Raw genomic sequence first — 60,948 nt, 5'->3', positions numbered from 1 at the left:
CTAGGATATGCACATTTCTTTCTCACTCTTTCACTCAGCTCCTTCTATCACACTACCAGTCCAATTCATCTCCAAATTTTTTGGAGATATTTTGGTTTTTTCTCCTGAACAGCTTTATTGAACATAGGCACGATAAGTATGCATCCCTTCCTGATATTTATTCCCTTTCATCCATTTCAACAAGGTCCAACAAAATAACCCTTTATATTTGCTCTAAATCTGGAAAAATGGTTGAACAGACTCTTGTTGTTTTTGGCTGAAGACATCATTAGCTGCTAGATGCCTTTTTCCTGCTAAAGGAAAGAGTTTCCCAAATGGATCAAGGTAGAAGGTTTATCCAAGATTAAAAGCCTAAATTTGAAAACATAGCTTTGTGTTGTCCACAGACAAAGTTCCGAAAGACCCAAAAAAGGCAGAGCTGCTTAGGACTGTTACAAAAAACACTTTAAGTATCCTATGAAATCACTGTAGAGAGACCAGAATTATTTAAAAAGGATTATTTATTAAACATATTTCTTTACAAAGTACAATCAATGGTTTGCATTAAATTTTGGGTTTTGGTATTTGCCTGTATGTACACAAAAGCTTATAACAGAAAATGTGTCTTGATTTTACACACGGGACACAATACTGAGTTACCTTCATATTTTGATTTCTACCAGCATAAGCAGTTGATAATAACTTTCAGCTTATCCGCTGGTTTTTTTTAAACTGAAGATGAAGCGACAACATTTCTGCAGAGTGTCAGTATTTATCAATGTACTCAATTATGACAAAGTAGAAATGAATAATCCTTTGGCAAGTTTCCACCAAGCATGAGTGGAACATGACATTTTTTGGCAGGTTACTGGACTATCCTTATGATCCTAAAAATCATTTTTTGCAGTTCTAAGATAAGAAGAATTGAGGAGCTAGGTAAGTTTAATAATACCCTATTAGCAGCAGTTGATAGTAAATGCAACATAAGGTTTGTTTTGTCTGTCATACAAGGACGTGTCCTAGCAGACACTATTGTATTGTTCTCTACTTGAACAAAAGTATCTGCATGTATTGTATGCCTTTGGAAAAACAAAACAAAAATAAAGAGACAAAAAGCCATTTATTGTCATGAGTGACTATTGCCATCAGCTAATATGAATGCATTGCTAAAATTAGTGAAGACAGGAAAATGCTGTAAGGTAAATATATACAGAGTTAAAATACATTTCTTATCCACTAGATAGTGATTTTGTGGCACTGTGGTTTTCAGAATATAACGTCTGTTGAGAGCAATGTAATTTTCAGTGCAAGCTAAAGCAAAAATACCTGCCCGCTGTCATAAACATGACAAACAAATCTGGAATGTTCAAAGTAAGTTCGTCTTCCACTTCTCCACTCTTGAGGCACCTTTAAGACATGGCACTTACTGTAAACCATCTAAAAATCAAGAAAAGCAGACACAATAAGCCTGAATTTTCCTTAACAACTTTAAAAATCACTGCCAGAGTCACTTGCATACGTAAACGATGCCTGTGTAAGGCTTGCCAGCAAAGCATCTTTCCTGAGAACGGAGCTGGGACACTCTCTGTGTATCATAAGTGTGCGTGCTCGGAGCTGTGATCACTGTCGTGGCTGTCGTCGTTCGCTAGTGAGTCCCCCGTGTGCTGGAGACCAGCTGCGCCAATGCCAGAGAGCTCGGAGGGGAGCAACGTGCCCTTTTTCACATTCACCAGTTCCTTCTCCCGGGCTGCTGCCCCTTGCTGGCCCCCTTTTACCCGCTTCCACTTCATTCGTCTGTTCTGGAACCAAACTTTTACCTTTGCGGAAGAAAAGACAAAACGAGAAAATAAAGATGGGGTCGTTGAAGATAATAATGATCTTTCTAGCTGTAGCACAGAGCTTGAGTTTTTCCTTTTTTTTAATGTGCAACACGCTGCCTTTCTGTCTATATGGTAAAAAGCTTAGCAAGCCTTCCCTGAGGAGCAGGTGATCCAGTTTTGGGTAGGACATGAACCCTGGGATGTGAGGATAAATGACTGCAAAGGCGGGAAAGGGGTTACCGCAAGAAGGCAGACGGGCTATCTGCAGCAGATAGCTCCACAGGAAGATTTCAGAGTCCTTTAGAAAACATTAAAAACATTTGAAAAACATTAAAAAGTTAACATACGCTTGAAAAACATATTAATGCCATTTCACGGGCAGAGAAACGGGCAAAATGAAATGCACTGAAAAGTTTGCATTTCTTTCTGCCAGTTTGTTTCTGTAAACTGGTGGTAAGTTTCAGGTGGAGCATTTTAAAAGCTCTTTTTTTTTTTTTTTTTACTTGCTGAAGTATCTGAAAGAGCATTTCTTACTGTCAAAACTTACTACTTCCCTGTCTATTTCACAAATGTATTTAAATGATACTAGTTGACTGATCCTCTATTCTACTACATTTAGCCATAGACCCTGGTCAAATTTTTCAGACAAATAAATACCCCCAAAGCCAGAGGGCAAGACATTTATGAATTTGAGTCAAAATCAGCAAATAATTTCAGATGAGAGTGGAAAAGAAATTCATAGAATGAAAGATTAAAAATGTATCTGTATTTAAGTCACATTAAACCCCAAGATTTCACTCCAGCTGAAACTCATTTCCCCTCCTCCCCTTCTCTGTATAGAAAATATGGGGGGGGGGGAAGTAAACCTAAATTATTTGCACAGTTCTAAAGTACCAGCACTGCAAACCACAAGGACTTTTTTTCAATAGCCAAAAAAAAAGATGTTCATAGCATCTGTCAAATATATTAGACCAGATTAAAGGCTGATTTCAAATCAACTTAAAATATTGTCACTGAAAACAGTATGAATAGAAGACTGTTGGGTTTGATCCATTTAGAGTTAACGTTGCTAAAAAAATCTCGTGCGTGTGTGTCTGTGCAGCTCTTCACATGAAGGTTCCACAGAAAAATAAACAATGTCTGCAACTTTTCACTTGGAAAGAAAGCAAGAAAGCTTGCAATGTCGGTGTATCCTCTGCTGTGTTTAGCAGAATGTGTTTCAGAGTTTTAAAAGAAACAGCAAGGAACAGGCACAGCAGGACGTATTGTACAACATGAGTAATAGAGCCACAAAAATGCTGTTTTGCTGAATCTGTCTTATACATCCAGGAAACATTGCAGTGTTTAACCTTTACTATCACTTTGAATTTTATATTAAAATTTTACTACAATTGAACTGATAGTTAACGTCACTATCTCTATGTATGTATGCGGGAAGGAAGAGAGGTATATTTATTTTTTTATACTCTATATTCCTGTTAAAGCCAGTGTGAGCTGTTAAAGCCAATCACTTGGGAACAGAGCAAAATGATTCCAGGTTAGTTAAGAGCCTCAAAGCACAGCATTTCCTTTCCTTTAGTCAACTCATCAGAGCCAAAGAATCTGGCTTGTAAAGTGAAATAAGTGTAAAGGGAAAGGTATTTATTACTGGCTGCTGTGATGTTGGGAATTATCATACTCGGGTCACGTATCAGAGGTGTCCATGGAAACAGTTGTCTTCAAAAGGGTACAGCATTAGTACAGCATTGGCAGCTTTCTGGGGGAAGTTAAGATGTCATTTCATTTGTTTTTGGTTTTTAAGATAATGAAGTTTCTCTTGTAAAAGACAGTACTAAACTGGTGCCAGACAGTGCAGTAGATGCAACTGCAGTCATAATCTAAACATCAAAAATGATAGACTTTGGATTCAACCCAGTACCACAGAATATTACCACTTTTCTTCTGAAATAAGGGACCAGAGAATTTCATTCGATAAGTAGAAATGACAGGCTTGGAGTGATGTTTAAAAGATCTAAGCAATTCTCTGAATGTCTTTACGTCCTTGAAAATAATGTATACAAAAAGTGGTTTCAAGAAAAATAACAGCGATGCATTTGAAGCAAAAATTTCGATGCACGACCTGGATTCAACCCACTTTAACTTACTGGAACAGGAGAGATCCAGGCAAACCACCTTCCAGAGGCATCCATTTCATTTTTGGATACTTGAGAAACTGAAGCTAATACCCTACAGTCATTGTCAGAAACTGTTCTGGCTGGGACAGATGTGAGCAGGATGATTGCTGCCTGGCTCCTGATGCAGGTGCTCATTTCTGTTCTCCTCTCACAGACAGAGCTAAACTCTCACATCTGCTCGCTTGACTTTTTTGACTCCAATTTAATAAATTATTCTTTTTTGTTTTCCATTTTTTCTTACAATATTTTGTTGCTGCTGCTTTTTATAATTCAGGTCACTTCACAAATCCACAGTCGAGAGCAGTCTCTCTCTTTGAGCATTAAACCCAGGAGAACTAAGTGGCACCAGCTTCCAGGTAATGAGTAGCCGAGGACAGGCTGGGGACTACCTCTTCATTCAGATCATCTCCCCTCAGACTAGCTCATCCGACCATGCCCTGAAATGCCTCCACCAGGGATGAGTCTAGGTCAGCGTCTGTATATTAATTGATACAAAACAATTAAAGGACGATGATTTCCCTTTTCAAGAATAAATGCAAGATACATTTATAAATTCCTCAGAGGATCCAGCGTGCAACGCTATGTCTGCACATGAACCACTGTCTGGGAAACATGACATTTAAGGAAAGTAGGGCTAAAAGGACTCCAGCTACCTTTGCATGCACTCTCATAAGTGTAGGGGAAAGAGAGTAACCCTGGCACTCCCATAGGAGAATATATACTACTGACTGGCACATAGCCTGTCAGGCTTCCCATAAAGAGAAAATAGTAACAATTTAAAAGAGAAAAAAGAAAAAATCTTTAGGCTGTTTTATTAATGACTTAAAATAATCTGCATGTGATTTACTTAGAGAATATCAAGTAAGGAATTTCTTTATCTGGTATATGAAAGATTATTTTCAAAGGCTAGAAATCAATTATAGGGAAGTTTATTATTGAAAATATTATGCATTTATTTTGATATCATTTGGTGCATTAATGTACAGAGGGACTCTTATATGAGGGAAGACGTTAGGTATTTTTTATATCTATTTCTTTATGTCCTCCCTCATAAAGTACTGAAATCCACTTTTGACCCGATCCAAACTACACTAATGTCAGTGTGAGTTTTTCCATCGAGTTCAATGGACTCTAGATGAAGTCTTTAATGCTAATGTGCTAATAATATGAGACAGGTCCTTCACTTGTTATTTCCTCTAGAGATCAAATTCAGATACTGGAATTCTGAACTTCCTTTGGAGCTGAAGAGTCAATTATGGAGGGTATAGTTGTTACTGATATGTGATCCATCTATATTTTAGTAATGGGAAGGAAGTGAAGCAAACTTTGTGTGAAGTACTTCAGAGTGTCAGTGTATCTGGATTCATGGAAAACTGTGCTTTTCAAATGTACAACTCATTTGAAACTTACAGGTGTTGCACAAAACATGCATCAGAACAAAACACCCTGAGAAACAAAAAGGAGAGAGGAGAAAGAAAGAGGAGAGAGAACAAAAGAAAGAGAGAGAGGAAGAGAGAGAAAGAGCAAGAGTGAGGGAAAGGAGAGAATGACTGAAAGGAAAATAGAGAAAAAATTAAAATAAAAATAAAGGAGAGAGAAAAAGCCCGTACTGAAGTGAACTTGAAAAACTCTTGAACTTTTTTCCAGTGAAAGAACTAGCTTGTGCCATTTACAACTTTTGCAAAAACTGTATCCTTTTAAAGTAGTTTAAAGATCTACTGTGACAAGCTTGATACTGTACGTTTTATGAACCTTTTTATGCTGTTTTTCAAGTCTGTTAGCTCCAGCAGGAGCTGAGAGTGCTCACCACCTCCCAAAATCAGGTCCTGATTGCCTATTATTTATTAAAATGCACTCCCTCTTCTCCACCCTCTGACTAGCACAATTTAACTGTATAGAGCAAGCATATGTACAGAAAACAAAGGAAGTGGAGGGAAATGAACTATATTAAAGATGATGGTACCATTAACAGCTGTTTCTAAATCAGCACTTATGAGCCAGTCTATTGAGCACATCTGCTTACTGGCACGAAAGCACAGTTTCTTTTCCCTTAGTCAACAAGTTGTTTAGCATCTGCATCTCCACATCTGATGATTAGACTGTTACTTAAGATACAAGTAAATGATTTCACATTGCGCATCTCCTGATGTACGAGAGAAATGTTTTTGCTGTGACCAATTTGTTTTAAGGTCTACTCTATAGGAACCACGGGAGGAGATTCAAAACAAGGGGGTTGACATTGTTAGTGTCTACATTACTAAAGTAATCATTATATACTTATGATATATAGGTCCTTAGTAGGCTTAAGGGCCACATTATGTGCTGTCTTGCATGTATATCTTTAATACAGCTTCATGATGTGGACAACGCATCATTTTGGTTCCAAATGAGCATATCACCTGAACTTCTGATTTAATACTCCTTCTTCAATAGAGACCTTCAGTCACATTAACTTTAAGAACAGTTGACTTCCACCATGCTCTGCAGAATGCAGTTTCTTCTTTTTGATATGGGATTTTAGCATTCTGTTCTTACAGAGAAAAACTAAACAAATACTTCTATAATTAATGAGTATTTCTTAATAAAGACATTCTTGTCTGAAAAATGAAAGCATGACTGAATTCGAAGTACCTTAGTTGCACCGTCTGCTGTCTTTCTTCTTTTAAGGAAAAAGACATTTCTCTTTAAAAAAGCTCTTTTCTGAAATGAAAGATTCTTTCCTAAAATTAGGTTTTCTATTCCAGGTTTTAGTGGCATGAGTCCCAAACGAGATTAAAATTTGAGGCCTGATATCTCGCAAACTTTAAAAATTAGAAACAAGAGCACTGTGCCAGTTGAAACTATTATTTTGCTATAAGGGATGCATATTTCTAAGTATGAGTCTTTGAAGTCAGTATCCCAAATTCCATGTTTTATTACACCTAAATGATGTGTCAGGAAGACCACATCACCAAGCCTTTTAAGCATTCTGCCCCTGGTCAGCCATTGTCCATTTTCTTTCATTATTATTTTTTTAATCTGTCAATTTACTTTCCTCTAATGCAGACAAACATATGGATAACAAAAAATAACCCTGACTTTTCAAAATTAAAAAAAATTGACAAGTTTACTTCTCAACTTTCTTTGGCTCTGAAAACGTTCCTGTTATTTTTAGATAGTACATTTACGCTGCCAAGTTTTAAAGAAAGTCAAACTCCTGAACTTTACAGAAATCACTGGTGTTATGCAGCTGAAACATACCTTTTTCACATATATAGAGACAGTATTTTTGTGATAATTTATTCAAAAAGCTTATAAAAGCAAATAGGGTTGGAAGAATCAAATCTATTAATTTAAAATATTTACAGAAATGGTAGTCAGAGTTATCAGTTCACTTCGGTAACTAGAGATAACATGAGATTTTTAAATAGTTCAGCTGGATTTCAGTCATGCTGGATATATGATTTAAAGGAATTCCAATTTCTATTCCAAAAAAACCCTCTTAAAAATCTTAAATATATTTTGAGCTTAAAACCAGTTTAAACAAATCTGAGTATTAAATGTCTTCTTAGTTATTATAAAGTAGTACCAAAATACCTGAATTGGAGGAAATTAACTTTTCTTTGGAAATTAATAAGTGGTACCAGAACCTTCTGATTAAAATTGCTTAAGTCACCTGCTCACTGATTTAAAACAATCTGCTCCGTGTTACATTACAGGACTTTGCGCTGAATGTGCACAAGTACTTTGCAGCAGCTGTTGAGAAAAAGGGGAGGTTTTGGCAGGTGCACAAAGGACAGCTGGAGCTTTTGGCACCCAGGAAGGTGTAGGAGTGAGTTCTGGTTTTTCATTACATAGAAGTCAGTTGAGGTTTGGGTACTGCTTAGGTGATACATTCTCCTTTCTACCTCCCACGTTTAGACAGGGATGGAATAGACATTATATTTCAGAGGAGAGCAGTGATAGGAGTATTTCATTACAGTTTCAGAAGTCTCTGAGAGCACTCAGTTTACCTCCCTCTACTCCGTCCAAAGAACTGCCACCTTCTCCACCATCTTCAAAATTAATTTCATGATCAAACAGCTAACCCTCCCTATTCAAAACCTCTCTTAATTAGGCTTCAGGGTTAACATACTTTAAGCAGAATGGGACACACTATTTCAGGTTCTTTCCTCCTACTGGCTTGTTGTACATAATCTAAGGGAGTTTATAAAATTAGTCTCTCTTTTTTGTCCAGAGGCAAAGAAAGGCAATCTGTGGAGCTGCTGCTAGAACTGCCTCTACATTATTCTCCTATAATATATCTTTTTAGAGTCTACCTTCATCCAATTTCTTTGCATATATATAGAAATCTACAAAAGAAACACATAGTGGAAAACTAATTTGTGGGGAAGATCACCTTTAGCTAAACTTTGCATCTTTGTAGAGGCATTTACCTGCATGAATTACATGCTGAGCATTTTATTTCATGAGAAAAAATGTCTAACGTGCATCATTCTGCACCCATTTTGCACAGGTCAACTGAGTGTGAAAGTTAAAAGACGGTGGGTAGTCAAGACTGGCTTTTGGCTGAGTATGTTGATGCTTTTTTCTGCTACTACTTAAGTACGAAGAAAGGCAAATGTCAAGAAGCGGGACTCGGCAGAAAGCAACTGACTACCAGCCCATGACAATCCTCTAGGGCTCTATGGCTATGGAAGCCATCTCCCTGCCCAAGTATGAAGCACCCTCATTTGTATTCACTTAAACTAGTTCCACAGTTCATGCTTCAAATCTGGAGGGACCTTTTTGCCTTCCAAAACAAGCCAGTCATGAGTCTTTTGATGGTAACCTAGCCTCAAAATCAACATCCAGTTTTAAAGCTAGTAAGCCTCAAGAAGCTGCAGCTGTTTTCAGCAGGGCCTGCCTTGAAGAGAAGGAACTAGTGAAACCAGAAGGAGATTCTACATTTTTCAGTGCCCTGCATAAAAAAAGATCTCCTTTATTCTACATGTTCATTTGTACCTCTCCAATACCATTTGTTCCTCACTGATTTCTTCTCTCTGTTTTTTGAAGTGACCATGAATGACAAACCTTAAAAGCTCTTATCTCCTTAAACAGGTGACAGAAGAAGCTGCATCTTTCCTGACTTGTGTCTAAGAAAGGGTAGGGGTAGGGGACAGCAGAGCCTTACTCACTTTGTAAAAACAGCCGTATGAGCTGCTAATATTTCTGTCTATATCGCGTATGCAGCTTGGCACAGACAGAGGTTTCTCCCCACCCTGAACCCCACGGGGTTTCTCTGCAGGTGTAGGGTCCATTCAGAACTAACAGCTTGAGGCACTTGGATCTTTGCACATGGAATTGCTTGTTTGAATTCAATCAATACTGCAAAAGTAAATATGCCGTTTGAAGTTTTGCCCTGTACTTTTTTTTTAAAGAATTATCGTACAGATCAAAATTATGCATGAGTTATAATTAAGTTTGCCAGGAGAATTCTTTCCTAAGAAAGAACAAACTGAGTTAGCACAGTAACTCTTACTGCTGGTATTTATATTGCTTAAGACAAATATAAAAGTATTAGTGAGTTTTATTTTATTACAAGTGTTGCTTTAAATAAAACAAACAATCCAAATGATTTCAAGCCACACAGGCTCATTATTATAGTGTGTATAGAGAGTGCTTAACACATGGAAGCTTGGAATGAGCAGCTGCCTTTCAGAGAAGATATGACAGCACAATAAATCAGACAGATACAGTCAAGCTTGTCCTACCAATCCATTGTTTGATTTTGTCTGAAAGTATACAGGGGAATAGTTTCACCACCTAACCTTAGAAATCTAGCTTCCTAAAGTAGGAAACTAGTCACGCTGTGTGATGCATGGAGAAACATTGACTCTTCCAGAGGTGGTTCAGAACAAACACCTAGTTGAGGAACACTGAACTCCCTGGTTTCTCACCCAGATGACTAAGGGGAGCTACTCTTACCTTACCAGTCAAGTCTAAAAAATGCAGTGATTAGCACTCCCCTGAGCTCTGCGATGCTGAAAAGGATTTTAATGAAGTCACTTGAAGGATTGAGGTAACCTGGTCTGGAGGAAACTTTTCTAATGGAAAACTTCATTTATTTTTTGTATAGTCATAACAATGCAGTGCTACAGTGTGGGTTATGGCCCCATTGCCCTACGTACTATACCAACATTGCCCAAATACATTTAAATAATAATGCTGCCTGCTTCTCTTTCTGGTAGAAAAAGGGATTACAAAGCTTCTTCCTTTGTCACTCATCCCATGTTTTTACCACGTACATGGAAGCCAAACACAGATGCAAAAGCACTCTTCATTTTGACAAAATTTTGTCCTTTGTCTATGCAAAATCAACAGCTTCAGGCCTTTTATAAATGATTGGTGGCTTCTGGGCGGGTATTGGAAATTAAAGTTAAGAAGAAATAAACCTTGTCATTGCCATCAGCAGAATTTAATCTGACTAGGTGGGATTTTCCGTTTATGTTGGCAAACAGAAGCATTACATATTTGGACTGTTTATTCCGGTAACCTTAGCTAGCCTGCAGAACTGCAACATTACTCTTTTGATTAGCTCCATGCAAAAAGATCTGCGAGGTGGAAAGATCTCCTACTCTTTCTATATTTGGCAGGACCAACTCAATAAAAATGTCCATTTTGCCACGCCTCTGATACCCCACTGCAGCTGCTTCCTCTCCTCATCCCACAGTGAGATACTAAAAAGTTTGCGTGGAACCTTCTCCAAGTTTATCTGGATGTACAAAAAAGCCAAGAACGCGCTTGTCAAGGTTACAAATATCTAGGGAGCTAAGATAGTTTTTAGTCTAACTGGCTCTTCAAAATATAATAGAGGCCTGCCAGCTGAAAATTATTAACTGCTGCCTGAGCAGGGATTGCGAGTGCACTCTATAAGAGGTGGAGCAGGAATTATATGTACCTATACTGCTGGAATTCTTACAATACCGTAATAGAGCCCTCCTACCACCAGATGTGCTTATAATGCTCTCAAAGTGCACTCTTAATATCTAGGCAATTGAGGCACTTATTTCATTTCATCCTCCTGTCTTGTAACTCAGGTTTCCTTTTTAGGGAGTGATAGGATTACTTCCTTCTCCTGATCCATATGTTGTCAGGGTTTTTCTTCATTATTATTTTTGTGAAATGGCCTTCCATGAGTCATTTTTGTTTGAACTCATCTTGTAAGTTGTTTCAAAAGTCAAATGGAGCCTTACTTTGATGACTGTAGAAAACTTTAATACCCTTATATAGCTTTTTAAATATGATCAGACATACGTTTTTTTCTACAGCTTGTTTAAATGCCAGAAAGGTAATTATGAAGTGTTGGTTGGTCAGTGCCTCTTTTAAGCTGCGGCGTATGGTTGAAATTATCACTATAGTCAAGAGGAAGATGGAGCTTTCTTAAGATAATAGGCTCTGTGATTTATCTCACATCTTGGGAAATAACTGAAAGTTGTAACTTTAGGATGACCCAACAATACTTGCCCCAGATTATTTTTTGTTCTTCTGCCCTCTGAATAATATGATGCTTGTCATTTTTTAAAAACCTAGGAAAAACAGTTATGCTAAACAATTAATTCCATCAGGGGTTAGGTCTGCTCTCAAATCTATTTTCTGAGCAGATGTGTTAGTTCACCCAATACCCACTGCTGGTTTTTGTCATTGTATTATCTGAAGCAAGTTTCAATTCTCTGTGTGCAAATTCAATGTTTCATGAGAGATCAAGAGAGCTTCCATAGGTCTACAGCCTGTGATGAGATTGAGTTTATCACTTGTGTGTTCACTTACTGCAAACAAAGGAACTACTGCCTATCAAGTACCATTTTCAGCAACGCAGCCTTTGGGGGAAAAATAGTAAAGGAAAACTGTTCCAGAAATAGTAATTTTCTAAAAATGTTACCTCACTGGAGAGTCTTTTTTTGGAATTCCATCAATATATTTTAATTCAGTGATAATAATTTTAGAGAAAGGACTGTTTTTGTTGCATCTGTTTAAGATAGGTATCAAATATGATCTCCTCTGTTGGGACAGCTAGTAAAAGAAAGTAATAACAGCAGTAAGTAAACAAATAAATGCTGTTATCCCACTCAAGAATAATCATTCATTCTGCTAATGATGGAAAGACAGGTCCTGAATATAAGTTCAGTCATATTGGAAAAAAATAAGAAATATTAGTGTCACACCAGATTAACCCTGGAGTATTTTTTTTAAGTCACTGAAGGAATGCTGATGTAAAACAAGTATGCAAGAAGAGTCAAGCCTTTTGATTTACTGCATTCAACTTCTGAAGACTGCCATATACCATGGAAACCCACAGCCAGTTCCATGCCTATTCACACCATTTTTCCATCAAAGCAATACTTTTGATTTTAAAAAGAGACATTTCTAATTGACAACATTGGAAATGACATCATTACTTGGCTTAGTAAGATTCAGAAACTGAAAAATATGTCCAGAATTTCCTCTCAATTTTCTTTTTGTTTTCAATTAACAATACAGTTTTTATGCTACCATTTTTTTTTTCTCAGACCATTTTATTGTGGCATGATACAGAATTGGACTCTATCAAGCTAAAAATCTTAATGCTTTCCTTTTTTAAGCAAGGGTGGCTTTAAGCAGGAAGGCAGGAAGGCAGGCAGGAAGGAAGGAAGGAAGGAAGGGAGGGAGTTATCTCTAGCAGCTCAGTTGTCGCTCTGTGATAATCTGGGGAAGCAGAGAAGAATTAGATTACATAATTAGATAGACTAATTATAATTCTGTAGAAATTATCACAATTATCAGCAGAATGCTTAGAACCCATATTATGTGACAGCTAGAAAACAGCAAGTGCTCCTATGACTTAAATGAATTCTCTGCACTTGTGTAGCACAGGCTGCCTTTTCTCCTCCAGAGACAATATTCAATATTTGTCTGTCCCTTTTCAGTATGTTAAATACTTTTAGTTTAACTATTTCCTTTAGGATAGTGAACTGTCTCTTCATTTAGTTGTACTACCCAACCTGATCTTTGAAGAAAAAAGAATTTATCAGGGAGAATAGTTAAATTCCAGGCCAAATTCACCATTATTAAATATGGGGATATGTTTTCTGAATTCAGCTGACTGATTCCCATCAAATTGGCGAGCAGATATTTTTTAAAATTTATTTATCATTGCTCAGTTCCACACCGACTCTACCTTTGTCACTGAGACAAGAATTCATTCCTCCTCCCCTTAGCTGTCAAAATCAGGTGTGGAAGTTAATCTAATTGTCTCAGCTTACCTTAGTCAGTGGAAATGAAAAAGGCAAAATTTTATCAATTCATTGATACAAAATGGTGTGCTTTACAAATATAACAAACGTATTTAAGTAACTGAAAATGACCCCAGTGGAACCTGGCAACGTGTTCAAGTCAAACAAGAGAAATTACTGGCTGCTTCTTGACAAGCTGGAAGGGACAGCCATTCTCTAGAAGACTTCAAACTAAAAAATTGTTTCATTTGCTTGTGTGAGTAACTGTGTGTTCATATGTATAGAAAAGGCTGGATTTTCACTGAGATGCCTACTTATAGCAGGTGTTAATGAAACTCAAGAAAATTGCAAAAATTCTCATATCTAGAGTTCACAAATCATGACGCTATTTTGATACCTTCCCTTGAATATATCATCATCTTACTGATTGTATCTAAAGCAATCCCTCAATCTAATATTGATTCCTGAAGAAAGGATGACTGGCTATCAGTGGGAAAAGCTTTCAATTTTAATGATAAAACTGTAGGTAATATTTCATCAGATCTGGTGTACTTGCGTCCAGTATTCTAAATGTCTTTACTAAAACACTTTTTTTAAATGTGTATGTTGATGTAATTATTATTGGAAATGTGACTTGACTACCTTAGTGTGTTGGGATGAGATCCTGAAACACTTCAGTACATGCTTAACATGAATATTTCCATTAGAAATCAATGTGGCAACATGCATGATGAAACTTGAGCACGTGCAGAAGTGTTTCCCGGACCAAGGTTTGGTGAGCAGGAAACCTATAACAGTGATAAGAAATTCCATCGTCCCCTCTGCTTTCACAGTGCAGGGTAAGATAAAGTGGTTAAAAATGCCTGTATTCCAGTTTTGCTGGTGTTCCCATTCTTGCTGCCATCTGGAAACAGGATGTTCAGAAACTCTGGACAAATGGCAACTGCATATATTTAATAGACTAAAACAAGATGCTCATATTTGTTGCATGCATGCAAATCAACTGCTTGGGCATGCAGTTTTTGGGACCTACCGCTTCTTCAGCCACATCAGTGTGGACAGATTAGAAAAGATGTGCACCAGTTTAACAGATATATTACTCATGCTTTTATCTTCCATCTCTGCCTACTAGATGAAACTAATCTGTAGCTGGCACATAGAAAAATATAAATTACTTGCATATCATTTTGCTATAAACATTCAACCTGATATATCAACATATCTGTTAATAACATAAACAAGAGCTCTGCTGTGAGGAGCTACTAACCACTGGTAAATATTGGTCAAACATTTAAAGTCCATTATTTTCCATCGGTACCTGTCTTTCAGTGAGGTCAAGGTTTACTGCTATCTCATATCGCCTCAGCCTGGTCAAATAGTTATGATGAGCAAATTCTGCTTCTAGCTCTCTGATTTGCTCCTTGGTGAAAGCTGTCCTTTCCTTCCTGGGTTTACTGTTGACCTCTGACTTGTAGTTTCCTTCTTGGGAATCTGAAAAAAGAGATGAAAAAATGGAAGTAATGACAAGTGTACAGCTAAATAGGAAACAAACCCAAAGATAACAATGTGCTTAAGTTACATTCTTCAAACTTTCTTCTCTCAGAAACACACCCTTGCTTTCATACCTATGGATTCTTCACTGTCAATCAGGAAAGCAGCAGTAATTCTGACAGTCGTGAGCTGCTGCTTCCATTCATGCACGTCAAACTTCAGCTTAAAACCTTGCAGTGTTTCATTTCCTAACAGTTCTCTGCAGAATTTCTGCAAAGCTTCAACTCCTTCCCAATTCTGGCAACTCTCAGTGCATCCAACCAATACAGGATGTGTATCATTTGACTAGTGTCTTAATGAGTAATACTTCCAACAATCCCTCTCTCCTATCATTTCACTAATACTTTAAGCCAAAGCTCTATTTTAAAGAACACACTTCAAGGTTTAGTCTAGTTACACTGTCAGGGAAAGGTAACAGAAAAAGCATAGGAAATTCAACACGCATCAAAAAGAAATCGGTGAGCATGTCCTACGTGATAATGGGATCTCCTCCTACTCATGCCAAAGTGCAGGTAGGGAGGTTATGCCACAGCTGGTATCAGTATAGGAATTTTGTTACCACTACAGCTCATTACCTAAGGAATACTCTGGCCACATTCAGAGGAGCTTTGCTGAACGTTTCATTACCCCCCTCCTCATTCCTTTTACTCTCAGAAACAGGTACATTTGGTCCTCAGCCAAACTACTGAACTCAGTGACAGTCATTCTGTTGCTGTCAGTGAAGTCTGTTTAAACACGTGAAAAGAGATCAAACTGTAAAAAAAAGAAAAGAAAAAAAACCACCAGAAAACAAAGAGAGAGTGGAAAGAAAAAAAAAAAAAAGGACCAGACATTTATAAGTTTGGGTATGATACAACACCTATAAATCCAAAATTAGCAGGAGATCAGTAGGAGTATCATTAGTCAAATTCTGGCCTCATGAACCATCTTAAAAATGTCACAGATAAATTCACACTTCAGCTGCTGATTTAAATAGAAACCTGCATCAACATCCAAATGAACAGGCCCGCAAGAAATCACTCCCTGGGACTCTGTGTCAGATGAATCATCACATGCCTGAGACTGTCCAACTGGCCAGTGGGTCTGGTTTCAAAACTACAACCAACTATCTATGTTTTCACTTTTCGTCAGTTACTCTGTTGCTTGGAAGGGAACTTTTTTTTTTTAATGAGAACTGTTGATGTTTGACCCAGTGCTTTAGTCATTAATTTAAAATGTTTTAAAGCTAATGGATTCAAATCACCAAGCCTCTTAACTTTTGCTGACATGAAACACAGGACTTTGCTTCAGACGTGGTTGTACTGCTGGTGTGTATGGCTGAGGGTATCCACCAATGTTGTTGAGTGGGTTTGGGAGCTGTTCAACCACAACTGGAGCAGGGATTTTCTAGGATAGGACTCCATTAGATAGCACACCAATTGACTGTAGTGTGGGGCAAGGTCCATTATCCAAACTCAACATAGAAAACTTGATAGATCAAAACCATCTTAAACCTAGAAGTTCACATTTCTTCCTTCATATTAGTTGGCAAACTAGAGTCACTATAACTTCTCTCCACATTTTTCCGTTGCAGGAATACGCACGTTGCTTTTCTTCCTTGAAATTTCCTCATCTGCTGCCTCATCATAAGGTCCAAATACTATGTAGATGACCTGAACTTAAATACTTAAACCCCTATATCAGCATTCCAATGAATCACTGAAGAGAGATACCAAACTCGTTTTTCTTAGCATTTGGACTTACCATTCTTATACCACCAGAGACATGTTTCCTACATGTTTGAAAGTAAGTGGGTGTGCATACTGCTTATCTGCAGTACAACACAGAAATGTATTTCATGCAAGTCATTGCTAAAGTCCTCTTAAGTGTCTTGGTAAACCTGTGCCTGTGTGTGAAGCCATGAGCCAAGAAGTCTTCCCATGTCAGTACTTTCTGTAAGAAAGGTCCATGGCTCACTGGTTTCCAAACTAAAGGTTGCAACCTTAAATAAAAGTAATGCACCTACAGATGACACTGACACCATAGTGAAAATTCAATACTAGAAATGAAGATGTAAGCCTGGAAACGCAACAGAAAGTGAGGTCAAAGGTGTAAAACCTTGGTAGCTACTGCTATCATGAATGGTCAAAGGGAAAAACTTCAGGAGTACCCATCCAAACATCTCTCAGGAGGATACTGATCTCTGTAAGTAACTGAGACTTATAACACAAGCAATTTTTCTGCAAACAGATGGTTCCATGAGGAAAACAGAATTACTGTACAGCCAGTAAAACCATAATGAGCCAAGTCATCATTCAGGTTAATACTCATGGTTCTGAGTTCCCAATTTACAAATGCGGTTAGCATCTCAATTCCAGGTTCCTGGGATACTGATGTAAGGAAAGGGAAATGTAACTGCATGAATAGCATTTGTCCTTCATCTTTGCCAGCACAGAGGATTCAGCACTGCTAGCAATGCTAGCCCACACAGGTCCTGGGCGAATATAAGTATGCTTGGACAGCTGGTTATTTAGACATCTCTGCCATTGCTGGATACTACCTTTAAGTCAATGCTGGAGTGTAAGTGCCTGTCAGCCACAGTTTTGTCAGCAGTATAATTTCATCAGCAGACTGACACAGTGGAAAAGGTTTTTATTTATTTGTTGTGAATGTCATTGAATGTATTTGTAATAGTCAAGACACTCCAAAAAACCCCACATGATATATTCAAATATTGCTGAAAGCAAAAGTTGAAGAGGTACACAGAAACGTGAGACAGGTACAGAGAAAGCTGACTCCCTCTCAGTACTGAGGTTCATGCAACAGAACAACTGTAATCCTAAGAAATCTGTTTCAGCAAAGATCTGGCCAGCAAGACAATGGTATTTTGCTTAATGCATTTGAGATTTTAAAAATATATCTAAAAAGAGACTTAGATGGACACCAGTTAGGTGAACACCAGTTATGAACTCTTGCTGTCATCTGACTTTCTCTGCTGCAGTGTTGCTGTGGTTCATGTACAGATTGCCTTTTTTTTCCTATTGACATCATACTACTTGGATTAGTAATTTTAGAAATTTTGGTTGTTTTAATTTCCAAAGCGGTAAATCTAGGTTTTCTGATTGTTTCTTTTTAACAGTCTCTATAGAGCCAGGACTGGGAGCTCCCATCTCTTTCTGACCTTCAGGTCTCTGTTCACATCACCTGACTAGCTTCCCTTTGGTGGAAAATGGGTGGGAGACTTGGAAGAGATTTTTGGCAGAACTCATGTCAGCCTACATCTGTTTTGCAGCTGTTGCAACTAAGACAAGAAAAAAGTCCCAACCACCTTAGTTTTCTTCTACTGGCTGCATCTTATGCCAAATGGTAGGTGTAGAGGCAGAGAACAAAGCCGAGGGGGATCTAGGTTACACTCCTTGTCTCTCAAAAGGCACACATAAAATACATACAGATGGTACAAACCACTTGATGAAAAATACAGCAATCTATATTGCCTGTCTTCCGCCTTCTCCCAGACAAATTCTGGCACACTCTCAGAACATGTAGCCTACATGCAGGTATTAGTACTTTATCAGTCTCTCTTTTGCAAACCTTTGTTCTTTCGATGTCAAGTAATGCAGGCAGTTAAACACTGCTTTGAGGGATGCAGGTCATACCTCTTTCTCAGAACTGTTTTTATCAGTTTTCAAAAACTCTAGGCATCATCTTTAACATCTCCTGATAGACAAAAATGCTTGTTGGTAACTGATGTAGAAGGTACCATTTGGAAAGACATTCAAAGCTATAAATGACTGTTCTACAGATCTTTGGAGGCTTAGATTTTTCCTAAGTTTAGTAATAGCTCAAATTCTTTTACAAAAAATCATTATTAATTATTCCCCATCCTCAAAAGTTACTTCTACTTTACTCTAAGGAAAGGATTGCTATCCCAACATTTGTATTGTCCCGCCACAGTTCCTATTTCCTTCTCTCTACATCATTGAGAGATGAAGCATACCAAGCAAACACAGGATCTAACTCCTATGTGTAGAATATGAAAAGTGGTAATTTTGGTATTTTTGCTTTTGATGCATGCCTAGGAAAAAAAGGACTGGTCACAGAATAGGGAAAAGAGACTGGTCAGAATATCCGTGATACAAAGATCTGCTGCTAACTGGGTAGGGTCAGAATCACAGGCAAAATGTGCAAGAAGCACCCACTATTTTTTCTTGGGTTAGTTCAACAGCTGACGTACCTTCATTTCTCAGACAGAAATGACCTTTCAGTTAATACCTGCAATGGAAGATCCCAGACAAGAATTTTCAAAAATAAGTCATATTGGTACTGCTCTATTAGCAGTTGCAGATGGTTTTCAGATCCTGATATCCATACTGACAGTGAGTAGTGACAATAACCACTAATGATTTGTGACAAAAAGGCCATCGGAATTTCACCCCTAGAGTTGTTATTCAATGTCCAGGTTTTCAACTTTCACTCACATCTTCCAACACTTACTCTCAGAAAGCCTCTACCATGAACAACCTATTTCTAGATTTATTTCACTATAAATTTATAGCGAATTTGGCTAAATTAAATTTTCTTAATTGCATACCTTCCTGTAAATGGTGCTCAAGTGTTTGCAGAGAACAACTACTACATCGTTATTTACTTTAAAATGAAGCAATCTATACAAAGTAATCAATGCAAAAAGCTTGTTACTTCTGAGTAGTTTAATGCTGTGTGAAAGAGCATTTCTTTCAAACTTAACTCCTCTACATTTGTTTAAATCACTAACATGTAAACAAAAGCTTTAGAGCTTCTAAACATCAATAGCACACAACAATGATGTGATTCAATGCAAAATGCTTTTCTTTTTTTTTTTTTTCCCTTCAAGATATTGGCAATATGAACTTAGGGAAAAGTACTTTAGTATTAGAGCAATAATCTAGCAAAGTATCATTAATCTGAAATACACATACGAAGAAAATAAGCAACTTTGTACTATTACAGTTGCAAAGGGGTATTAGGGAGAGGACAACTATATTTTTTAATGGTCAGAAGTACATACTGGTATACAGGTGAATTGCCTAATCTAATTGTTTCCGAGGCTTTATAGTTAATTATATTTTCTGACAAAATGAAATAGTTCACTAAGACACAAGCAAGGAGCTGGCATAAAAGTCTCCAATATGGTTCGTATTGTTTCACCAGCAGCTACGTGTGAGAACAAGATTTACCCAGAAATAGTAACTTTCAAACATTTTTGACATATAATAGAGAAAACTATGCAGTTTTTCCATGACTTTTTTTTTCTATTTTCATTTCAAAGTTGCTCAGAATTCATATGTAAACTTACCCTGTGTCCAAAACATTGCCCATTGCTTTGCAGGATCCTAATTTAAATCCTTATTCCCTACTTCTGAGTATAATCTTTGTACCAAAAAAATTATTTAATTCCTGGGCTATACAAAACTACATAGTTATGCTTACTTTGATGTACCTACTCTTATTTGCACCAGTTGTGACTATGCAACCAAATGCTGCAGACTTAATTAATGTAATTTTGGTTCATAATTTTTCTTCTCTTTAAAGTCATTTAAATAATATTCTTAGAAGATTTTGCTCAGTTAAAAGTACAGTTCCAAACCACTGAACATATTCAATCTGAGTGCCTCTTTTGAGAATGTCATTAAAAGTATTTCTGGAGCTGCAATTCACTAAATGTATTTAGAGAATCCTTTCTGAAAATTGGAACAAACAGCATTGTCATTTCCATAATTCACAACTCTGCATGTGCAAATGGCCAAGCTGCACAGTAGCACAAGTACGACGTCAAAATTAGATGAATCCTTCTTTTCATTCTAATGAAAGCAAACTTTTGTTTGCTTATTGAATTAATGCTTTCTAACCCAGTCTGTGACAATTTACAATTTAAAAGAGCCTCATATCCACTCCCAAAAAAACCATGAACTGGCACAGCAAAACCTGTGGGTATTCTGAAACACACTATATACTGTCCTAAACCATTACCTACTAGTTGTTGCTGCCAACTTTTTTTGTTATTACTGCCTCCTGAAAGTACAAGTCTAGGAATTATACTGCGGTATCGGAAACACTGATTCATAACACTGTGATAGCTAATGGTGCAGGCTCTTGAAGATACCTATGCTGGAAAAGTGCTTCTGCCAGGTCATCTGATCGATCTAACTATATAGCATGTACATGTCACTTCTTCAAACCGTGCAAATATGGAAGACAACATATGAATTCTCTCGTATGAATAATTACACTAGTTAGTAGATCTTCATGTGGAAGATCTACTCTCAATCTCAAAAGTTTGTATAATTCCAGCTTATGTTAGGAAAGGAGACACAGGATTTCCCTTAAAGAAACTTTACAGGCTGCATTTTAATAGGACTTTATCTAGTGGGACTTCCAATTCCCATTTGGAGTTCTGGAGATATATCTCTTACATGCAGCATCGAATAACATACACGTGGAGATTGTTTGACTATTTACTGAACCATTTTTACAATTTGCTTTCATGTAGAAGAGCTTCATTAAATGAAGGTGAGAGCTGCCAGCACCACCTCCCCACAGATTAACAGTGAGTCCTCCTGAGTAAGAGTTAACCTACAAAATTAAACCAAGAAATTTTCTATGCAGAAGCCTCTTAGAACAAAGACATCCAAGTGGAGAAAACGGTAGTTGAGATAGGAATTTATATACTCCTCCTTCCCTTGGGTCTCACCTCCTAGACATCTCCCACCAGAGGCTCTTTCCTACCCAAAGGAAGCAGAATAAAAGTGAAGAGCGACCAAACCCACCCCAAACACTGTGCATGCCTCAGTCATCTTCATTGGGCTGATGAAAGCCCTTCCCTGGACAGCAGCTGTATCAGAACTCCAAGGAGGCATTAAAATACTCCTTTTGGCCCTACTTCATTGTATAAAAATACGTAGGAAAATAGATTTTTTCTGCAAAGATGGTACATGAAAGATCTAAAGCACTACAAACTGTAGGGAAGTGACTGCTTAAGAAGAGAAAATAGCATATGACACGCAGAACTTAGATAATCACCTCTCAACAAGTCTTATCTCCCTAAAATGATGGGTTGTAGTTTTCATTTTAGCTTTGTGAAGCAGGGAGACCCTTGTCCTGCCAAAAATACTAGAGCAGCCAACATAGGCAGTGTTCTGGGACTCAGGTTTAACAAAAGGCCATATTTAATTCCTGTCTGAAAAAAACTCCCAAACCTAAAATACTTTAATGATAAAGAATGCACTCTGGATGATTTAATCCTTTTGGCCAGTGAGCTTTTTAAAGAGATGCTTTCTCACAAGTATATCTAGATCTGCCTCTTTGTCATAGTTAAAATACAGTTGAGGTTGCTCCACTTTATATGACATAAAACACTAAATATTTAGCTTAAGATATTGCCAGCAAAAACAGAGATGAGGCTAAGGAATGGAAAAATAGGTTGCAGTGACTTGCTGCTAAGAAATATATAGAGAAATTATACCAGTATGTATCCTGCATGTGCTATCTAGAATTTAAATATTGTGAAAATAGTTATATTTTTTTTTTCTCTGTAAAGCCAGACTGCCACTGTTAATATTAAGAATCCAAGGTACAGTGGGGATGGGAACATATGCCAAGCAATGAGCTTTACAATCCTTGTTTCTACATTAACTTCTTTATATAAATGGCCATTAGTTTTACATGTTTTCAAATTTATATTCAAAGTCCCTTGCATTTAAAGCAGCAGTACATTCCACCGCAAGACTAGCGATGTCTGCTTCCCCAATAACAATCAGCTTTTGCTAATAATTCTGTTGCTTAGAAAGTTCAGACCTTGTGGATATTATTCTTCGAATCTGTGAGTAAAACACTTTTAAGGAGGTGTTACAAACTTGGTTACTCCATGTAAAGATCTCAATTATTTAGTTTTCAGATATCATTACAATAAATCTTCATTGTGAATTTCCAAATATCCTTCTAATAACCAATCGTTGTGTTATATGCTATTTTGCATATAACACAATGTTGTATGTTGTTACCCATATGAAAATAGACTTCAGTTTTTTTACACAGTCACTATAGTCACGTTATCCAAAGGTTGCTGAAATCAAAGTGCAATTTCCAGACTTCACCAAGTGTATAGCCTTATGCTCTTTCTTCCTTAGCTGATGTGCTGTATATAGACAGTGACATTGCCCCCACTCCTCACACACAAGACATTACATTAAGAAAAAGTAAAAGCCAGAATCGATAGTAATTCTTGTAGATCTTGTAACAGCCCACATCATTGTGCCACAATATGTACTTCACTAGAGCAAATGGCCTAGAAAAGAGTGTGCCATTTGGGCCAATTTCTAAGGATAGGCCAAGTTCTTCCCCAGATTACAGTGGGCAAGCTGGGGCAAGCTCAAGAATTTCAGTGGAATCGCTTCTCAGTCACAAGGGTCTCAGAGCCGATTTTAATCCCATTGTAAGTCTTAGCTTACTTTGTGTATGATCATGAGAAGTCTTGAGTTGATTAAAGAAAAGTATTTTCTTAGGCTCCTACGTATATATTTTCTCAAAATATACATGCAGAACTTACGGTCAAAATCTTGCTGACTTCTAAGTTTGCTTTTTTAAAAAATTTTATTGCAATTGCTTGAGCTCCTGTCCGAACAAAAAAATAGTTCGCACATAAGCCAAAGAATCCAGACTTTTAGTTTTCCATACTTAGCAATAAAAGTTGAAACACTCACAGAAGTTTAATACAGTTTCTTTAGGGCTCCATATTGCTTTACTCACCCATCTTTCCAAAGCAGGTCTTCAGGATACAGTTACACAAAGGAAAATATAAATGAGTACCAACAATTCTGCTTTAACTCTTTCTAAGAATTATTTTGCTGCTACAGGAAACAGGAAGCCATTTCATAGTGGTATTTTTCAGTGTAGTTCTTCCACGTGTGTTACACTCGCTAATTTTTTTTTCCATTCATCATGGAACACATTTCTTTGGAAATCCTTAATGATGTAGTGAAAATTTTATATATGTTGAACATGTGACAGAAAAAAAACAGTGTCTGGAGCAAATCTAACATCCAATATTTCTGCTTAATCCTCTGTTAGTGTGTCTTTTCTCCCTTCTTTTTTTTTTCAATCAGTCTGCCTCAAATGTTTTTACTTTTTCTAAAACCTGTCCATTTGACACACTCATAACTGGCCTCTGCAGTGTATGTAGCACCTTGCAGAACTGCAGGATCACAAATCACCTTTCATTTCACAGTCTTGATGAGTGTCGCGGTCCTCACAAGCAATTTCACGTGGTCGTTCCCTGCCTTGGTGGCTGCCCCTGTTAGACATGGCTCAGCTAGTGTGGCATTACAGCTTTCAACATGAGGCACAAGTTTAATCCCTGTCTGGGTCGTTAAGAAATATCATAGATTTCTGTGCAGATTCATATGCCTGCATATGTTTTAGTGACATGTTTTGTAAATCTTATTATCCCTCAGAAAGCATTAAAATGAAGCCAACAGGCCCAGCTGTGCTCATAACGTACCTTAGTAGATATCCAGATTTTTTTTAAGAACAGAAAACACACGCACACACGCACACACTCTCCTACCAAACAGGGTTGCTGTTCTGGGTGTATTCTACTATTTCATTCACAGTTTACTTTACAACATTGTGCTGAAGTATAACACTAACTATAAAAAAGGAAAAACAGTGGAAAGTACTTTCCCACATGCAATTAAATGGAATTACCTGTCTTTCAGGGGAAACCAAAATAAAAAGGGTTATAAAATAAAATTTTTCAGATGTTTGAACTATTTATACCATTGGTTTTCAGACCAACCGCGAAAGGTTCATTTTTCACTTAAAACTATTACTATCTGTTAATACTAGATAGAAAACCTCCTGATGACTACTTTAGAAGTCCTGACTATCAGCTGTTTTTGACTTCAAGTTCTCCTACTTAGCGGCATGCCACATTTTCCTTTCTTTGTGTTTTCTCAAATGATTATCGTAAATGCAGAATCCATTTAAAACACCCAAAGGATTTGTCATGTTTGAAGCTAACACAATTTCCTTTTTCAAACTATAGTACAATTGTTAAGGAATGGAAAAATGCTCACATAATTAAACAGAAAACCCAAAGTAGTTCTCTAAATAGTATATTGGGTAAAGGAAATAAATCTGTAAAACAAATAAAATCTAACAGTGCAGGTTTAAGTTTTCTGCTAAATCTATTTTACTATTAATTTTACAGTCTAGGAGAGCTTTTTGATGAATAATTTTTCTTGATTGCTAACAATCAAACTTGTTGTATGGTTAAAGTTTGTGACTCATAATGGAAAGCTTTGGCAGGGTGCAATAAAAAAAAAACCCTTCAACTTTGATGTGAGCAAAAAGCTGCAACATAATTGTTTGGAGTACTTCCTATTAGTTTAAGATTAGAGTGCAAGAAAATATTTACTATATATCTAAGAGGGGAGGTCACTTCAACTACAGGTTCAAGTATAGCTTCTGAGAAAGTAAACTTATATGCCGTACTTGTACTGTCCCCTTTTGTATGTCTGTGATAGAGAGACTATAGTTAAAGTAACTAAGAGGTCTAAGCCTGCTTTAATCATCTAAAATGGACTGCTACTTCCAAAGTAGTCGATATTCCTTACATAGTCTTAATTTTTAATTTGGAAAGAGAAAGTACAGTAATAAGGGCCTGATTTTGCAAACGTGTACATAAAGTTCAGGTCTCAAGTGAGCACTTTGAGAACAGATATTTTTAGGAAAAAGGAAAAAAGAAAAGAATCCGCCAAAAGCTAAGAGCATCCAATAATTAAACCACAAGTCCATAGTCAAATCAAAAGGTCATTTTGTCCCCAGCTTCATTTCCAACTCCTTTTCAGTAATGGAAAGTCTTTCTGTGGTCACTATACTAATACTATACTAATACAAAAGAGAGGCCATTTGGCACACAAATGTTAAATAATATGGCCTGGCTGTTCCATCATTCACCTCACACAACTTGCTGAGTATAAGCTGGAGAAGAAAGGCCTTCCTGGTAAAGTAATGTGCTAGTGAAATAGTCTGACAATGCATGTCAAAGCATAGTAAATCCTATATATGTTTTACAAGTATTTGTTTTACTCTTTTAAACAAAGCTCATTTTAAATACCTACCTCTACTGGGATAAGAAAATTAAGAAACATTCATTACAATTGAAGATACAAGTTGGGTAGGTATAACTTTTTCCTCCATCCTAAAAGTTGTAACACCAAAAACAAATACAAAGGTTATTTAATTCTTCTGTAAAACAACCCACATCAGTCCCCACATTCTCTACTGTGATCGGTTGTCACCTCCAGTAATGGTTGGCAGGCTGGAGGTAAATCATCCCCCCTTTTGACTCTGAAAGTGTTGAACTCCATCTTTCTAAGAAATGAAAATTGCTGTTTTATTTCTTTGCTCTTTCTCCCGTCCATATAATCTAGGGTTGATGCAATACTTGAGATTATCAGATCACAGAAATAGGGGAAAAAAGCGCAATAAAATTATTAGCACACCTACTGGAGGATGTAGGAGTGTACTCTAAAAAGCAGAGACTTGAAGCAACAATAAAATCCAGTATATATACCAGTAACCAGCAATTCCAGGGCTGGACTTTGTGCAACGACAATGAACGCTGCATTTGCCAGTGCTAATGGGGTGAGGAGGGGGAGGTAGAAAAATCCCCCTCTGAACCTCAAAAAATACCTCCTGAACTCTGGTCTGGCAGCTCTGAAAAAGAGTATGTAGCAGCTCCAAAAGGGCACAAATTCAAGAGGTATATTAAGAAGTGGAATAAAGGTCTGCAGCTTTCCAGCAAAATGAGTTACAGCAGTTAGACACGAGCTCGGGGGCGTTACTCTTTTCAGTAGAAAACTTTATTCCATCTAATTTTAAACTACGCAGTCACAGAGTTTCTGCCCAACTAAATAAGATGATTGGACATTACACTATTTTTATCCAGGGTATCTTATTTTAAAATTGCACAGCTTTGAAAAACCTTAATGCCAAGAAAGGAGCTTTTCCAATCTTTTTTACCTATTGATAACCACCCTGAATATGGGCCTCTCGTATCCCTGCTCAGGATCTTGAGGCAAAAGGGATGCCTGCGAATGAGGGACCGTTCGCTTAGCACAACCATCCCTGTGATATACTAGCTGATAGTTTCTATTGATATAAAACAAAAACTGAAGCATCCGCTCTCCATTGTCTGGGGTGAGACAAAGTGTCATGAGGCAGATGTAAAGGTAAGAATTGAACAACCTCATTCCCTCTCTTACCCGCTTTTCTGCTGAGAGCTCCTTAGCAACACAGCACTTTTAGGATTCATCTGCTTGCTGTCTGGTTATTTAAAAAGTCCAACTAGCATGACTTGCATCTCCCTTCCTTTCTGCTGTCCCTAGTGACTCCAGTCAGTATAGCAAATATCACTAAAGCTTGGATTTATTGTAGATGCTGGACTGAGCATGCTCCGGTACAGCACAGCCCTATGAAAATGGTACTTGTTGAATAACTGCACCGGGTTGTTTTACACTGTTGCAATGTTTTCCAGGGGATTTATAGGCCTCTGGGGCACTGAAAACATGGAGCAATAGCTTCTTCCACAGATGTAAACATGAGTTTGAGTAAATAGTTAATTTATGCTGGTGTTAGAGCATTTCATGGATGTTCCTAGTCATAAACAAGCTTTCTCCATCTTTCAAAACAAAAACAAAAACTGGATATTGACATTCTCTATTATCCAAAACCCCAGCTTGCTTATTAAGCACAATTGGACCCAGTTCATTTCATAGAATCATAGAATCAAGGAATCATTAAGGTTGGAAAAGACCTCTACGATCATCGAGTCCAACCGTCGACCCAACACCACCATGCTCATGAAGCCATGTCCCTAAGCACCACATCTACTCGTCTTTTAAATACCTCCAGGGATGGGGACTCAACCACTTCCCTGGGCAGCCTGGTCCAATGTTTAACCACTCTTTCAGTAAAGAAATTTTTCCTCACGTCCAATCTAAACCTCCCCTGGCGCAACTTGAGGCCATTTCCTCTCGTCCTACCGCTAGTTACTTGGGAGAAGAGACCGACACCCACCTCGCTACAACCTCCTTTCAGGTAGTTGTAGAGAGCGATGAGGTCTCCCCTCAGCCTCCTTTCCTCCAGGCTAAACAACCCCAGATCCCTCAGCCGCTCCTCATAAGACTTGTTCTCCAGACCCCTCACCAGCTTCATTGCTCTTCTTTGGACACGCTCCAGCACCTCAATGTCCTTCTTGTAGTGAGGGGCCCAAAACTGAACACAGTATTCGAGGTGCGGTCTCACCAGTGCTGAGTACAGGGGCACGATCACTTCCCTACTCCTGCTGGCCACACTATTTCTGATACAGGCCAGGATGCCATTGGCCTTCTTGGCCACCGGGGCACACTGCTGGCTCATATTCAGCCGGCTGTTGACCAACACCCCCAGGTCCTTTTCCAACAGGCAGCTTTCCAGCCACTCTTCCCCAAGCCTGTAGCGTTGCATGGGGTTGTTGTGACCCAAGTGCAAGACCTGGCACTTGGCCTTGTTGAACCTCATACAGTTGGCCTCGGCCCATCGATCCAGCCTGTCCAGGTCCCTCTGCAGAGCCTTCCTACCCTCAAGCAGATCAACGCTCCCGCCCAACTTGGTGTCGTCTGCAAACTTACTGAGGGTGCACTCGATCCCCTCATCCAGATCATTGATAAAGATGTTGAACAGGACCGGCCCCAAAACTGAGCCCTGGGGAACACCACTTGTGACTGGCCGCCAACTGGATTTAACTTGTCTCAGATTTCACAAATCTGAGACAAAATTCAAAAGGAAAGGAGGTTAAAATGTTGGTCTGTTAGGGTTATGACTATGCTGAACTCATGTAAAAGATAAAAGAGCATAACATGCTGATATATCTGATGTTTTTATGTAAGACTGCCTTGTTTCCATTAAACAGTGAAAAGACAGCTACTGTTCAACTGAAGAAACTGATGGAAAATCCTTATTACTATATAAACAGTGGTTTAGACATAAAAAGTGTTTAGTTTATGCATCTGTGCATTTAGCTGAACACTAAGCTTTTTCTAAACACAAATTGGTGCCTTCCTACTCCCATCTATTTTCACTTTCTTTTTGAAAGCAGGAAATCTGTGTCTTCTCATGCCTCAAAATGTAAAACAAAAAGAAATTAATGATTTTTGTATCATGTGTTTTACCTAACCCCCTAAAGAATTGCAGCACATTGCTCCTAGAGTTGTAGTTTCCCTTTAAAGTCTGTCTTGTCTTTTTTTTTTTTTACCTTATTTCCAAGGAAAACTTTGGTCTACCATCACCATAAACGACCTCATTGGTTACATCATCTATTTATTCTATTTTGGGATTTAGACTGCTTGCTTATTTGGTGTTCTGTCATTCAGCTGCTTATCCAGACCTAAAGCTGAAGAAAAAAATCTCATAGTCATGCAATTACAACAGAATGTTCTCATTTTACTTCCTTTAGCTTTTAAGTCACATCAGTAAAAATGTATACATAAATTATTTTTTTTAAGGATGGCTTTCCTGATTCCACAAATTTCACCTCTTTCAAGCTGATCTAGTCCCTATTGAAAATTCAGTATCAACCCCTTTCTCTCTTCATTCACTTTCATGATGTCAGTCCTTCAAGTCCTTGACATAATAAAAGTTGTCTTGCAGTAACTGCCATGCAAGTTAATCTTCAGTTTTGTGGACAAAATGAGAAGACATTGATAAGACAAGGCTGAAAACATCAAAAAAATCACCGGTCGTTCCTTCTCGGATTGCATCAGTGGTGACCAGATAAGAAGTTCAGGTTAACCATCCTCCTTCAACATATTAATGAGCATTAATTCACCCATATATTAACATGCAAGTCAGACAGCCTTATCTGTGTGGATGATGCCCTGTTTGTAAATAGGACCTGCCCCCAAAAGCTACTGAATAGACCAACACTTGCTTTTGTGCATCTTAATACATCAAAAATGCCTTTTAATCAGTTAAGAACGAATTCTGATTTGTTTTTATTTGATTTGCTTTAACTAGCACTGAGAGATAATAGGAGCCTATTTCAGACAGTGTGCTACTACTTGAAATTATTCATCATTAATTCTCAGAGAAGGGACACTATCAGGACACTAATGCATGACCCTACTAAGCCTTAAAGGGAAATAAATAAACAAATACATTTTTATAATGCTACTTGGAAAAGACTGGAATTCAGTCAAAGACTGAAGAATACCTGTCTCAGCTAGTAAGACTAGTTCCCTAGCTATGAGGACATTTGTTTGGTTCAAAAACTGTAGAAAGAGCCCAGAAGCTCTTTCTTTGAAGGAAAACATGTATGCACAAATAGAATGAAACAGAGAAACTTCCGAATATATTGTTCTTTAGTATTAGTGTAGCAGTGTTGCTTAAAGGGCCTCCTCATTTTACTGGGCACTGCATATTAACAAATGAAAGTCCATGCTCCCAAGAGCTGACAATGCATTTATCGTATGCTGCACCTCACTTCTTTGTGGTGGTAACAAACAAGTGAAAACGTTGTCACTGCATCCCAGCTATCATCATCCTGGGTATTATACCAGAGCAGGTTTTAAGGAAAAACTGAGGGAAAACATCACAGTTCTGAACATCCTTCAACTTAGTCTCCCAATTCATCTAACTGAAAACAACAGTTCCTGTCTTGAACAAGACTTTGATCCTTATTCTAGTAAGGTGTGGCAATAACTGGCCAAATTTGTATAGTTACATATTGTTTTGCATATAAATAGTATCACACGAAATTCACATTTTAAATAACAGATCTGGGGGAAAAGAAGGGCAAGAAGTCAGATTGTTTATGATCTAGTCAAAGGTGTGCAGACAGGACATAGGATGATGTTCAAGTCACGTCTCGCTGAGGTACAACTGCAGAAGCAACGGCAACACAGTCTGTTTCTCTGAGTCAAAATGGTCTTAAGTGGTGCAATTCTGAAATTCCTTACAGTATGCTTATCACAAAAAAAAGTACAATTTATCTCAAAGGTTGCGGGAAATTAAAGAATCATAGGAAAAGGTCAAAATATGAAGTGTCCTCAGACTTGTGTTCAGCCAAAGGGTAAGGAAAGAAAACATGATGGGGTCTAAACCAAGAATGAAAGGACAAAAGTGACATGAAAACATATATGTAGTTCTCAGCAAACCTTTGTAGACTTTTGTGAGAAGGTAAGCAAACCTTTCGTGAGAGCTATGTCAACAGATACTCAGGTCCACTGAGCTACACAGTAATTCAGTTGCTTTAACATCTGAAAGTACCAGTCTTTGTTGGTATAAATGAGCTTATCTTCTACATGACAAATTGGCAATATGCAATGTGGGTATGATCTATTCCTTTTATAAATTAATAAGTCAAACAGATGAAGAGATCCTTATACATAGAAATCTGACCTAAAGCTCCAGAAATATATTTAGGAAGCAGGAATACAAGCCACAATCAACCAAAAATGGTTTCAGGGTGGAAGCAAGTTCTGAAATTATAGAAGCATCATTGCAGATGCAAGATAACCATTTATCAGTAAGAGAGCTATGAAAATCAGACATTTATTTTTAGGCAACTCATACGTCAAGTTGCCCAGGGGTAAAATCACTTATCAGTATTTAGACTTTCATCTTCCTAAGCATATTTAGAAAACAGCCATTTTGAAACTCCCTTTGCACACAGGAGATGTTTAGGGGAACCAAAATCATTTTTAAAACTTGGTAAAAGAACACATATCGTGTATGAAAGCCATTAGCTCAAATCCAGTTCTGAAAACCTATTTACAAATCACAATCCCACGGAGCACTCATACAGGATATGAACAATAAGTTATTTCACAACTCTCAGCAATGTGTGTGTGAAAAGAAAGAAGTGGTAGAAAGTGCTCAGAAAAGTACACTGCCTTTTGTACCCATTTTTCTAAGGAAAATGACCTTCAATGACCCACAATGCTGTTCCAGATTAGTCGTTCTCTGCATCTTCTGCTGCTATTGATCATCAAATTTATCTATCCCATTTTTAACTGGTTATTACACACAGACTTTCCTCTCAAATCCAGAACCTTGTGAACCATTATGAATAAAATGTCCTGGAATATCTATACCATGCCTTTCTCAAAGCATTCAATAATTCTACAAAAGTACTTAAGAACCAGTAAGGCAGTAATGTTGAGATGCCAAAAATGATGTTCAGCTCCTCATTTACCCTAGATCAATATTAAGAAAAATGTAGGAGATGGCAATGTTATATCCGGTACAAATCATCACTTGGACAAAGCATAGCTGACTCTAGACAAGACCAAAGTACTTGTCTGAAATGCTTCCTTCTCTCTGAATGCCTTCCGCCTCACCCCCCCCGCCTCCTCCTGATGTTAAGACGTGCAGGCAGATGCCCTTGTCACTGCCTATCCTCTGTGTATTTGCTTGGACTGATTCTCACTGTGCTTAACTCTCACTCGAGATGATGAAGACTATGCCCCGTCCTAGCCGAAACAAAGCAGGCACCAATGAGCAGAGTTTGCTTACTGATGTAATGCATATGTAGGTATTAAGTCATGCATCCTGAAAAAAAGTTTGAGTTGATACATAAACACACAAGTAGTCTGCTTAGCATGAAGATTCACATGACATACCACTTTTCTTTCCTGCTCTGTGCACTGGCTCCCCCTTGAAGTAGAGAGTCTACCTCAAGATCTCTCTCTAACTATTTAAAGCCCCCCCCCCCGAAACAGCTTGAGCAACCTGGCAGCATTTTCCCTCCAAGATATGACTTTTCTAAGACAACTGTGTTCCACTGAAACAATTATAAAACTTAGAAGTATGAGAGGCTTACAAATGCAGAGCCAGGTCTTTTTTCCCACCAAGACTGAATCTTCATTCCCATAAGAAAAGTGTGGCTCCAGAATTCATGGCTTACAGGAGCATGTTAAGCTCACTTAACTCTGGTTTAATAAGTTATGCACATACATGCAACACAAACAAAAGCTGTGTAGTACACACAAGAAGAAATTAATTCTTTTCTGCCATATTAATATACAGAATTAATGAACATGACATCTTTGGGTTCTCACAAAGTAGCTTAAAAACTGTTAATTATTTCAATTCATCACACCCTAAAAGTACTCAACCAGCATAAATAAAAGTAGTGAACCAGGCTTGAAAAACTGGTTGTAGCTTTTGCTCTGAACAACGCCTGAAATTTTTTGATGCTTACCTGGAGCTTGCCCAATCATTCCAAACCTAGGTTTATGTGACTGGATTAATTCTTAGAAAAGAAGTATCTTTCTGATTGGATTTATACAGTCTGCATGATACTTTTTTCTGGGTCACTTTTTTGTTGGAAGACAAAGTAAACAGGAAACTCCCAAGCATTTAACTGTTACAAAACTAGCTATCAAACCAAAGACAGAAGTTTCAAAGTTCTGAATTCCAGGATTATTTAAAATGGCTTGAAGATCCCATTTTAGCACTACCTCATCCTACTATTTTTGATCTGGAAAAAATCTGTTTCTTCACTGCCTTCTTACAGCTTCAGAGATATTCAATGAATCAACAGGGAAAGTGATCCCTGTAAACTGTTCAGTAAAATGTAAAAACATTCTTTACAGTTGTCATATAACTAAAATTCCTTGAAGTTCATGTAGTGTAGAGCTAAGTGTTTAGTAGCCCTCAAATTTTCCTTCTACCTGTAACAAGGTGCTTTAGCAGTTACGTAAATAAATCATCTAAGGACATAATCCAAGAACCCTTATGCAATTTTTATTCCCACGTCCTTTAAGGTATACCTGTGCTTATTCAATCTTATGGGGTTTTCCCCTCTGTTTCTTTTATAGATCAGCTTGAAAGTGGCAAAACCAGGATTTCCATCTATGCAGAAGTCTACATGCTACCAGACTGATAAAAAGATACAGGTGTGCAGATGCTTCTTCATGTGTACAGCCATCAGCCTTTATTGTTAATGATGGGCCACAAGTCTTTGGGAAACAAACAAACAAACAAACAAACAAAAAGATGACAACTGGAGGAGAAAACAAAGATGAGGCATGACCAGACTTTGTACCTTCTACTTCATATTACCTCCATTCCCACCAGCTAGATTTGGAATATAGCATTTTCAGGAAATGCAACTTTTATAATCTCTCCTGTTCTCGCCAATTCTTCCCACCGTTTCATTATTTATTCCTAATGACCACAAATTATGCCTGTGATACAGCAAGACCTAAGCAATTGTGTAGTTTCAACAAATAAGCTGTGCTGGTTTTGGCTGGGATAGAGTTAATTTTTTCCATAGTAGCTTGTATGGGACTATGTTTTGGATTTGTGCTGAAAACAGCATTGATAATACAGTTATTGCTGAGCAGCGCTTACACAGAGTCAAGGCCTTTTCTGCTTCTCACACCACCCCACCAGCGAGTAGGCTGGGGCTGCACGAGAAGTTGGGAGGGGACACAGCCGGGACAGCTGACCCCAGCTGACCAAAGGGATATTCCATACCGTATGACGTCATGTTCCACATATAAAGTTGGGGGAAGAAGAAGAAGGGGGGGGGACGTTCAGCGTGATGGCGTTTGTCTTCGGAAGTAACGGTTAAGTGTGATGGAGCCCTGCTTTCCTGGAGATGGCTGAACACCTGCCTGCCGATGGGAAGCAGTGAATGAATTCCTTGTTTTGCTTTGCTTGCATGCGTGGCTTTTGCTTTACCTATTAAACTGTCTTTGTCTCAACCCACGAGTTTTCTCACTTTTCCCCTTCCAATTCTCTCTCCCATCCCACTGCAGGGGGGTGGAGTGAGCAAGTGGCTGTGTGGTGCTTAGTTGCCGGCTGGGGTTAAACCATGACATGTACCTTTTCAGGACTTGAAGCTACCAAAATCACATTTGAAAAGTCATCTCTAAGCACTTTTTCAGAGTGTATATGGATTCATTTTGGGATATTTTGGCAAATGCAATTTGGAAACTAATCCCAGTTTTATAAACAAGTAGTGTATTTTGTAGGAATTGAACTGTTATAATCATGGCAGACAGATACATGCCTTTCTTTTCCTCACTTTTATTCTGTTATTGACAGAAACATCACTTATGTGGGATTAAACGTGAGCCAGGAAATATATATTGTCAACTGGAGCCCCAAGTTATTTCCAGAAGTTTTCCAAATTAGATCTGGCATCTGGCACTACAGCAAGTGCCATACTCCTTTTGGTTTAGTTTTACACCATTTTACCATGGGTCTGTTTTTACATCTCCCTGTCACTCCTGCAATCAATTATAAGTCCAGAGAATAAGAAAGAAAGGAAGCAGGACAGCCCCATCCCACCCTCACATGGTGTCATGTGATGGGGTAAGCTCCTGGCTCAGGACAGGGTGTGGTGAAGCACATCCCCCTGGATCCGCACAGCACTGTCTTTCTCTCCAGTTCCCTTCAACCCTCCAGTATCTTCCCACCAAGGAAGGTAGAGACACTTCAGCACTGTGCTGGGAGCGTGCAAACACCCAGTCCGTGGCAGGAAAGGGACAGATACAGGAACGTTCCCTTAAGCCACTACTGGTAAAAACATGTAAATTTTTTTAAAAGTCCATATTAACTTATAAAACACAGTGTATATACACAAAGCATCAGAGGACAATCCGAATACAGGGGTTAGAATAAGAGTTTGGACAGGATATAACTGAAGCCTGTGTTTATGCTTGCAGTAATTACAAGAATAGTTTCTACCTTATCATGAGTTCAAAATGTGAAGTATTAAATTTGCTAGCAATAAAAATAGAGTGGAATGTCAGCATGAGTCTGAAAATAAGTCACTTAAAAGGATTTGGATAAGAACAAATTAAATATTTTATTTATAGGACTAAAAGCAAAAAAAAAAATTACTGGCTGTGGATCCAAATCCAAGATAGAACTTTTACTGAAACTCTAATAATACTGTTTTCCAACAAAGCAAAAATGTCATTGGAAATACTTATGTTAAAACTCTTAACAAGCATCAAATGATTTAAAAACAAGCATAAAAAATAGAATGGATAAAGAAATATGAAAGGTTTTTCAACACTATTTATAAACTATGTTGTAAAGCTGTCCCATTTAAAAATTCTCATTAGCTTTTTGCTGGGCCAGGGGTCCACCCCTAATGAAGATTCATTAGATTTTCCTAAAAAAAGTCATCTTTCTTCTATTACTGATTGTTCCTGTCATAAGTTCAGCTTCCGTTAGCAGTTTCTTGTAGTTTTCATATTCACAGACATTTGTACAAGTCAAAGTCAGTGTTTATTAGGAAGAAAGCTTAAAGCTACTTTGCTGAAAATAACTGCAAATTTTTAACAGGAACATTTTCCTTCACTTTTATGAAGACATAAACTATAATCGTTAACCTAAAAATGAGTTACAGAACCTAAACCCAAGGTTTTTCTCCCTTCACAACAACTACGCTCGCCTGTCAGAAGCTTAACTTCCACAACCTTTTTCAGCAGTGGAAGTAGTTCAGCAGAGAGCAACCAGAATGAATTAAGGACTTGACTAGCTTTTCAAGACTAATTTTTCACATTGAAAAGAGGTAAAAGATAAGACTTAAGCCACAGATTGTTAGGAAACAGAGACTGCAATGAAATAAATCCCAGCTCAAGAGTAAAGAAAAAGCAGATGCAAACTTACATGTGAAAACACTTGGTGCTAAAGGCAGTCAAGGCACAGAGAGGTACCCTATGGAATGCAACACGAGTGCAGCAAGCAGAGGACCACCTGGTTCAAAAAGGGAGCCAGAGAAGTGTGGAGGTCAGAAACATGGCGCCAGGCAAACAACAGCTGACTCAATGGACGTCACGGACCTAGAAGAGCTTCCTGGACTCTTTCAAATTTCCTCTGTCCCTGTGAAACTGGCTTTCTTTAAGTAGTTTCTAAGGGCCTGCAATTCATTTCTTGGCTAAGCAAGCTCACTTTCACTGAACACAGCGATCTGAGGTTTGTTTGAATTCCTGCTGTGTGGAAATCTACTGTACTTTCTAGCAGGTGTGAGAACACTGAGGCTCCTTCAGTTGCAGCTCATTTCCACTTACTAACTACTTTATCTCCGTGGATGAAGCAAAAGTGACTTTTGTGTTTCCTGGCAGTCTGCTGCTTCAAAGAACCTAATAGTGATTTGTTTATTTCAGAGGAAATGGAGACCAGTCAGTGATGACAGATTTATTGGTTAAATGGACATCACAAAAAAATTTTCATGCAGTACAGGCTGGCTCTAACCACACTATGGGAACTCATAGTAAGGGGTGATGTGCATTCCAGAAATCCAGTCCTATTTAATCCACTCCACTCTAATCTGTACATTTATATAGCACCCTTCACACAATTTCCTAGAGCTCTGTACAGAAAAGTAATAACCACTGCACTGAAAAATATCCAGGTATATTGATGGCCTACATTTAGACTTGAAAATACAGCACAAGGAGCCAGACTGTTGAATATCTCCTGGCAATGAATCAGTCGGTGATAGGCAAGAAAAAAAATGGGTGTTCCATCTCTTCCAATTAAATCTCAGGATAGAAGAGAAGTTCTTAGTTATGGAGAGACAATTCACAATATGGCAATTCACAACAGCTCCTAGTGGAGGAGAATTTTACATCAGGGCAATGAAACATGAAAATTGATATGAAACTTCAGTGGGACCCAATATAAATTGTACAATATGGCTGATCAAACTCAGTCCAACAAGAGGAAAAGGCACAGGGTTTTCAGCAGTTGATTGGTTTGCAATGCATGAAGGCTTACTCAGAGAACTGCGTAGTCTCGATGTGAAAAATAAATAAATAAAAACATTCTAGAGCAAGATACTACCAAATTTATGTTGCTATAGTCTTCAAATGCTAACTGAATGTGATATTTGCCTCTGTCAAAGAAGGTAAAATAAATTTCTGGATAACATATAGGAACCTATGTTGAAAATCCCAGATAACCTGACAACTGCCCATTTTCTATAAGGGTGAGGAACATTGATCAAGGCAAGCACTGAGATCCAGCCAGTCAGCAGGGCATTCCATTTGATCTGGATTCAATTTCAGAAAAATGTCTGGCTGAGGTCGTGCATCAGCCAAACAAACACACCATTTGGAAAGAAGCTGGAATATTTGTTGAGGCAGAGAAATATATCTGTACATCACCTCTATACATATGGTTGGCTAAAGCACATCTGCCAATAATTGGCTCAAAAAATCATCAAAATTATAAAAATGCCTCTATTTAAGATGATAAAATAAAAAGTGTTATTTATTCTTTGGATCAGTAATTCACCCAGCATTTAGTAACTGGAATTATCATTGCATTTTGACTCCTCCTACTCTCCAGTCTAGCTTGACATCCTGAATGGTTTAGTTCAGTTTATACATAAGGAACTGTAAGCTAGTTTTGCCCATATTACAGCCTGAAGATCTGAAGTATGGCATAACTACAGCACTGTGTAAAGATTATTGAAATTACTCTGAAGGAAATGAAACCAGCAGGTCTACACAGGGCCTCCTGTAGGGAGTATAGTCAGGGTGATTTGCCCAAAGTAACGTCCTTGCTTCTCAGCAGGGGCAGTTTGCCTGGCAAAATCACGATGCTGACCTGTATGTGCTAACTTCCAGCTCTGGAGGCTGCCTGGGCGCTTCGGCGCAATGTTCTAGCAGACAAGAAGTCTATGGCAGAGTTGGAAACTCAACTTTTTTCTCCTTGATTTCTTTCCAGTGTCTTATTTCAAAGCCACTCATCTTCTCTGCTTTTGGGGTGCAGGGTAGTATGGTGGCTTCTTTATTAAAAATTAGTCTTCTAAACCTACTGATAGTCCCCTTCTTTTAGTAATTATATCTAAATTTTAAAAACTCATAACACAAGAATGAAGTCCAAAGGAGCTTTTGAATCAAATACAATATCTTATACAGCCACAGCACAATAAAAGTTGAAATGGTATTTTTACTGTGTTTGTATTTGTGTGTGAGTGTGTGTGCATGTATACAGAACTTGTGTAAAATTAAGAGCCAATTTTTACTATCTTTTTTTAACTGTAAGAAGGCACACTAGATGCCCTATTTGATCTTGATTTAACTCAATCTTGCAATTATGTATACTTTAATAATCTGTGTATTATGAACCTTAAAGTATAAGCACAATGATTTGCAAGCATCCTATACACTAGCCTGACTCAAGTTTTCTAGGACTGGGAGCTTACTTTATAGAAGAAAGTGTACAGCTCTGGTTTCTTTAAAATATGTTATATTTTACAGGATAGCCAGCCTAAAGCAAACAAAAGCATATGACTATACTGCATTTTTCAGAGAATCCACACGCTGGTTGAAGTCCTTGAAAATGTATTACCAAAGCATTAGATGCAGAGAAGTAGGTCCCCAGTATGAAAGCAATGTGAGGAACACATATTTTTAAAACTCAGGACATGCTGAATGGCTTGCAGCCCTGCAATATTAACAATAGATCTCTTAACTGTAAGCAAATGCTTGAAGGATATAGATGAGGGACAATTCTGGAATAAAATGTTTACAGTTAAAGTTCTACAGCCAGGAAGAGATAGGCTAAAGCCTAAAAGCTGCCTCAACACAAAAGGATCAGCTTTCAAGAAAGCTGCACACTCGACTGTTACCATTTAGGCACCTAAATGAAGAACAATGGGGGCTGCTGGGTTCTGAGCTCTTTCAAGCATCTGGTCCAAATTCTTTCCTTCCATATGAATCAAAACAAATGTTTAGGCTACCAACTTTCCATTGCCCTTTCAGTTTAATGCCAGCTTTTCTAGCTTTTAAATTCCTTAGTATAATAAGATGAATAAAACACTAACTTAGCAAAATGCCCAGTTAGGGACTATTTGCAATATTTTCTTTTTTATTAGTAGCAGACATAAAGTTTGTACAAAGTCATTGTAAAGATATATCTTTCAAAACAATATCATTTGGAACAAGAATTTTTGGTTTAATACATTTAAAAAATATGAATCCATCTTACTTGGCTATCAAAAAGTGGTTACAGATTAACTCACAGATTTGAAGACAGAACAGACTGAAAATCAGCATAAAACAAAACACAGTAGCAGAAACAGCCAGAAAATTACCAAGTAAATTATATAAGAAAACAAAAAGGAGATCACATCATGATGTGGAAGTAGAACATAAGTCGATGTGTGCTGTGCCACACCATGCTAAGGGAAGTTTTAAGGCTACATAATTCCTGCTGCTCAGGACAATTACGTCCATCCTACGGTGCTGCGGAGCCTGATACAGGAGCTGCAATGCTCTGCAAGAGCCCAGGATACATCATTGTGTCTGGACCCTGATACATCCTAAGATGGTTGAAAGCTGTGCTAAGTAGTCATAAGACTCTGTATTTAAATGTTAGAGGGCAACTATTGAGACAGGCAGGCAAATGTAACTACGTGGTAGTGCCATACCTCTGCAACTAAAACAGGTGACGTAGGAAATGCACAGCATTACCTGATACTGACCCTGGGAGAGTAAAGGTCCATTCCCAGTCCTCTTCCCACTATGGGAAAACCCGTTCTGCAGAAAAGTGCGAATTCAAACATTTTAAGAAAGTCTCTGCTTAAGAACACAGAAATTTTGCAGACTTATCACAGTGAATACTGAAACATTCAACACTTTCAAGCAGGTTCATGAATAAGTAGACTCCACTGGACAAAAGTAAAGAACAACTGGATATCTCATTTTAGTTTTACAACACACACTGCAGCAAAGGAAACAGCGACTAATGAAAACACAAAACCACGGATGGAAATCTGTGTTTTTTTCTGACTTGAATGAAAGAAAGCTGCTTCAAGAAGCACGTAAACAGAGTTGGCAGGAAACATCTTTACTAATTTACATGAGCTAATTTAATAAAATATGGGAGACGGAAAGAAACATACAGTCCATTTTCAGCTTTTCCTATACCTAATGAGCATTCTTCTCATCAGTTTTTCTTTCCAAACTACATTCAGGTTTTACGTTTCTACTGCTTTATGATTCTTACATAAATTATTTTCTATAAGTGATACTATGCTAAACAGCCATTATTCCAAAGTTACCTCTGACATTCAGTTGTAGAAATAGTTTTCATTAAGAAAATAAAACAAAAAATTTGGAATGAATGACTTGAAGATAAGAACAAAGACTCATCCCCAAACTAACTGATCCTGTATGCATAATTGCCTTCTAAAGCCGGATGATGAAGAGAAGGGATAAATTACTTAGGACTGTAGTAGAGCACGAGACAAAGTTCAGAAAAAGAAAGTTTGGAGTATTTTAAGATGAGTATCAGGCCAAAATTCCTGCAAGTGAGATTTATTACACCATGGAGTCTGTTTCCTGAGACTGCTAATGAAGGCAAGCTATTTTTTAAAGTCCAAATGAGCATTTAATAAATGAGTACCACACTCACAAACCATATACATAACCCGTTTTGTCATACTGAATTCAAAGAAATCAACCCACACTCAAGCCTTTTAGTCATCACTACTTCACTCCATCTGTCACTCGTCTAATAAAAGAATATTAATATGGGTTGCTCTTTGGTGGGGGGTACCGTTTTCCCTGTAAGTAGGATTCCTCTAGGTAAATTACGTGTAACTTTTTAGCAAGGTTTCCTTTCCCTCTTTTTCTTTTTTTTTTTTTTTAACCTGTACTGTGTTTCATGGCCTTCCAATCATTCCTAGGTCTGCATAGCTAGACAGCAATGTAATTAATTATCTTGTAATTAATTCTCTCAGGGGGGTTGTTCAACCTCCATCCACTATACCATCTGACCATCATCCACATTCGTTACACTGGAAATAATGGCATCCCTAATGGACACTGCAGAGTCTGTAGTTCCTCTCCTTCTCCGAGCCAGAGGAAGCTTAGCCTGGCATAGAGTAGCATGGAGAAGAGAGAAGAGAGGGGAAGAGAGGGAGAGAAGGGTTGTTTTCTCCTCTTTGTGAAGGTTGGAAGTGAGGTGAGGAGGGTAGTGATGAAAGTCAGTATGATTATGACAAAAAAAGTTTTCAGCTATGACAGTTTTGCAGCATTTCCTGAAGGGGGGCAGCCTCTTGATCCTTTTTAATATCCTTATTAGTCTCCAGTTCAAGAAGCGTGTGTGAGGACATGTTTAACTCCCATTGAAGTCAATGGTTCTTAAGCATATGCTCAAATTTTTTCACAAATCAGGACTTTAATCTGTTCCTTATGTACATTTAGGATTACAGAGAAGTCTTCTGTTTTTGAAGTTGCTGGAAACATCAGCTTGCTGATGGGAGGTGGGGGAAGGGAGCAGGACTCCATCACTTTCAGAAGTCTGCAACTTACTTGTTTAATTTTTTTCTGATTTTGACCAGAAAAGTATCTCTTTACCATTTTTTTAAATCTTCTCAAATACTGTCTATTTGATTCTAATGTGTGCTGCAGAAATGTGAGTTACTGACACAACACACTTCTAGGTTTTCGTTAAGTTATAAAGTCACAAATACTAAGGTTAGCGTCTCATTCCTCCCTCCTTCCTCTAGAAAGTTGATAGAACTCTTACCAAAACCCAAAGAGATTTATTCCTAGCAAGGGGAAAGAAGAGTTGAGACAAAAGCTGTAAAACTGTCTCCGTCCTATACTGCAAATGTACCTCAATTCTGGCATCTAGTGCTTTTGGCTATTTCAGTCCTGGAACAGAACCCTCTTCACTGAGCCTGAAGGTTGTGCCAAACTGTATGGTGATTTTTGCGATATGGAAAAAAGCCCACTGGAGACCAGCCGGAAAGCAGCCAATCTTGTGATCTGATCCTCATGTGAATTTATGTCTCCAGAGTTCAGATTTAATATCTTCTGTAATTTTACCATGCACTCTATTTGCTGATATTACACTGAAAAACTCTAGATATTGAAAATAACTGCACAGTTGCCAAGCCCAAGCATTCAAAAGTTATCAGCAAGACTCCTGTACCTTTTCTTTTTTCTCCCTGCCTGCAGCTCCCTCATCCTCCCCAAACTGTTTATAAAACACATTTAGGAATAAAATAGTACAGTATAACCAAGTGCTGGTCCAGTCAAATCAAGTGGACTATCCAGGTCCCTATCTGCTGTTATTTTAGATTTGATACACACATGCATGCACACACTCACACACACAATAAATGTATCTTCACGTCTATTATATCAATGAAATGGAATCACAACAAAATATTTTACTGTTTTCAAAATTCTTCTTACAGAAAACTAGAGTGAAAGGATGAATTGCCAATGCTATTTAAAGAGTTTACAGGCCCCTTCAAAATGAGACTTTACTTTCTTTGAAGCACATTCCTTCTGGCACAAGTAATTATTACCTAAAATCTTGGAATTAAAAGAGTGCATTTTAAGAAAGTTAGATTCTTTTTTTTTTCACCTGTTTGGCTTAGTTTCAAATACTCCCTTTTTACACAAGGCTCTGCTCCACACTGGGTACATCACTGGTATTAAATATTAACCATCAGCATTGTCCTGTCTGGGTCATGCTTGATTTCCGCTATAGCTGTTAGACAATCTGCTCTGTGGTGCACACCCTTATGAAGTTAAAACCTCAAGAAGAGAAGAGAGAGCACACGAAACATCTTTTTTTTCTCTTTTCTGTTTTCCTGTTTACTCTCAGCCTTGCACACTTTTCTTACACACCATAAATGCATAAAAGAGCCATGACTGACCTACAGTTACGAAAAGTAACCGTAAAACAATTGATGGTTTGGGGCCGATGAGATAATGACAGAATATTGCTTCTGGATGTTTCTTGCACGTACATGAGCCATACCGAAGACAGAGAAGAGTGTGAATGGAAAAAGGAAGAACACACTTAAGGCAGCATAGAGAAAACATTGAGGTAGATAAGAAACAGGATCCGAAACATCGGCTGAGCAGCAGTTGGGCAACGCCTTGCAAGGAAATAAGTTTAACTCTGAGAGGATAAGCTGGAACCAGAAGAAGGATTCTAGGAAGGGCATTTCAAAAGGGTGTGATTGAAAGGTAGGATCATTTCATCAGCTTTGGTTTTGGCAGGGTTAAAATAGGAGCCAAGAGAGAGCCAGGGCAGGAAAACAGGATTCGATTTCTGCTAAGTGATGTAAAAGTCATTTGCAAAACGGTCTGAAAACGTGTTGGAGGGAGAGAAGATTAATAAAAGCAACTTGCAAAACTCTCATGGCAAAATAAGATCTTCTAACCCATAGTTCTCACCCTGTTCAGAACAAGCAGCAGCCCATGGCCTTGTACTGGGGAAACCAAGGATAAAGTTGGTTTGCCCCTGTAAAAAAATGCTTTTGCTTACCCCCAGGTCTCTTTTGTGAGCATTTTTTTCTTACTTCTGTGCATTCTTGCCCTGGAAGGAAAGGAAATGCTGTCTGCTTTTATAAAGAAACCGACCTTAACTGCATAAAGCTAGCTCTTAGGCTTTATGGAGAGCAGAGATATATGAGACATTAAATGACATGGCAGGAAGGTGCAAAGGCTGATTAGTGACACCTTCTTTTTGTGCTTGTTGTGCAATATGCTACACATGTTCCCTGGACTTGCTTCAGTATGGCCGTTCCCAAACTTGCAGAAATACTCTTCCAGAGGCATTTAGGGAACAGGTACCACCCTCAAATAACTTCTGAACCAGTAAGCTCCATGTAGGTTCATACAGCTCAGATAAGAGCAGTATATCTTGCATTTCTAGCTCAGTGTGGATTTCACCTCCACCTTTTGTAGTAAGAGTCTGCTGATACGTTAACAGGGTCCTTTTAATTAATAGGCCAGCAATAACATGTAGCCAGACTCCACTATATGGGTAGCATCAAGCTTTCCACTTATCTACATAATCAAGTCAACCATGTGTGTCAAGGTTAACATGGATGCAGCTTTTAGTTTGTGTATGTGTGAATTAAGACTATCAATTAGTTGTGGAAACATGCTTGAAAAACACAAAGCAAGCCAGAGCCTCCATAAATAATATTTTTATGGTATCCACCCATACGTTGTGGAACTACAAACATTTCTTAGCCGCACACCATTGAGCTAAAGGAATCAATGACAGAGTAGCAACCGACATGCCTGTGCTTAACTTTTTCAATGTTATACTGTTAATTCCAAGAGAATTATACACAGTAACTTAAGCTTCGACAGGATTAGAGCATCAGTACACAGACTGGCAAAGCACTGAGTGGCTTTTGCAGGAGGGAAGGAAATAGCTTTCTCAAGAACTTTGAAGGATTGGGTCATTCTGTAAGTTATATTTCACCAAACATACTTGAAAACGGCTGGACGCATTTAGCCACTGCACTTGAAACACACAATCTCTATCCAAAAAAAGTGTTTGTTTGGGTGTCATGTCTGGCAAAGCTTTCGTGATCTGTTTGCAAATACAAAAACATTAAATCTCTGATATTTCTCATGCCAGGAGACTGCAAACCAGATTGGCGCCTTCTCTGCATGTCTAAATTTCAGTTTGGAACCAGTGAAATAAAGATAGCTTTATAGGGTTCGAACACTGTTAGATTTCTGTACGTACCCTCATATTAAAGCAATAAAGATGTTTGCCTCATAAAGTTGTAGCAATGTATCAAAGTGTAAAAAGCAAAGGTGTCAGAATGAGTGGAGAAAAAAAATTAAAATGCAAAGCTAACCCAAAGCTACAGGGAAGTTTGGCAGCATATTTCTTCATAATGTAAACCAATCCAAAATATTTGCGCCCTTGTCTCCAGCTTTTTCTCCTGTGCTTAGTCACACCATTTTTTTTTTAATTTATAATTTAAGTTGTTCTATTTACTACTTTTAATAATAATATATTGTTTCATAAAAAGAACACAGACAGAATAGTCACCCTTTTTATTGGCCCAATAATATAATCTATTAGAAAATCATGTAAATTAAAGTGGCAATAAGACAAGAAAAGGTAATGCTGCAGATTCAAGTCACCTTATGAACAGCTGCTAATGAAGCCTCCTATGTTTTTCTGACTCTGCTCCACTGATCCAGAACTGTTTCCTCTTGCATTGCCTAACAGACTAACATTGCCTAACGTACTGTTCTATTTAGCGGATCATTGCAGTTCTTTCTTAAGTTATTGTCGGTTAACATCTAATGGAAATCTGATTAAGGTAAAGTGTGGTATCTTTTGTTTTGCAGTAAAGGAAGTGCTCATTCTGCAAGGATAAATGGAAATGGAAAGGATCTACAGGCATACACTCCTTCAGAAATGGACTTGTGTAAAAAAAGAAAGAGAGGGAGCGGGGAGTGAGACCATTAGTGTATATTGTTCTAATGTCCTCAGGAACGCAAAGACTTAACACACAGCTGCGGCTTGAGGTCATTGTGGTACTCCCAAAACAAGAATATAGAAAGAAAAAAAGAAAAGAAAAAAAGAGTTTAATACTACTGTGTCACTTTTGAGTCAATGAAGTTAGTAATTCTGAAGTGCAAAGGACAGGCAACGTTCTCCGTTCTCCCTAAGCCCTACGTAAGGCGAGTATGCCTCGCAAACTCTTACTAGGTTTTAAAGCCTAGTTCAAAAAATATCAGTTTGAAAAGAGTGAACATGCCTTAGCCCACACTAGACTGCTCTTTTTGTCTGGCAGAAAATACTGTCTGGTGTTCTAAGCACAAAGCTTTACACGGCATCTTCGAGCGGTCGACGTCGCCGTAGCCACACAGGCTTCCGTTCACACCGTTTTTACCAGCCCTGTGTAGCAAAGCCTCACAAAATATGCCGTTGTATGGTTTATCAACGCATCTGACTTCAGTTCTTTTTCCTCCACTAAACCAACTGATATTTTCATGAGTTTAGGAGACATTTAGTCACTGTTCCTACCATTCTTTTTACAGTAATAAGCACATTTTAACAAGTAGGTTTTGCTTGTCCACGTATGTTACGAGGATGGAGCCTACAGTGTTCTGGTATTCCGCACCAGCTGGAAGAAAACGAAAGTCTTGAAAAGCTACCGCGACCCATGTGCCTGAGGAGCCTCACTCACCCTATAAAACCACCCCCTTCCAAGGAAGCCCCCGTGCACACTCAGGGTACATTGCATTCTTCTGGAATATGCCATTTTTTGCTTGGCAGGTAGAAAACCCCAGGGTTCATTCAACTCTCTTCAGAGCTATATTGTCAGTCCACATATGTCCAACAGATTTTTTAGTATCTATTTTTAGAAGGACCAAAGTGGGAAACAGTTTTTTCTGTTTGGTAAATTTAAGTGACTAATGCCCCCAATTCACCAAAATGTGTAAACATACATTTAACTTCAAGTGTGTTCGTATCAAAGTAATACGACTACTTCTGCTGTGAAGTCCTGGCTCCGCTCAATAGTTAGTTTCGACTGCAGCACACCCAAGATTTCATTCACCTCCCACCACACAAAATTAAATGCATACTGGCATCATCATAGGATCACAGTCTAAGAATTAAAACTCACAATGGTGGCAGGGGATACTGAAGTGCATCTAACGCAGTTTATGTAAGGCAGCATTTGTTCAGGCTCACTTGCTAAAAATAAAAAATAGCTATTAGAGATCTGAGAGAATGCAGAAGGAAGAAGGACTTTTAAAAGCCTGCAGTAATCTGTTTCAGTTTTAGTTTTTCATATCCTATTTGCTATAAAATAATGTTCAATCAACCAATTTTTCTCTAGTCCAAGAAGCAGCTTCATAAAAAAAAAAAAAAAAAAAAAAGAAAGAAAGAAAGAAAAAAGATTACTTGGCTTCCAGTTAAGGTTTCATAATCCATTGGATTTTATTGGTTTAGTAAAACTATGCTCTTCCATCATAAATGAAAGATTTGACTCATTCCTTTGAGACTTGTTCCTTCTGCTGTTTGGTCAATTATTTTGTTTCATTTGTTGAAAAGAAAGATAAAAGGAAACATAGGTTCAAGTACAAAATAACTTTTCTTTCAAATGACCATTAAGTTTTCATGTATGTTTTCTTCTGTTTATGTATTTTAAGGGTCCCTTTTCCTACTACTGCAAGGTTTATTCAGCACAGGTAATTTTCAATACAAAGTTCAGACTGCTTTTTTTCTTTGTATTGAGCAAGAAGCTCCAGTGATTTCAGACTGCGTAGTATTGAATGATTATATTCATTATTAAACAACAAAATATTCAGTAGCCAATATCCAAATGTGATGTCTGATTTTTCTTTTGATGTATAATCGCATGCCTATTTAGTAATGTGCATGACTTCCAGTCAAGTAACCTACTCCCAAAACTATTTATAAAATTCACAATTCCATATGGAAAACAAACTCATGTTCCAAATAGGAGGTATGTTACTGTCTTCTGTAGATCCAAGAACTCAAAATGAAGGACATCCTCCCTAATCTACAATGAATATTACAACTTTAATATCATTGATGTTAATGAGTAGAATTTTGACAGCCTAAGTTTTCTATTTATAATGTTTAGTAGAAGACTTCAGAGCAACTTTTCATGTATGACAGTAAGCTGTCTACTACTATATCCCATTATATTAATGATTTTTTTTTTCCACTTCACATCACTCAGTGAATTCTAGGATACAGTGATGCAACTCTACACTAGTGATATTACAGATATGTATATATAAAAAATAGCAGAGACTGAATAACATCAGTCTGATTTAAATTTTTGTTTGTTAAAATATTGTTTTAAATGGATATGGTTTAGATAAACTTCTCAAAGGAAACAGATTTTGTAGTATATATTAATACATAACAAAGACAACAAATGTATTTCCATCACGCTAGACATCTTAAGATCGATGGCAGTGTTTTTATAAACAAGCATTCCTTCGCTGTGTTTGCTGCTGGAAGCATGCAAGACAGCGTATCACAAAAAGCTTAAGCACTAGCACGGCTGACTGGTCTATCTTATTCTCCCAAGCTAAGCCACATTCACAGTAAGAACACACGTCTTAAAATCTGGCCCTACCAAAAATCAGTGGGAGTTTTGTCATCAATATCTTCCATGTGAAACTTCCCTTAGCATGTATGTTTATAAACCGTTTATTTTAATAACTTTTTTTAGCGATTCAAATACTTCAAATACATACTAGACTGTGTGCATCCAAGACAATTACATGAGGCTATTTTTGAATTCAGACTTCCATTAAATACAATAGAAAAGCAGCTCTCCGGTCATCAAAGACCCCAGACACTCACCCCAGAAGTCAAATGACTTCTTGCTGTGCACACCTATGCGGTCACACAAGCTCATGCTGGTAAAGGTGGTGCAACTGCCCTGCTGAGCAATGGGAAGGCGGCTTTTTCTGCGGGGTGGCTGCGCACCGTCTCGCTCCTACCCTGCCACCAGCAGTACTTGAGAAATGGTGATGCAGATCTGTAAGTCTTTAAAGCCTACTAAAAAAAGCGTGCGCGCACACACACACGCACACAAAGCTTTTCATTAAATAAAAGCTTAAAGTACTTTACAAATGGAAGGAGAGCACTGGTATTGCCATTGTATAGGTTGGGAAAACAGACATAAAAGGACAGGGCACAGGCTTGAGACAGATCATAAGGCTGGGTTCAGTGCCCAGCTGTGCACTGATGTAATGAAGTAGCCTCCAGCACTGTTTATCAAACTTCCCTAACACCACACTATTTTAGTTAGAAACCTTATTAGCGACATATGCAAGTATTTATATTTTTAAAATATGACTTTCCTTTCGCGTCCTTTCAAGTTGCATTCTTAAGTGTATTGGAACAAGGACATGGGATAACATAGCAAAAATAAGGATTGAACCCAACCCCACCATAACTACGTTTTACTGATGGATTTAAACTTTGCTCATTCTAGCAGATGAAACCAGATTTATTTTGCTTCCTTTCCGGAGACTAGCAAAACTGCTTGGTAGAATACATTTTGCTACTGAAAGAAACATGCTACAGATACCACTCATACTGCCGTGTAACATTGTGTTTGCTGAAAGCAATAATCCCGTGAGCAATATCAGATTATTAGCAGACAGCAGCAAAGGTAATGTTGTCACCTTCCCTTGGATTTCAAGACACGGAGCTCAATCCTGCTCTTGAGGACTTCAGAGATACAGCATATCAAGTCATCACAACACTAAAGAATGAGTATTTCCAAACGGCAAACTATATGCAGATTAACAGGCTCAATTAAAAAGCACTTATTAAATAATTAGCATGTCTAAAAAGGGCAACAAGTCTCACCAAAAAAATCCAGAATCTGATTACTTACTGTGCAAAATACTAGAGAAGTTACGCTAGATATGTTAGGACAAATTTTACCCTAGGATGTTAAAACCAATGAAATTAAAATTAAATTTATATGTATAATGCTGAATTGGCAATGCTCAAACGATCAGGCAATCCTAATAATTTATCAATAAATATCTGCAAGAATTATAAAGCATTTTTCTTTCCCTACCATGCAACAGCAGTTTAAAAATCCTGAAAGGTAACTACAACCATGATTTTTTGAAAAGTTTTAGTGAAATTTTCTCCAGATATTGCCAGAATATTTGGATCTTTAATCCCTGTGTCCATATCTCCTTCTGCATTTGGTTCTAGTACCACACTTCTTACTCATTCAGACCCCTCGGTGACTTTGCTTTGAAGACTGAGATCCTTGATAGTGCTCAATACCAAATAATAAAAGAATAACATGCAATTACATTTCTGCGCCACAGATTTAAAACAGAGTAACAGAATTAAGCTCCAATGGCTTAAAAAACCTTGAGCACTTCAGTAGTTCCACTAGAGTCAATAGACCTTCTCACAAAAACATTTGTGCTCCAGTGAATGTCTGCATTGGGACCCTGATGTTTCTATCGGGGTTGGGGATTGGGGGGGGGGGGGAGGAAGTGTAAATCCTGCTGAATGATATATATAAACAGACAGAAATACATCATTAGAGGCCATACTTATTTCTGTCCACACAAAATTACTCTTTGGCTACGGGCAAAGAATTCTGAGTCTGTATCAGTAAAATAGTGTTTAAAAATTTTACAGTCCTAGAAAAGTTCCTGATTATATTTCCTGAGAGCAAAAGTGAACGTATTGCAAATTTTCATCTATTAAACAATCCAGCAAGTAGCCCACTAGGTAGCCCAACATTTGCTAAGCAATCAGCCTTAGAAGTTTTCTCCTAAAATTATGATTATTATTAATTGGATTTTGAACTTGTTTCATCTATGAAATCTACAGAGGTGTTTTGTTGTTGTTGTTGTTGTTTTTTAATGGTGATACTTTGATACTGGATACCAAACAAATTAACTCTTTCCAGAAAAACTATGCTTTATTATGTATTTTTTCTTGCTTCCGTTTACAACCATGCTGAAAAGCACAGACATATTGATGAATCAGTTACACAGTTCTTTTTGACTACAAGTGTGCAGCTCATTTTTCTTACTGATGTGTTTCAGAAACCAATCAGAAGTCCTCAAACCCCATGATTTCACAGTATTTATAATCATTTATCAAAATGACCTGCTTTTTAGAGACCATTTCAAACAAGCACATATGATTTATGGTATTTAGATGTGTTTAAAATAAATTCCCTGGAGATGTAACTTTTTACTGCTTGCATGTTGAGAATAGGTAGGTTATAAAAGATGTTAAAACACTGGAAACAAAGAGTATTGTTTTCTTTTCATGTGATTTGTCAATGAACAAAACCCAGCAGAACAGCTATTGAAACACTGGATTCCTGAAATGTTTTTGTAGGTTTAACATCAGTGTTTCTACGTGATACTATTGTAAATACAGTGAAAAAAATGAATAGTTGTTATTACCTGCTAGCCTTTCCTTGGAAATCTGCGCCATATAAAAACATTTTTCCATGTCAAACTTTAAAAAAAAAAAAAGCTTCTCATGCCTAGGGGCATGTGTTTAATTACATTAGACTTTAACTGGAATCAAATTTACTTATAACATATATTTATCTATCGCAATTAAATGTTTGAATAGTTGTAGTGCTTAGAAGAACTCCTTTAACAGTACTCGGCCTCCCCCTGATCTTTTCACCATAGTACAGATATTTTTTTCGCCATAGCATTTTAGACTTCCTTAAGGCTAGCAGATTCACTTTCTTTTCGTATTTCTCAGTAAGCCTAGATTACACTTTCTATGTAGGCATTAATATGCTTTTCTCCTGACTGAAGTTTTAAGAAACTTGGACCTAAGTAAGCCAACTTAGACAATCGCAGTAGTAATTTTGCATTTGATGTGTTCTGCATCGTCTGAGAATCAAAACCTACTGTATAAAAAAACAGAAATAAAATGGCCTCAAAAGTCACAGGCAAGTAATGAGACGGGGAGGCATTAGAAAAATCCAAAATATTCCATATAGAACAACTCATACCACAAAGCAACAAAGCTCTCCAAGAATATGTTTTTGATACACTCAGCACGGTTTTCATCCGCACCTCATTAGCACACAGATAATTCTGACCATTAGTGCACTTTAAAATAAGCGAATTTATTTGCAACCTATCCTCAAATTTAGTATCGTCTTTTTACTCCTACATCCTTGACATACGCAGAGCTGAGTTATAAAGGCAAGGATGCAGATGCCATTATTCACTGCAAAACGTTAACATCTAAAGATTTGTGTGCATCACTCCTCAACTCGCGGGCTAGTTTACTGACCCACTTCTGGGCCTACGCAGGTTGAAAGGAATGTTCTGAAGATAATGGGAGAGAGACTGCAAAACCTGGAGACACTGACAGCTGTAGCATGCGGGGGTCGATGACTAAGTAAGCAGTATTTCCCAGTCCTTTACAAGAATAGTTGACAATTTCACCCTGTTCTGTAGCAGCCTATTCAATATCTTCAAAGGGAACTTCCCAAACTGCTTAAAACCTGGGTTAGGGCAAAAGAAAACTGTAAGTCAGACAGTTCATAAAACTACCGCGAAAGCACATTTCACCTTGCTTTCTCAATCCCAAACAAAAGTACAACAGAGCATAGCGCAAAATATTTCTATCCTCCCATTCCCCTGCAATATGTGAATTCCAGGGAAAAAGAGCAAGCACAGGGACAAACACACAGTACATCGTCCAAAATTTTGTTCGCCCTCTGGATTTTTGTTTATAATTTTAAAAAATTACACTCCCGCCATCATAAAAACTAAGTAAAAAGGGGGTATCTCTGCTGGTAAATTTTCAGAGTATCTATATGGCTGAGCAACAGTTACTAGTTTGGGAGATAAATGATACAAGGAATGTTCATGTTTCACTTTCTTTAAACTATCTATAAACTCAGCTTTATGAATCAACGCTCCTGATCTTAAACGTTCAGAAATAAAAGCAGAGTAGTGCAAGAAAGGGGTAGCCTAAGGTTAATTCAGCTCTGAAATGCGGAACAGATTCACTGCTCAAGAAAACACTGAACATTCTGTGGCTTTAAGTGATACGCTTAAGAAGAGGAAATATATCTGTAAATAAGCAAGAGCATTAATAATTGTCTCAGAATGCTGGCACTGAAACTTAAACAGTCTCTCTTCACTTCTTAGTTATTTACTATTAGGATTTTATACAAACCCCTGCTGAAGTAGTTCCAAGTGTGATGAATATGTCTCCAAAAAGTGGGGAAGGCGTGGATGAAATTCTTTCAAGTACGTTAATTTGTTTAAAAAACCAGATTAATGAGAAATAAAGGGCATGATTTTTAATCAAGCGAGGGGCAATTATGGATGACAAATACAGAAACGCAGCGACTTAAAAATAGTTCTCGCTGCCACACGTTAGAAGGGCATTAGATATCTAGCACCGGAGTTCAGGATTAATAAAGGGGTGGGGTTAAATGTTCAGTCCAAAACTCAGGCTTTTCCTGAAGAAAAACCAAAGACAGAGCAGCTACCCCGTTGTTGTCAAAAGATGCCTATTTTCAGTTTGAGAGATTCACAATTGTGTGAACGGCCATAATATTTTTTTCTTAGGGGAAGGGAGGAGGAAATAGTTACCTGCCTTGATCTTCAGAAAGTCTTAGAAAGTGAGGTTCGGAGCACAGCGCAAGATGAGCGTAACCATGGCTAAAGGCTCGGACCCTTGTCCACTAAATCCGGTGGAAGACTCCGGTCACTTCAGGGTGAGGTTTGGGACATTCCCCACTGGTGTTTTTTTGGTTTGCATTGCAAAATGAAATAAACAGAAAGCGATGCAGATACTTCCCTGACAGTGAAAGGGACCGATTTCCTTTTTTCCTTCAGCTTGAAATAGACTGACAAATACAACAAATCCTTACACCGACAGGCATCCAGTTATTTTCCCAGTAGTAATGGGGACTCAAATTTTAGTATTGCTCATACACCTCATGAGATCAGAGAATTCCTTTCATCTCATAAAATGTAATGAAGATGCAACAATAGATTTCGCCACCAGTGTTTTAACTGAATACGGCTTTTAATCTTGGAAGAGTTTTCAGCCTGTATACCAGCTACGTAAGACGAAATTCAGTTAAACCCATTCTGAATTACTGTAAACGTTCCTTGATGTAACGGACAATGAAGAAAATGATGGTGTCCTTGAGGGTTATTTTTTAAAGTAGTTTCTGTTGCTTACCACTTTACCAAGCTCACAACATTTCGAGTGAAAGAGGTCACGGTTTCAGTTGTGAACTTCATAAATATCTGGAAAAGCCTTTCACTTTCTCTTCCTCGATAACAAACAATTTGCTACGCCTGCTCTTGTGTTTTCAAACTGTTGAGCTCTCTCTTTTTCAAGTGTCTCCTGCCTGTCCCAGTATATTTTTGATGACCCCCCGGTTTATGTGCGCCCTAACGGAAGTGCCATCAGTCGCGTTGCCTTCGCCGAGTGGCTTTTGTCAGAGTGGGACTTTGACAGGCTTTGCCGTTTTAAAAAGCGGAGATTATGTCAAGTTTCTTTGCACACTCAGTGATGCCAAATCATCGCCCTGGAATGACTGCGCGTCTACATGTTTTTATGCTCGTCTTTAAGTAAGAATTGCAGTGATTTTAGAAGTCAGACAGCTCCTTCCTTCCCTCCGCCCCCGCCACCAGCAAACTGAAGTGAAGCAGCTTTCTAAAACTCCCATTCACCCGTTTGCTTTACAGACTCTCAATTTTGCCCCTTCCACCCTGAGGATTTGATGCAGGCACAGCCAGATCCTACAGGGCAGCAAGGCATCAGCTCCTCTCCCGAATCCCCACTTCCAAGGCAGCGTTTCCAAGCGTTGTGCAATCGCCTCGGAACCGCAGTCAGCTCCGCGGCGAAGGGGCGGAGGGGAAGGAGCGCGCTGTATTCTGAATTTTGAAGCAGAGGTGGCGTATCGGCCAGGGGGGAGGGGGACGCGGGACCAGATGCTAAAATCCTCACCGAAACTACAAACGTTTCTCTCCTTGACTGTAGGAAACTCTCCCCCACCACCACCACCTTGATTTCATGCTCTATCACGTGCTGGATTTTGCCTTTTTACGTTCCCCCCCGCAGCCCTAATAAAGCTTGCTTTAATGATGGAGATCCCGAGAGCGCGTTTGAGGGAAAGAGCGACCGGGCAGCCCGGTGTCAGCGGGCGGCGAGAGCACCGCGGCGGCCGGGGCCGGGGCCGGGGCCGGGGCCGGGCCGGGGCGAGCCGAGCCGAGCCGAGCCGAGCCGAGCCGAGCCGAGCCGCGGCGGGGGACCCGTGGCCTGGCAGCGCAGCTCCCCCCCGGCACCCTCCGCCCGGGGGTCCCGCCCCGCAGGGGAAAGCGTGAGCCGTTACCTGAGCTGTCGCTTTTCCTTTTGCCGGACCTCTTCTCTGTTTCCACCGGGGACAGAGCCTGCCTGCCATAGTCCCCTGGCGCACACGCTGCCCCCGTGGGGGTGTTAGTGCCCAGGCTGGAAGAGTTTGAACACAGGACGGGGGGGCTGCTGCCCAGCTCCGGGGGTCCTCCTGAGTCGGGCTGAAGGCAGAGGCTGTGCCTGGCCGCGGCGGGAGGAGACGACATCTGAGGAATGTGCCAGTTCGTCTGCAAAGCCTGGTGCTGCTGTTGCTGGTGGTGGTGGTGGTGGTGATGGTGATGGTGGTGGTGCCCCCTATGATGCTGGCTGGCAAACATGCCCTCCTCATTGGGGTATCCCGCTATTATGCAAGAGGAAGAAGAAGAAGACAGATCAGGGTAGGACATGTGGTCAGATCTTCCATGCAGGGCAAGAGAAGACTGGGAGAAAGGGTGCAAGCTCTGCGCAGTGGCATGGGGGCTGCGCAGGCAGCCAAAGAGTGTGTGATCCATGGCATGCAAGTCTCAGGTTCCAGGCAGGAGAGTTTAGGAAAGATCCAACTTCACCACCCTTTGTCAACTTTCACTGTAAACAGATCGGGGTTGGGATTTTTTTTTCCAAAACGGCAACAACAGACTTTGCAGCAGGCAGCTGAGCTCAGATAATCCAGGTCTTTAGCCCTAGCGGCCAGTCTCCGCTGCGTAAACACTCGGACCTAGATGAGCCTTTCTCAGAGCCGCTCAGATGTCAAGAAGTGGGAGAGGTTGAAGCCAATAGAAGGTGGTCCCAGAGAACTGCTTGAAGGGGGAAACAGCTCCGAGAGGTTATAAATACAGTAGTGTGTAATGTGAGCTGGGGGCTGGCTTAGCAACACAGCACTGACCACATGCAAACTCCCTCCAAAACGCCAGCGCCGTCCCCGCGCCGAGCCGCTCCGTCAGCGGGCGGCAGCGCTGCGCGCCCGCGCCCCGGGCGCCCGCGGCAGCGGCGGGGGGGCCGGCTCGGCGGGGGCGCAGCCCGCCTCCCCCTGCCCCCGGGCGGGCCGCGGGGAGCACGCCTCCCCGCCGCGGCGCCCGGCGGGGCTGCCGCGGGGCCGGCGAGGCCGCCCGCGCCCGCCCCCCCCCCCGGGCGGATGGGCGCGGGGGGAGAGGGCGGGGGGCGGCGGTGCCCCCGCAGTCGCGCGGCCCCCGCGGAGCCATCACCGCCCCGTCGGGGCTGACGGGGCCGCTCGGGGTGCCACCGCCCCCCCGGGAAGCGGGCAGGCGAGCGCAATAAAGACGTGAAGCGAAATCCGCGGGGTTTACCGGGGGGTGGCAGGCGGGGGCGCGGGGGCTACCACCGCCCCTTTCTCCCGGGGGCTGGGGGCCGCTTGGCAGCGCCTCACCTGCGCGCCCAGGTGGGAGGGCGCAGCGCGGCCCGGCGCGCAGGCGGCGGCGTGCGGGGCCGCGCGGGCCGGGGCCGGCCGCCGCCATCCCCCGCGCCGAGGAGCGCGGCGCGGCCGGCCGCGGGTGCGGGGCATTCGCCCGCTCCGCCCGCACCCGCCGCCCCGGCTCCCGGGACGAGCCGCGGCGCTGCCCCCGCTTCCCGCGCGCGCCTCACGCTGTCCCCCCGGCATCGGGGGCTGGTGCCGCAGCGAAACCACCGGCGCTCAGCGGGCGATCAAGTCTGGCCGGGGAAAGACAAGTTTCCCTTCTTGCCCCCTGCCCCTTCAGAACAAGAACTCGCATAATTTTTATTCCCCGTATCTTCGTTTTCTTCGTTGCGGTCTGTAGTGGCTCAAGAGGAACAACCTACAGAGTCTGGGCTTGGCTTTTTTTTTTTTTTTTTAACGTGCGTGTAGTGGAAATAACAGTAGCCACGAAGGCGGCTGTTAACCGGTTTAAATTAGGATAATGCATTTATTCATCACTGACCAAAGAGGTGCCCACTGCGGAAACGTTTTGTTTCTTAGCCCTTCCTCCTCGCTCTACCTTCCTCCTCCTCCTCCCTCAAATCAATTTTTTTTTTTAAAAAAAAAAGGGAAAACCATTGCGCTCCTGCAATTTAAGTCTAAATTCTTGGGTCCATGTGCGAAAAATAAAATGAATTTCACTTGCTATTGGAAAAAATCAGGAATTGTATGAGATTTGCAAGAGCTAGTTTCTTAAACGGAAATTGAGTCCTATTTTGTGGGAAATTAGTTTTGCAGACTTTCTGAAAAAAAAAAAATCTAAAACTCTTGTTCAGCAGCTGCTCCACTTTTCCCTGCAGTTTCAGACTGAGCTGGAACCTGCAGCAGTCTTTCGACGGTAAGATTTTCCCCCCTTTTCTGACATCTAATGCTTTTTAAAATTTGTTTTTAGATTTAACTGTAACAATGCGGTCTTTAAAAAGAGAGCGGCCTCCAAAGCAGAAGTTGCTGCCTCTGTGCGCTGTTCAAAACTTGATATTTCTTCAGAATAAAGGAAATATACAGTTACAACACTGATGAAATATTTTGTGCTTTTCATTGTGTTTATCGTTTCAATATGTGCTCTAATATTAAAAGAGAGGAGTACAAAGAAAACTCAAGGGCCGGACCCCTCTTGGGTTAGCTAACTCGCCGGGCTGCCAGCACAGGGGCGGTGGTGTCCCTGAGAAACAGGCAGTGCCACGAAGCAGTAACGGCGGGATAGGTACCGGCGCGGCGCGCCGCAGTGGCTCCGCCGGCCCTGGCCCGTGTCCCCGCCGCGGCGGCCCGAGGGCTGCGGGGGCGGGCGGCGGGGCCGGGCGCGGGCGGCCCCAGGTGGGAGCGCGGGGAGCGGCGGGGCGGCCCCCCCGGCGGCCGCTCCGCTCCGCACCGCACCGCACCGCACCGCTCCCCTCCGCGGCTCTCCAACCTGCCGCTGTCGGTCCGCCCGCCCCGGCCCCGGGGGGCGAGACGCCGTCGGGGGGGGGTCGGGACCAGGGCCGGGGGGGGCAGGAACGCCAGGACCCCTCCTGCAAGGGCCGCCGCCGCTGAAGCCCTGACACCGCCACAGCTGCGGAGGGGCCGGGGAAGCCCCAAACCCAAGCCAGTGTAAAAATGCCTTTTTTTAATTCTAGGGGGTGGCCGGACAGGATTTCTCGCGCAGGGTAAAAAAAGTGAAGTAAGCGAAGCACAATGAAGAAAGTGAGAGGGTGCGAGGGGGAGGGAGAAAGATTAGGTTTCCAAGAGAAATAAGAGACGGAGCCAAATAGCACTTTTTAGGGAGAGGTAGGAGAGGCTCCAAAAGGTGAAGAAGAAAAAAAAGAAGAACGCAATCGCAAAGTTATAATGGCACGGCGAAGTGTTCGCCATTAGCTTCATAATCAAATCTGAATATTCGGGACTGTGCTTCCTTGGGCTCTTGAGTCCCCTAATAAGTACACAAGTCCTACATCAAGGGTTCTCATTACTTCTTTAATCAGAGGTTTTAAGCACGCGAGAACTGGAAACAGAAATCTCTATAGAGCTTTATGCTTTCATTTTACACTATATAAGGAGAATGCAAATATAGGCAACTAATGTTAAGGCAAATAAACAACTTCAAACGCTTACTGAAATGGTTCAAAAAGTTTCTGTGCAGAGTTATCAAATAACTATGGCTATGTGATACTATCCTTTGTAAAAATTTATAACTTTTCAGTTAAAGGAAGCTTCAGTGCAAAGCTTCTCAGTGAAATAATTACGGAAGAAAGTGTAAGCAGTTATTATCTCTCAATATTAATGATTGGATTCTTGTTCGTATTGTATCTTTTCCGAATGTGCGTTTGACCTACATGTGGTACAAAAGCATAACTTAAATCAATGCCAGCAAGTTTGCCCAAAGCTTATAACATCAAGTGAAAAAATAGAATGTTTTAAATATATGAAAACAGTAAACCGTTTAACTCGTAAAAACATCTGGAGCCAACACAGTTTGGAACATCATTTATATTTTCATGTATGGGCTAATATTTGCATTCGCTTTGTGTTTTTCGGTTTTGGTGGTGGTTTTTTTTTTAAACTTACAATTTACGGGGAAAGAGATCATATAAAATTGACCTGAACGAACCAGTGTACAATTCCTCCTCTTCAGGACTCTTGTAGTCTTGCTCAGTTTTTTACATTGGAGGCTGAAAGCACCATCTTCCTGAATATTTATCAGAATGTAAGTAGGATTCTTGAACAGTTCTTTCTAGTGTGCGGTTTGCATATTTGCAATATGCATATTACAGCGAAATCAGACAGTCATACTTGGGGACCACCGGTTGAGTGGTATAAATTGTCATACCTTCGTTGAAGTCAGCAAAAAAATGGCAATTTATGCCATTTAAGAATATTCTCCTTACTGTCAAAGAGAAAGCTTACAAATATGAATTCAGTTTATTTTAGCCAAAGATTTTATTGTACTCAAGAGCCTACCAAAGCAAGAGGACGAGGTTTTATTGTACTGTAATTATGATCAGTTCGTATTTTTCCATGGCAATTTGGTGAAGGCAGGCATCATTATTTAACCTTAGAGTCAATCCAGATTCACAACAGATGTATGTTTATTTTCAGTCTTTTCCTTTTCCCCTGTATTTTGCCTGTTTAACTCCCATAGAAGCAATATAATTCGTTTCTCTTGATACCTGTGCTGCAATGGAAACCTACAGATATAAGCAATAATAAAGCCTGGGGATTATGCATCATTTCAGAGATGCTTGAATGCCTTAACTGAAAATCCTTGCACAGAAAATGAGTAATTTGTTGACTGACTTGTCAAAAATACTGAATCCCTGACTATGACGATAATCACATTTACCATTCATAAACCTATGGTATACCAGTATCTACACTACACTTCTCCAAAAAAACATTTTTTTTTGTGAGAAATTACACTACCACAACGCGCACCACATAAATTCAACATTGCATTTCTGTGGTGTACTTCCATTTCGCTCTTTTTAACGTTTACATGTGCCATGGTTTAACACTTATCAGACAATTTTTTGCTTTAAAGACTACAACATATCTATAAAAACTTTAAGCTTGAATCCATATTTTCAGCTACTTCTCCTGTATACATATGGATTCTGTTCTAATTTTCATGATCTCCAAGTATTACGAATTTTAAAGCTATGCCAGCAACTCAGTATATTACATAAAAGTTGTGCTGAACTATGAGGCCCTCACTGAAAATGATTTACAAGTTTGCATTACATCATTAAAAGTTATTTGAATTGCCAGCCCACTCTAACCAGTAAAATATCTTATGCTTCCTATTTAATTTAAAGAAACCGATGAAATATTAAAATGGCTAATGTAGTTGAGGCTTCACACCTGAACGATGATGTTTCGGGAATGCTTTTAGAGTTTAAGCTATGGGAAACTTGCATTGCACGTTAAATACTCAAAAGCCCCAGAACAAGTTCTCTTCAAAACTTTGATGTGTGTTTGTTTTAAACAGATAATTTATTTGCAGACTGAACCATCTTACACAATACTATTTGTTTCCCAATCTGCATGTTATATTGCAATTTAACAAT

General features: G+C 39.3%; 1 protein-coding gene across 1 annotated transcript; it reads right to left on the bottom strand.

The window, feature by feature from the left end:
- Nucleotides 1–482: 482 nt before the first annotated feature.
- MEOX2 (mesenchyme homeobox 2) lies at nucleotides 483–56,283 on the bottom strand. The gene is made up of 3 exons (XM_076331400.1): nucleotides 55,460–56,283; nucleotides 14,522–14,694; nucleotides 483–1,796 (listed from the first exon to the last, which is right to left on the bottom strand). Exons 1-3 carry the CDS (start codon nucleotides 55,968–55,970, stop codon nucleotides 1,572–1,574), a joined length of 909 nt encoding a protein of 302 aa, XP_076187515.1. The 5' UTR covers nucleotides 55,971–56,283; the 3' UTR covers nucleotides 483–1,571.
- Between the last annotated feature and the right edge of the window lie 4,665 nt (nucleotides 56,284–60,948).

Source organism: Aptenodytes patagonicus, chromosome 2 (assembly GCF_965638725.1).
Source record: "Aptenodytes patagonicus chromosome 2, bAptPat1.pri.cur, whole genome shotgun sequence".
NCBI classification, from domain to species: Eukaryota; Metazoa; Chordata; class Aves; order Sphenisciformes; family Spheniscidae; genus Aptenodytes; species Aptenodytes patagonicus.
This window is presented reverse-complemented; position numbering and strand designations above follow the sequence as displayed.

What these genes read in the sequence shown, in the direction of transcription:
- MEOX2 (XM_076331400.1), bottom strand. Translation starts at nt 55,970, where the DNA reads ATGGATCACACACTCTTTGGCTGCCTGCGCAGCCCCCATGCCACTGCG. An exon ending in AAGGAAAAGCGACAGCTCAG is followed by an intron (nt 14,695 to 55,459) that starts GTAACGGCTCAC and finishes CTCTTTTTTCAG; the next exon opens with ATTCCCAAGAAGGAAACTAC. An exon ending in TTGACCTCACTGAAAGACAG is followed by an intron (nt 1,797 to 14,521) that starts GTACCGATGGAA and finishes TCTTCCGCAAAG; the next exon opens with GTAAAAGTTTGGTTCCAGAA.